The sequence below is a fragment of the Diabrotica undecimpunctata genome, chromosome 8 (genome assembly GCF_040954645.1).
Source record: "Diabrotica undecimpunctata isolate CICGRU chromosome 8, icDiaUnde3, whole genome shotgun sequence".
Classification (NCBI taxonomy): domain Eukaryota; kingdom Metazoa; phylum Arthropoda; class Insecta; order Coleoptera; family Chrysomelidae; genus Diabrotica; species Diabrotica undecimpunctata.
Window position 1 is genome coordinate 16,646,062 of NC_092810.1, and position 72,089 is coordinate 16,718,150.

Below are 72,089 nucleotides of genomic sequence, written 5' to 3' on the forward strand. Positions count from 1 at the left end.
AGTCCTTCTTAAACATTTCCGAAAAAATTAATAAAAACCTAATATTTCGCCAGGAGAGATGTAAGATAGAAAGTTATGAGCAAGAGTATTTTTCCTTTTATTAGATTTTTCTATATATACTTAATTGCAACATCATTATATATACAGCCAAACATCTAATGATTGATATCGTCAGTGTTTTGCTGATATCGCAAACTTTTGCAAATTTCAAACAGCTTAAAAGACATAAAACGATTTTATTAGACCGTTTCGTTTATGGTCATCAAAGTAGATGGCACTTTTGTAGCTTTCCACTTTAAGTGGGAAATAAGTAGGATTTCTGACGATGCAGGTTACGCTGAAATAACATTATATAACTATTGATACCGATTTATATACGAAACGTTTGACGAATTGAGCTTTTGCGCCATAGTTTTTAATTCAACAAAGTGATAGCAAAGGTTTCGCTAAAATCGTAAACTTTTACAAATTTCATTGTAATAAACCGTTTCGGTTATGGCCATCAAAATAGAGGGCCACATAGCTCAGGCCGTAGAGTGTCTGACTTGCACATAGAAGGCCAGGGATCAAATTCCAGTGCCGGCAAGAACATCTAGATATTTTTTTTAAATAGTTACAAGCCCCAGGTAGACTCATTGTAAATAAAATAAGTACCTTGCCAAAGTAGGCCAAAGGGATAGCAGAGTCCTTGCTATAATCACAAAGCCGCTCTAACGGTATAAAGGAAGACTATTATTATTAATGTAGATGGCACTTTCGTAGATATCCATTTTAAGTGGGAAATAAGCAGACACATTCGTTGGCCATTCTATGTGTGAATTTGTATCTATTAGTATCTCTGAAGATGCAGGGTTATGATGAAAATACGTTATAAGGAAAAATATACACGGAAAGTTTGACCAATAGTGCTCTTGTGCCATATAATTTTGGGTTTTTAATTCATATATATATATATATATATATATATATATATATATATATATATATATTAAATGGCCAAATATATGGAATAGAAAGAACAAATTCGTTAAACTTCCCGTGCTCGAATCGGTATCAATAAAGTGTTATGATCATTTCGGCCTATCCCAGCCTCATCAGACACTTGGGCTGATACAAATTCAAACTCGGAAAGTCCAACGAATGTCTCCCAAAACTTCACTACAACAGTAGTTAGCTTACAAAGGCGCCACCTACTTTGGCGGCCGTGAACGAAAACGATATGATTATATCGTTTTCTGTATCCTTTGCGCTATGCGAAATGTGTAAAAGATAAAATCTTTTAGCGAAAGTCGCTATCGCTTTATTAAATTAAATGGCCAAATATATGGCCTAGGAGGACAAATTCGTTAAACTTCCCGGGCTCGAATCGGTATCAATGAAGTGTTATGATCATTTCGACCTATCCCAGCCTCATCAGACACTTGGGCTGATACAAATTCAAACTCGGAAAGTCCAACGAATGTCTCCCAAAACTTTACTACAACAGTAGTTAGCTTACAAAAACGCCACCTGCTTTGGCGGCCGTGAACGAAAACGATATGATTATATAGTTTTCTGTATCCGTTGCGCTATGCGAAATGTGTAAAAGATAAAATCTTTTAGCGAAAGCCGCTATCGCTTTATGGCCAAATATATGGCCTAGGAGGACAAATTCGTTAAACTTCCCGTGCTCGAATCGCTATCAATAAAGTGTTAGGATCATTTCGGCCTATCCCAGCCTCATCAGACACTTGGGCTGATACAAATTCAAACTCAGAAAGTCCAACGAATGTCTCCCTATATATATATATATATATATATATATATATATATATATATATATATATATATATATATATATATATATATATATATATATAAAATACTAATATAGTACTTAATCTTATGTTTAATATCCTTTATTTATTTGTAGAGAATTGATCCAAGTGGCAATTTCCGTATATTAATAATCACGGGAAGTATTGTTGTTAGAACATTTACTTTTCTTAATTCTACTCAGAAACTAAAGGATGAGGTCAGTATACAGTACTTTTCACAAGGTTTGTTTGTTTAATTTTAAACTAGTTGTTCGAATTTATGCCACCACGACTCTATAGCTTTTCACACTTATGAAATAGTTTTAATTCGATTAATGGAAATTAATTCGTTCATTTATTTTTTAAATAAAATACGCTGCTTATGACGTATATGAATCTTTTTCATACCAAATTAAAACTATTTTTTTGATGATATAAGGTTGCTTGAGAAAAATGGTGGCAAATTGGGGTTGCCAGCAATTAAAAACGTGTGGTTTCAAAGATAAAGTAAAGTAACGTTAGCGTGCAACGACACTGGTTTGACAAGCGATGATATGTATATTATGAACAGTATCTATCGCAGCATGCTTTAAAAACTCACACAACTGATAGAGGTCCCGTCATTTCGGAAGACATCTAATTTGTATATTATGAGGCATGTCGAAATTGTATAAGAACCGCCTTTGAAGTTGGTGATTGGTTATTGAAATTTTAACTAAAAGACAGTGGCGCACACTATTTAGTAGATACAGCTAAAACATGTTATACTGAATAAAGGCGATTTTTTAGTTTTCAATAATTTTGAAAATATAACCAACATTTGAAAAATGATCAATAAGATATTTAATGGGACAAAAACAATAATACCTTCGTAATACGTTTTACCTGAAAAACAAACTATTTTTATTGTACAAAAGAATTATTAAATTCTGAATATTGATAAGTTTAAAAAAATGGATTTTTAAAATAACAATTGTCAAGCGTATTTTCCAAAATATCAAATACCAATACAATACCAAAATATTAAAGAGTGAGGATAATTATATGCTAATGAATGTACCTAGAACTTCTACCTGATTTAATTATTTTCTTGGAAGCCTTTTAGTGATATAATAAAGTCATGTAAACATAAATATTCCTGTCTTTGGGAAAGGCCTAATTTCATGGACCTACCCGATTTAAGACTGGGTAGGACGAAAGACGATCTTTAAATATATATTAACGATATAATAAAGACTACCGTCAATATTGCTGTCCTTCTAAAATATATGAACATCTAAATTTGTAAATGAAAACTTTAAAGATATAAAATTAACTCCATATACATACTCTTTAAAAATTCATATAACTAATGTGAATGTTTCAAAGAAGAACAACAAAATAGGGGCACAGGACCGACAAACATGGAAGGCAATAGTAAACGCGACAAATACTCACGAAGTGTTGTAACGCCATTGATAATGATCATGATGACGTAAATAATAATTCAAAATGATTGGTATGTTGCAGGAATAATTCTTCAAATTTTAAACAGACAACATAAAGAAATAAAAAAGTAAATTGAGAAGTAACTTAAAGCGATAGTAGAAAATTAAAAAATAAATAAATAAGAGCTTTCTACGAAAACAAGAGCCTATGAACTCTTTCTCCACATATGAAAAATGATGACGATCTATTACTAAATGAACTAGCTAGGGAAATAATGATAATTTGATAAAATTATTTTACAGTAAATGTGGTTATTATTTTACAAAAAATTATGGTAAATAAAAATGAAGTAGTAATGGAAACACATCATGGAATTGTAGATAATCACATTGTAATAGAACTATCTACAGACCAAGAAGTAGTAAACAAAATAACGAAGTAAACGTAATAATAGCTAAAAATAACGACTGTAACGAAAGTGCAGAGAATACGATATTTAGGACACATCGAAGAAATGAAAAAAGAAATATGTCGAAAATGGTATTCTCGACACACCCAATACAAAAGAGAAGCGAAGGTAGGCAAAATGGGGTACAAGAGCAGAGTATAAAAGATCGACAAATAAGTAACATTGAGAACTAAAAGTAAAAAGTGTTGGAACATTGAATTTGAATATCAAAAATTAATACTAAATGCATTGAAACTCCTTACCTGTTGCTGCAGCAGTCTTATTTTTTACTATTAGCAGAGTGTCCATTTCAATTTTCATATTTTCAAAATAATTATATGTACACATTAAATATTATTTGACGACCCTGCTCTTTAATAACGCTACGTTTTTTTCCGTCCATTTTCAGCAAGATTGTTTGAAAATAAAATTATCTAATATTTAACACACACAACTTGTTCTCAACTGCACTGCTGCGCTACTGAGTATTGAAATGATTTACTGCTAAGGCGTGGCTTAGGTAAAAATTTCAAATTTTGACCTCTGCCCAGTGCGATAATATGCAAAGTAGATGCCTTCCGAAATGACGGGACCTTTACTAAGATGTCAAACCAGTGGCGTTGGTGCGTATATAAGGATTTAAATAATTACCCTCATCACATCGCGATCTACGAATCTCACGAATCACATCTCACGAATTTTGTCAAAGAGTTTAGAAATTTATTGTTAACTGAAATATTTTTTAGTCCGAAAAAATATTTTTTGCCCTTTACGAATGCCCATGGTATAATTGGGATAAACGTTCCAATGTTGCATTACGTATGTTAATGCAACTTACAGAAGAACCCGTTCGTCTATGTAAATATCAGGCTTCAGCAGATTTCACTATATACATACAAGTAAGTTATTGTTTAAGTTCTATATATACAAAAAGAATTAAGTAATAGAAACATTGTGACTTATTTTGTTTTATTTAACTGCGATATTATGCAAAATACAGTTTCTAACTGTCATTTGAACTCTCTCTATAAACCATAAGTGAAGTGAAATACTGTTTATTTAATATTGTTCAATGTAGCTCAATGTAGTGTTCATGTTTATAATTAGGATATGAAATATATGCCAAAATAATAAAAATAGTTCTAAAATTATTGTTAGGGAATTTCTAGTTCGTTGTCTTCTATGGGCGTGTTATAAATTTAAATGTTTGCTTGTTATTTTACTATGGCTTTGGCTTACTATCATTGCTTTTGTTTTACTGGTATTGATTTTAAGACCAAAGGATTCGCTTCCTTCTGTTACTGCGTCTGGGAGTTGTTGAAGCCCTTCCGAAATATCCGCTAGAATGACAGTATAATCGGCATATCTTATGTTGTTGATTAGCCTTCCGTTAATTTTAATGCCTTCTTGGATGTTTCCCAGTGCGCTCTGGAACACTTCTTCAGAATCAATGTTGAAGAGAAGAGATGACAAAAGAGGGACACTATTGCACAGATTTTTCGCTTATGTTGACTGAGGCCGTATGTTTACAATACAGATTTTTAATAAAAATGATATCTGGTTGGCCTAATCCCTGTCTTCTCTTTATTTTTTTATTTTTTTTTATCTCTGCATTTTTAATAGCACTGTAGGACTAAAAAGGGGCTCTGTTGTCCCCAGCCCTTGACGAAAGAGAAACTGACCAATGCTTAAGTTTTGTATGAATTGTTATGTTTTAAGTGAATAACTGTTAAGATAAGTTTAACAGCAAGGCTCATTAGGATGATTAATCTAAAATGGAAGCATTTATTGGCCCCATTGTTTTTGGTTATTGGAATAAATATTGACTCTAACCAGTCTTGCGAAAACGTTGTCTTTTTATATATCTTGTTCACTAGTTGATGTAGTATTTATTTAGGTTTTCCTTAAAGAGTTCCTGTCTGTATGTATGTTTTTTTGATTTATCAGTGATTGACTATCTATTTTAATTATTTGATGTTAAGAATTCTCTTATTTTGTCATCACTACTTTAATTCCCTTGTTCATGTTGAAATGATCATGGTTATAATCATTTTATGTGTTTCCCTGAATTAAAATTTATCTCTGTTTTTATATCAACTCAGTACATTAATGATAAAATTTCATATGTCATCCATTTATTTTTCACATGTTTTCTGTCATGTTGAAGTTTGTTTATCTGTGTTTCTTGTATACTGTTTCTTGTAGCTGTGTTCTCAACTGTATCTACTGTTAACGTATAAACTGTATTCCGTAGGTTTTTATTTAACGTAACTGCTATCTCTTCCTGTATTTAATCATTTTTAAGTAATGCTAAGTTTGGTCTTACTTATTTCTTAATTTGCATTTTCATTAATCGTATTTCTACTTTGCCAACAACTGTATTGTGATCATATCCAATATCCATCCAGGTATACGTTTTATCTCCTTTAATTCCGATTCTATATCGGTTTTCTATCAACACCTAATTAACTTGATTTCTTATGATGTTCTGTTTGTCTTTAGGTGCTCCCCAGGTATAATATCTTCTTTTCGGCAGCCGGAACCAAGTGTTCGCTACTATCGTTTTGTGTTCTTTGCAGAATTGTCCAATCATCAGAGATTTGACCCCTAAAAATCATACGAACAAGTTAAATTTTGCAAAGTATATAAATTTTGGGACCTCAGCAAGAAATTTTAGCACTTTAACCTTCGGGCTTTTGCCTAAAACCTTCCTCGTAGGGGGGGGGGAGGGGGTTACCAGGAATCTGTTTCAAATAAAAAATGTAGCTGAGGTAAATTTAAATAAAAATGTTTTTAAGCATTTTTTGTGTAGAATGAACCGTTCTCTTAGAAACAACGCTTGAAGCCAACAGCGATTTTGAATGTCAGTTCCGCGCGCGAATCAATGTTAAATAAAATTTGTATCAACTCTACGGTAAAAACTCGGTATCTTTTGATCAGAGTGTCCTATATACAAAAATCAAAATGCGTTTTAAAGCTAAAGAGTGCAGCTTTCGGATGCAATTTTTGTATTATGCCTCAAATGAAGTCAGTTTCTATAAAGCTGTTCAACATATAAACTTTGCGCGATTTTTGCCATTTTTTACTTTTCTCGTGAGATCAATAAAATTTATTATTTTCATTGACCATTCGTAGTGAAGTTTTTATTGTTGGAAACCAGCTTTCAAAACCTAACATAAAAATTTATTTTTAATGATTCTAGATGAGAATTATGTTTTGGTTTGGAATTAAATTTGTACAATACACTAGAAAACAATTAGTAGCATAAACTACTCATCAAATGTAATTAGCGAAAATTTTAAGGGAGAGTTATTGAAAATATAATTTTTGTACCAAAAAGGTAATACTTAATATTTGTTTCAGATGTACAAGGTTTCCTACACTTTAATCTGTTTTCTGATGCATTTTCCAGTGGAGTTTTAAATGTATTCAACTCACAAATGATGCACATGTGCAAGATATGCTATTCAATTAAAGTTGCAGATATAATTATAAATATCGTCTTACATGCTGTTTCTGTATGTAATGTAAAATAAGTGAAATTATTGTCACATTTTTTGGAGGAATCAACTTCGATTTCCTTATTTTAACTATTGTATAGACATATTATTATATTATACTAAAATTAAGAAACTAATATACAGACACTATTCATATTATACATATTATATTATATTACGAGTAAACACGCATCGAAAATGTCATTTTTTAACATAATAAAAAATTAATAAAAATAAATTGATGTGATCGTTTTATTTCAATGGAATTTGTACAGTTGCTCACCCTGTAGATTTTTGTAAAACGGCAAAAGTGATAACGAATATTTGACAAAGTTATTAACAAGAAATAAAAAAATTATAGTTTTCATACTGCAGCAAATATTCTGGTAGTTTCGATTTTGTTCATGCTGTAAAGTTCTTGTTTAGTTAGTGCATTAAAAATATTCTCATTTAACTTTGGATGAGATGAATAGGGCTGTAGACCTTCTTCAAGGAGGCACACGGCAAATGAATCTATTTTTGTTGATATCTTGCATGTATATGTAATCGAGCAGGATGTTCTTGATTTTTTTCTGATGGTGGAAATACTAATATCAGGGCTTTCTTATGTAGTTTTTTTAAATTTTATTAAATGATTGTTCATTGTATCCATTGTTGGCTGCTATTTACTTAATGATATTTAATTCTCTAATTCTCTCAAAGTTGTATTTTTTGACTTTGGAATTTCTATTAATCTATGTAACATGCTATGGTAGGCTGCCAATTTATGTTGTGTAGGATGGGATGGTGAATTGTGTACAGTCGTGTTATGTTTGTTTTTCATCATCATTGGTGCTACAGCCCTATAAAAGAGCCTCGACCTTCCCAAGTCTATTACGACAGTCAATTCTATCCATTGCCAACTGTTGCCAGTTTGCTGCGCCTATTTGTCTACCATCCTCATCTACACCATCCCTCCATCTAAGTTTTGGTCTATCCCTACTTCTACTTCTCACAGGTTGTGACATAAGGATTCTTCTAGGAGGGTTGTTCTGCTGTGATCTTGCGAGATATCCTGCCCATCTTAGTCTTCCTATTTCTATAAAGGATACTACGTCTTTACCACCAAATATATGTTTATATCTGTGATATATCTCGTAGTTGTACCTCCTTCTCCAAACATTATTTTCACAGATGCCACCAAATATTCTTCTCAGGATCCTTCGTTCAAATATAAGCAGGAGATTTTCATTTGACTTGGACATGTCTCCGACCCATATGTCAAGACTGGTTGTATAAGGGTTTTGTATATAGTTATTTTTGTTTTTTGGCTTAAGTTTCTGCTTCTCATATGTCTACTCAGTCCAAAATAGTATTTGTTTGCTAGGATTATTCTTCGCTTGATTTCATCCGTCATGACGTTCTCCTTGGTGATCAGGGAGCCTAAGTATGTGAATTTGTCCACCACTTCAAAGGTAGAATTATCAACCGTGAATTGGTGGCCGATGTTTCTGGTTCTATTGTTGGGTATTGATGCCATTATCTTAGTTTTATTTTTATTTACTTGTAGGTCCATATTTTTTGAGGCGTTTGACAAGGTGGTATACATTTCTTCTAGCTTGCGTGTTATGTGGGCAACTAGATCAACATCATTTGCATATGCCAAAATTTGGGTTGGTTTATTAAAAATATTTCCTCTGCTGTCTATTTGGGCATCCCTGACCGCCTTTTCCAAAGCTATGTTGAAAAGGAGACACGCCAGCGCATCTCCCTGTCGCAGCCCAACATGCGTTTCAAATGCCTGTGATTGTTCGCCCTGTATTTAGACTTTGCAAACAACTTTACGCATTGTAGCCTTAACCAATCTTATCAGTTTATCGGGGATGTTTGTTTTTAAGTCTCAAAATTTTTATATCTAAAAAAATTATGGATTGCTTACTTTACTTCATCTACTACAAATCGTCCTCAAAATACAAACATTAGTGAAAAAAAAAAAACACTAATGTTTGTATTTTGAGAACGATTTCCGAAGTGGAAATTGAAACGTCAATAAGCGTACTTTAACCTTTAATTGTAGCTTATTCCCATTTTAATTGTAATTACTATAATATTTAATCTATAATTTAATTCTCAATGTCATACCTTAAGATAAACAGCTATGATATCTCGTTTTTTGTACTGGTTTCTTCTGTCATCTTTCAGCCATCTGGTCTTTCCGTACTGTATCCCCCTTTGTGGGCTCAGGTTTTTCGTTTTTAATTGTATATATTTCGGAAACACTTTATTTTGCAAACCCGTTTAAAAATCAGATGTTTTGTGTCGCAAGTCTACGTTTTAATAGAAATCAAATATTTGTTTAATTTTATTTAAATTTAATTTAGCAATTTATAATATCTTTATACTTCAGCTTTACAGAAAAAATAGTAAAAACCTTCATAAAAACATGAATTACCAAAGCAGTTGAAAAATAAATTGTGTACAAAAATAACTCATTTTTCATTATTTAAACAATGATCCCGTTAAATAAATCAAATACTTTCTTGAAAATATCTTTTGTTTGCACCTAAACTTTGATATAAACGTTGTTTTAACCTATACCCAATAAAGGAGGTAAATTGCAAACAAGCTTAAGTTACAAATAAGAATTTTTTAGGGAGGGCGAAAAACTTTGCTCTGAAAATGAATAATGAGTTCTAATCAATTTTATGCAATAGTATATGTTCCAAACATGAGATTAAAACACTTATTTCAGTTAGAGTAGCTAAAAAGTAGTTTAAAAAATTGATTTTGTGTTGGCAATAAAACCTTTTGCACGAACTCAGTGGAAATAAGACATTTTGCATGTAAAAGTTGTGGACATAAGATGATTTGCATGTAAATAAAGTAAAAAAGCAATAAAGTAAAAAAACAATGGTTTTCTGAATGAACTTCTATTTTTGTAGAATAATAATATACGCCTTGCCTAAGTGACAAACATTGTCATAATAGGTCTTTAATGCAACGAACAAACAGTTTTTTAAATATGGAAGTCAACCAAGGCGTGGGTCAGAAAAACATTTTTTTCAAAAGTTTGTGAGCAACTTTGTCTTTTCTTTGGTTAACACATGAGGACATGGGAGTTATTTTCGTGGGAAAGATCAATGGAAAGGTGGCAAGAAGAGTGGAATATCAAAGAATATGTTGCCCAGTGATCCAAGATGCAGATCCTGAGACTAAGGGACTTGGCAGATTGTCTATTTTAGGGCGTATCTTCATAGGTTCAGAAAGACAGATACAGATAAATGCCCATACTGCGAATATTTCGACATTGTTACTCACACAATGCTGGAGTGTAATAGATGTACAGTGGAGAGAAACATAATGTATAAAGAAATAGGTATGAACCCTGTGACTGTAAGAGAGAGAATCGTGAAGATGACGGGAAGTATGGAGATATGGAATAGTGTTCACAATTACATCCGAGCAGTCATTAAAAAGAAAGAAGTAGAAGAAAAACACCAACCGGACCAATGACAGAGATCAGATCTAATTACTATTTTAATGGGAATAAGCCACAATTAAAAGTTAAAATAAGTTTATTGACGTTTGAATCTCTACTTCGGAATTCGTTCTCAAAATAAGGTAGGCTAAATATTGCCACTGTTCTTAACAGAGCCACCCCCGTATTACAGATAGTATCAACGCTGCAACTAAGGTGGCAACAGTGGCAAGTGTCTTTGTCTATCAGCAACGTGTTTTTTATTCGGCGGTTTTAGTCTATGGTATCCATCAGATGTAGAAGCTCGCTATTTGTTTTTCGGGTTCTCATTTTAAATAAACCTGCATTCTCGTTGACCCTACGCAAGATATATTAAAATTTTTTGGATTTTTGTAATTAAGTTTAGGTAAGTACACTCCAGTGGTTATTATTTTATGAATTGCATGAATTATTTCAAATGAAATTTTAGCTTACGATTTTTTTTCTGAACTTCATTTTTTCCTATTATTGCCATTACTAATAATTCCTAATATTACCAATGACAATATTAGGGACTAAATATTAAACTCTCTTGCAGAAAGAAAAGAAAACCAGCTGAGTGATCCGAAGAAGATCTACGCTCGGCGCTGCAAATCATAGCGAACGGAATGTCAATCAAACGGGCTGCCAAGAATTATAACATTCCTCGCTCAACGCTAGGTCTTTATCACAGAACATATAATCCTGTAAGAAAGCTTGGAAGATGACCAGTGTTGTCTGCAGCAAAAGAAAATGATCTTGTCGAAAGAATTTACACATTAGTTGAAGTAGGTATGCCTATTACAAGCAAGATTCTAATGAAAAGTGTGTTTTCTTACGCTACAACACATCATATACCAAATCCGTTTTCTAAAGAGTCAAATAAAGCTGGTAGAATATGGCTTAAGTAATTCTTGTACAGCCATCCAGACGTAGCTAGGCGAAAAGTTCACTTAATGAATACGGCTCAAGCCCAAAAAAATAACGATATAAAAAATATAACTATAATTAAAATAAGCTTTTTTCCATAAAAAATATATTTATTTCTAGTAAACAATCATAGGTTTCACCCCATTGTACGGTACGATATACATCCCCAAGCACAAAATTGTAATTTAACAAATTCATAATTCCTGACTGAAAGTGCTTAGATATTTACAAATATTTTATTCCATGACCTATCTTAATCAATATTTTTTTCAATGGATCTATACTTTCAATTACACATTTCCATTCATATTTGTCAAAGTAATAAAATAACAAGCATTTAATTGCGCATACTTTCTACAATTATTATATTAGTAAAAAATATTTTCACAATTTGGTCATTTCTGAAAATATTTATAGACTACTTTTTACAGAACCTTTCTCGATTATTAATTAGTGCCTTCTACATATACAAAAAGAAATACGTGTTCTGCAAACTAAATGAACCCATGAGGCTAACAAGCAATTAGCTTGTAAAGTAACTTTCTATAGCTCGCTTTTACTTCCCAATAAATTACGTATCAAAACTTTTCGTTAACTAATTATAATGTTCGTCGCTCTCCTTTAACGTTTACGTTCATATTTATTTAACTCTTTAACTTTTTGGCAAAGTGCACCAGAACAGAAACAGAGTAATCCTGTTAAGCGTTTGTTATTAAAATGTACTCTGTGTTTTGTGCATCTTTTTGTGAGAGATCCTAATGTTTAGGAATATGCAAGATAATTCGTAAACACGAATGGTATTTGATTTAAAGTACCAGTAGGGATGTAATCCGAATGCTGTTTATTAAAATAACGACCGAGATAATGGAAAATGTATAACTATGGCCGCCGAAAAAAAAACTTCAGGTATACTGTTAAATTACTTAAAAATTAAGGATATTGAACATTCAGTCACCACCAATTTTTCCTGATCGCCTAATCAAATAAAATAAAATTAAAATCCAATTGAGGAGGTAACATGCAAACAGCCTTAAGTCACACAAAAATCAAAGTTGAGTTAGATGTGCCAATGCATTGTTCCGTTGTAGCAAAAGTGGTTTATTTTATCTGATTCACGCAAAAAATTATTACCAATGGTAAAAACATATTAAAAACCAACTTTAAGTAAAAAACAACTTATTTCCACTATATTGGTCCATGCTAACGAGCTTATTTCAAATTGGGGGTTTATTGTCAAAGTATTTAAAAAAAATTAGTAATTACTTTAATATTTAAAGGATAATGGATAGGGCAAATGGAAGTATAAGTGTTGGTGAAGGAAATGATGGGACTAGAAGGAGAAGAGTAAGAGGAGGAAAAAGGAAAAGTAAACAAATTACCAGTTATGTACCTCCTAAAAGAGCCCTAGTTTTTGTACCATTTAAGCACAACAATAAACGTTTCACGTGGGTAAAAATAAGGCCTATTTATATCAACCCTTTCAAAGTAGAATTTTATAAAGTTCCAGACACGAAAAGACAAGATAATATAATTGCCAGTCTGATTCATACAACACAAATTAAAAGATATAGGAGTAGGTCTGTAAACAAAAACAAAAAGAAAAACCTGGACCTGAGCGAAAGTACTCAATACAATACTTTTTTCCAACTGTCCCTGGTGCTAAAACTTCTGTATATTTAAAGCTTTTTCGCACTGTTATTGGTATTGAAGAAACTACAATAAAAACATCGCCTAATAGGTGCATTTTGGCTTTGCTATTGAAGGAATACGAGGAGGTGACTCTACCAAAAATAAGAACTATCTGAAGAAGAAAAGTGTTGAGAGTACATAAGTAAGCTTAGAGGAACTGAATCACATTACAGAAGATAGGAGTCCAAAAGATTATATCTGAGTGGTGAGTTAAGTATAAGTAAACTAAGTAAAATATTAACATAGGTTTTAAGTCACCTGCCTCCGATACTTACAGTATGTGCTGCCTTTTCAAAAAACAAAGACCAGCACAGTCTGCTGAAAAGGCACCTTTTGTATTACTGACCTAAAAACTCAAAACCATATGTTCTACACTTGGACAGAAAAGCGGGCAGAAAAGGCAGTGTGGAAATATTATAGGCACACTTAATGGTACTGTTCTGCAAGAGATACGTCAGGTACGTAGGGATTTGGGTACAACACTGGATAGAAAACTGAACTTTAAAGATCATATTAATAACATAACTTTACGTGCCCTTAAAATGTTAGCATTTATCCAGAAAAACTCAAAGGACTTTCAGTTTTTACGTTTAAAATATTATACTGTTCGCTAGTGCGATCAATTATAGAATACTGCTGTATTATGTGGTGTCCTTTTTGTAATACCCATAAAAACTCAATTAGAAAAAGTTCAAAACAGATTTTCAAGGATATGTGGTTATAAAATGGGTTCAAGACGTGGCGATTATAATTAAAGTTATATTCTTAATCAACTTAAAATGAACAAATTAGAGACCAGAAGAGCTGAATTAGAATTATATTTTTTACGTAAGTTTCTAAATGGATTTATTAATTGCCTTAAATTTTGGGTTTAATCTCATTTAATGTACCTATGCGAAGAACCCGTTTTCTGACCTGTTTTTTGTAGATTTCCATTCTACTTAATGAAGTTATTTCTAGGATGTACGGCGAACAATTACCAACCAGATTTAGAATTATTTAATACTTCAACTGCATCATTTAAAAAATATGTTAAAAAACTGTTGTAGCTAGCTTATGTATATTACTGTATTTTATACAAACTGTACAAAAACTGAAAAAGGGTTTAGCCCGTCGGGTACACGTAAACTCATCACCAATTACCATAAATACCCTCGTACATAGTACAAACTCATCACCGCCATAAAAGTGGGGTTTTCAAAATAGACCCTAAGAGATTGGTAAACTGATCACTGGCCTACCTGCACCCCGAATCAGGTATAGACCATAAAATCCCAGCAAACGGCTAGTTTTTGGTAATTTCACAGTATAATCCAAATCCAGATGTCTTAAATGCAACTGCAGTTTATTGGTTTTTATTTGGGAATTCCACAAAATTCTATTGATAGCTACCTAAAATCATGCGAAAAGGAAAATGTCTCTTCGTTTGTCCTTGTTTCTTCAACATGGATAGTGAACTGCTAACTGATTACGTCTTGAGCCAACGCGAACAAAAAATAATGATTATATCAATAATATCAAATTTCAATTGCGAAAGACTCTAAAAAAATCGAATTGCCTTTTGTGGACTTGTGCGACGAAAGGGTGTAAGGCTAAATGTCATACAACTGGTGAGTAGAAATTTTATACCGTTTTTGTTTAGTTGTTTCGCACTGGTTTTCGCGAATCATCCTGATCAAACAGAAAAAAATCAGCGTAGTTAAGTTCTTTAAGTTAACTCTATAAGATGTTTCTTGTAGGCAAGGCATGATATCACTTTGTTGCTGTAGATTACCTTTTCTGATATTACATTTTGAGCATTTTGAGATTTCTAATTAAATTGTTAAAGTCACACATTGTTATATATATATATATATATATATATATATATATATATATATATATATATATATATATATATATATATATATATATATATATATATTATATACAGGGTATCCAATTAAGTCGGCACCATATGTGAAACCTTTTTATTTTTAGTTTTATGAATTTTGTTATATAAAATAATTATGTTACACAAAAAGTTTTAAATGATCTAAAACCTAGAATACAATGATCGGATATTAAATTTTTCTAGTTGTATACGCGGTTTGTTAAAAAAATGAATTGTGGATATTCTCAAGTCTTAATAAAATTCATGTTGTTTAACGAACCGCGTAAATGACTGAAGAATACTAATATTTGATTCTGATGATTGAAGTTCTAGATCAAATAATTTTTTTTTCATAAAGCTAAAAATAAAGAAAATTTCCATATGGTACCGACTTAATTGGACTCCTTATATATATATATATATATATATATATATATATATATATATATATATATATATATATATATATATATATATATATATATATATATATATATATATATATTATGTGTATATATATATATATATATATATATATATATATATATATGTATATATATATATATGAAAAAGCGATAAATGCTTGTAGTCAACGCTGATCAGTTAGACTTCAAAACATAACTATTTGGGTGTGCAGCTGAAGATAGGACAAAGAAGTACTCTGTTTAGTCTACCAAGCTTTCGCAAATCTTTATTTGCATCATCAGGGTGCTACAATAAACAAAATTAGTATAAATTACAGAATAAAAATTATTTCGTATCTTACACTAATTGAGGTTAGTTGTCATGATGTTTATAAAATGAAATGAACAACTCATCTGACTCCTACAAATAATGGCGAAAACTAACCAAAAAATGTAAAAAAATTGATTTTAAAAGCACTCTAATTGTGGGATCTTTGTACAAGTCATTGAAAGATAAAGTACAGGAAACTGTACTTTATCTTTCATATCTAGCATTTTGATGCATTCTGTCACAATAAATGTGTTGCTGATTATTTTAAATTTAAAAATTTCCGCCAATGATGTCATTAATGTACATGCTTTGCACGTGTAAAAAATTAAGTTTCCTTCGACTTCAATGCACTAATAGCACACTCAAGTTTTTAGCTTTTCCTATTTTTTAGACATTTCATATTTACTTCCTCTCCAAAATCGTCTATTATTTTCAAGATAGTCAAATAATGCCAAAACAGTAAGACTTAGACCGAATATATGCTTAACAAATTATTTCGAGAATTCAATAAGGAATATAAAAATGAAATGAAAATCAAATAACGAAGTTGGGACTACTTCCGATAGAAACAAAAATAGCAAATGTTGACAAATATTTTCATTTTAAAGTTCACTATCGAAATCCTATGTAACTAAATTTTTAGATCTCAAAACCATTTAGATTGGCAGATACGTCTAATAGGCCACACCGTGTGACATATTAATATCTCAGTTTTTCTGATTTTATTAACTTATTACATAAACGAAAAGTTTAACAGGTAAGAGGCAATTTTCGCATTAGAAACCAGGCAAAAATCCCGGTGATGAGTTTACCTATCTGCGGTGATGAGTTTACCAATCTCCAGAGGATGCCGGTGATCAGTTTACTATATCTCCGAGGGTCTAATAATTTTATGGGGGCCTATATAGTGATGAGTTCGTACACGTCCAGCCCGTCAATAAATAAATAAATAATAGTGTTTTATTGTGTACTATGTGTTAATGTGTACAACTCTCCCCTACATTTTTCATTGTATATTTTCTTGGAGACATATCGATTGACCTTGTAAATATTAAATTGTACTTATTAAAATAATTTCCATGTTTTCAACTAAAGCTTGATTTTTATTGCAAATTGTATACTTATATTTTGATCTTCTCTTATTTTTTCTATAAATTATGTAGTTATTTCTGATATTACCTTTTATTAATAATGAAATATCCAACCTACTTATTTCAAATAAAGTTACGACAAAAGGTCTTATATTTAGATATTAATAAAAAATATGCGATAATCTTTTATTCCATAGATATCAGTTTAAGAAAGAGCAAACAGTTTCTTGTAAAATGGTAAGAATGTAGTGGTTAATATCAAAAATAACATATTTTGTCGAGAGATATTTCTCAAGCTATAGTATTTTTAGGCTTAAATTAGTTTATCAATTTTTTCAAAAAAGTTTGTTTTTAAATCGCAAAAGCAACTGACAATCTTTTCAAAATACTTTTTGTTAGGCGTCAAACTTGAATCTATCTTTTCAAAAAGCGCCCTACCTACTTTATAAATCAAATGGTTTCATAGAATTTACCATCTTATAATATCTCATCACGATATGTCTTTAAAGAATCTCTCGCTCAATATCTACTTGGTGTTAGTGCCCCAACTTGTTTTGGATCATCCATGTTCACTTTTCTCGCTTGGATTCCAATTTTATGCATATCGATATAATTATTGTTCTTCAACATCTTTCACGATTGTCTTTTCAGTTCCAATTGTTTCTTTTCTTCTTCTTCTTGAGATTGTTAAAGGATCTAGCCTTTACCGTCAATGCTTCCATTCTGTACAAGATAACAGGTCAAATGTAACACCTTAACATGTTATATCAACTATCAACTCCTCTCAGATTGAAATCCATCTTGCGAGCAGTCAGAAATTTACGAAGTTTCAAAAAAATCTTTTCTGGCTTATTTTACTTTTCTCTTTGTTTTAATCTGAGTCCCAGCTATCGTTTAGCAGACAACCAAAGTATTTAAATTTCTATCTACTATCACTGTTTTGACTTGCAAGGGTTAGATCATTTAAAAGACATTAAAAAATTTAGATGTTATCTGCCACTATTGCTGTGTCACCGGCATGACTAATATTGTAAATAAGAATGCCGTTTACTTTAATAACCATCTTCTGTATAATAGAGAAGTTCCCCTAAATATTATAAAAACTATCGAAAACATCTACCAAAACAACAAAATGGAACTCGGAATAGATGGACAACTTTTAGAACCTATAGAAATAGGCAGCGGAATAAGACAAGGAGATTCATTGAGCCCCATGCTCTTCAATTTGATCATGGATAAAATCATCAAAAACGTTAACAAAGGAAGAGGATACAGAATGGTAAACAAAGAAATAAAAATACTCTGTTACGCAGACGACGCAATATTGATAGCCCTAGATGAAGATAGTCTACAAATACTGGTCCACAGATTTAACATAAAAGCAAAATAATTTAATATGACAATCTTATCTCAGAAGACTAAACCAGATGCAAAATAGAAATTGATGGCATGGGTATTCAACAAGTATTGAAAATAAAATACCTAAAAATTACACTGTCTAGCTATGGAGACCTGGACAAAGAAGTAAGAGATCAAGTATAAAAAGCAAATAGACTGGCAGGATGCCTTAATAACACTGTATGGCGAAACAGACACATTACCACTGAGATAAAGTCAATAATTTATAAAGACAGTGTAAGACCAATAACGACATATGCCTCAGAAACAAGATCTGACACAGCCACAACGCAAAGGCTACTGAAACGGCAGAGATGAGAGTACTGAGAAGAATTACAGAAAATACGCTGAGAGATCGAAAGAGAAGTGAAGACATTAGAAGGAAATGTAACGTACAGTGTATAAATGAATAGACACAAAATAGAAAAAACGAATGGAATAACCACATAAGTAGAATGGAGGAGACCAGTGTCGTCAAAATAGCAAGAGATAAGTCACCAATCGGCAGAAGAGGTATTAATCCACCAATGAACAAGCAGAATTGCTTATAAAGAGGAAGAAGAAAAGGAAGACTTTAATACCCTTATTAGAGTCTGCCATTACTTCTGCGAATACTTTTTCTGCGTATTATTTAAAAAACATTGAAGAACATATACAACTTTGCTTACTTCCTTTTTTATTGAGAAATCGTGTTTCGTTGAAATTTTGGTTCCAATACCGATTGACGATAACTTGTATATCCTTGGCATCCAACCCCAACTATTGTAAATATTTTATCCTTAGTTCCTGTATTACATTATCTAAAGCTCTCTTATAATCGATGAAACAGAAAAATATCCTTTCTTTGATCTAAACAATTTCGTATTAATGTTTACTAATAAACACTTTAACACTTCCTTCTCATAGGAGTCACCGTATGCAGCCATTTGACAGATGTTTTTTTAGCCCGCTAAAAAAGTTTTATTCCAACGAATGTGAAACATGGCTGACGAACCATCAAGATCGGGTAATTACGGTTTACCAAATTGCCTCAATATTTGCTCCTACATATTAACGACATATTTACTGACGCTGACTTCATGGCCACTTTTGTCACAGAACGAGAAGAACCTGCTACGGCTGCAGTAACTACGCAACTAGAAACTGTACCACAACTGTGTTCAACCACATGAAATGTCTGAATCAGCCTCTGAAAATACTCCCAATGTTCTTGACAGTCCAACTATTGTTCTTGAGAATTTCACTACAAAGGAAAATATTCATGTTAATGAAAGAGATGTCATAATCAGCGAAATACCTACATCTGAACCCGATTGTACGAGAAGGATTTTACAGATTAAAAACAATACCCCTCAGCTTACAGATCTGGTTTCCAACACATCTGCAATAACTTTGGAAGAAAAAGTTGATATAGCTCCAGAAACAAAAACATTTGATTTATCACATACTCCTAGAACATCATCAATTTATATTAAATTAACAACCATTTCTCCGTTACCTAAATCAATTGTGGTTAGATCCAGAAATCGCAGAAGCAAAAAGTCGGAAATTATCACCAGCCGTCCATATAAGGACCAACTATACCAGTGACTAAGATACCGCCAATTTCCTTAATTTTCTTGTGGAGATTGAAGCTGTCGCCGAGTGTAGGTCTTAAACTTAGGTGCAAATTGTAGTCATCCAAATCTCTTTCGGCGATGCTGTAATTTCTTTACGAATATTGCTGTGTATACCGGCAACCCTGCGTTTTTCCTTCATCTCTAATATTTCTTATGTCACCTACTTATTCTTAGTAGCTGTTTTATTTGGAAGAAGAAAAGTGTTGCTCACATCGTTAAATAATTCTTTTATGGAGGTACATCACTTTTCAACATTATCCATAGTTGCCATATCAAAGAAATGATTGATTATTTGCTCTTTATATTCTTTATATGCTTCTCTTGCATAGTTGTTTTTGAGTTTTCTAATGCTTAATGATGCCTTCATCATTGCTTTGAACATTTCTCTTCTGTTCACACGGTCGAAGGCTGCTTTGTAGTCTATAAATATGTGATAAGTATCAATGCCATATTTCAGTGTTTTTTAAATTTGTTTCAGGGTTGCAATCTGATGAGTTGACGATTTACCACTTTTTCCTACTATCCGTTCTGCATATAGTGCCACACGGTGACATAGTACCGTGAAAAATCTTTTATACGCTGCATTAAAAGCGTAATTCCAATATTTTAATCATTGGGAGGGATTTCTGTGTCCACATTTCTTTTATAAGCTGCTGTAATGCTATAATGATATTGTGACCACCTTCTTTATAAAGTTCAGCTAGCAGCTTATCTATTTCGGGTGAATTGTTTCTGGCTAGTTTCTTAACTGCATCTTTAACTTCAAGAATCGTTGGTGGTTCCTTTTCCCTCTTGTCTGTTCCTTTTACCTCATGTCTCCACCTTCTTCTTTTTCTATATTAAGTGCCTGGTTAAAGTATTCCACCCATCTATTCAATACATCATTCTTTGTTGTTAATAGGTCGCCATTCCGACTTCTGCAATGTCTTGTGGTTGCCTTGAATAATTTTCTGTTGATGTTAACTGTTTTACAGAATGCTCTGAATTATTTCTCTCTGTTAAGGTTTTCTATATATTTAAGTCCCTTATTTAAGTGGTTTTGTTTTTTTTTGTGTATCCTCTTTTCTTCTCTTCTCTTTGTCTGGTAATTCTCTGCCGTTATTCTAGTTCGTTGGGTAAGCATTTTTGTGTAGGCTTCATTTTTTCTTTTGTTGCATTTTTGCATTCATCGTCAAACCAATGATTTCTACGGGCACAAATTTCTATTCCTATTTCATCTTTCGCTGCTGCTTCAATATCTTCCTTTATTCTGGTCCAGTAGTGGTCTATATCTGTCTGGCCTTCTTCATTTACACTTTGATTCCTTAGCATGTTGATGATGTTTTCCGAGTACCGATAACTTACAGCTCCTATTGTCTAGTTTAACTCAAAAGCTTGCTTTTGGCGGTTTATTGTGGTATTAATATTTAGTTCTTTTATTTGTACTCGACATGTAGGTGGTTATTAAGCACAGTAAACTGTAAAATATAAAGTATAATATCTTAAAATATTTTATTTTTTAGTGTCGACCAGATTTTTCAAGGGCATTTGAAACGGAAAGATACATTTTAAATATACTCGGGGCATATCCCGAAATCAGCAATCCATCTTCTTGGAGCCTGATCGGAAAAATATTATATTTTTCGATTGGGATTATCCAATTCACATCTGTTTCAATTACGCTATTTATAAGCAATGACTTCAATACTCTGTTGGATTGTTTAATATTTTTTATTAATGAGAGCAACTTGCTTTGCAAGATTTTTCTCTTATACAAAACCAGAAACATACTGGAAGAACTAAGGCTTTATATTAAGAACATTGATGATTCCAATATTCCAGGTTTGTATCCCCGCTCGAACAAGGACTTTAGAGTCCAACGATTATTACCTGCGCACTGATATCTAGCATCTGTACGTTGCTTTGAGTGAAAACCACTTTTTTAGAATTTAATATGTTTATCATATAATCTAAAGATTATTTTACCTAGATATGTGGCTAGTTTCAACTAATTGTAAGATAAAACCAACCATAAAGTAGAAATCCGAAGACTATTTGGTTGACGAAACCAAAATTCAGATTTTTGCTTTAATCTGTGCCTTCTATAAATTGCAAGGCAGACGAGGATTCTAAAAATTTCATTGCACAACATATCGCACTTCCTCTAAAAAAGAGTCATAACTCAAAAAACGTTGTTTTGAAAAAATTTATGTAAAAAATTTAGTAGTGGGTCTAGTAATTTAAGTATTAAGCAACTGCGCCATAATCTAGTTTAGAACGAATTAGACTTCTGTAGACAGTTATGAGTGTTTGGAAATCAGCTCCTCATTGCTTGTGAGATATGCTTTTCAATAAATTTAGACCATTTTGAGTTGTTTGTCGAAGATGAAAAATATGATCTTTCCAGATTAACCTCTGATCTAGTTTCATTCCTAGGAAGGTAGTTGATTCAACATAAGTAATAGGTAACGAGTATAAGGTGAGATTAAGTGGTAGTATAATGTTTTTTGGGCTCTTGCTAAAAAAAATTGCTTTTGTTTTGATTGGAGATATCTGTAGACCACATCTGTCTGACCAATTTTCTAGTTGATTGATAGCGGCTTGTATATATCTGGTAAGTGTTACAACATTTTTCAATTCAGAAAATATGACGAGATCATCAGCATATAAGCTTGCTTTTACTAATGAACTAAAGGATTTAGAAATATCATTAATCGCAATAAGGAACAATACTACGCTTAGTGTAGATCCTTGTGGGATACCATTAATTTGTGTTATTGGCTCTGAACAAACATTATCTACACGAACTTTAATCTCACGAAATATTAGAAAATTTTTTATAAACTAAGGATGTTACCTTTGATTGTCCATCTGAATAAGTTTTGTAATATGTCGGATCTCAAAATTTTATCATACGCATGGGTTATGTCAAAAAAAACTGCTAAACACTCTTGATTGCATCCAAATTCTTCGTAAATTTCGGATTCTATATCAACTAGATTATCTAAAGTAGACCTTGATTTTCTGAAACCACATTGAATAGGGGTAAGAAGTTGTTTGTCTTCTAGATACCACAGTAGTCTATTGCTTACTATTTTTTCCAGAGTTTTACATATAGAACATGTTAGCGAGATCGGTGAGTATATACTATGACAGGAAACCATTCCAACCTGGACTACCACTACTGCTTGAGTTAGACTATCACTTGATATAAAAGAGGAGGATGAACTAGAGCTACTACAATTTGATTTATAGTTTGGATCTTTGATGTAATCATCATTATTATCACTGACGAAGTCCGAGATTTGGAGGTCGTCTTTTAGTTCTGGTGAAAGATCAACCCATAATAATGATGTACCAGGCATATTATTATCGTTATCGGTAGCTATAACATAGTTTGCATTATCATAAATAACAGCATTAAGTGCAGCATTTTCCTCTTCTAAAAGATGTCGTCTTTTTGAGATTTCTGAAAAAGGAGCAATATTATTACATATAGTTAAAATAAAAATTTTGTTATTCAATCACGCAATTTTTTAATATTCAATATCTGATTACCGGAGCTTCGCACTTGATCTGGTGTATAATGCTCTGATTTTATTTTTTTTCAAGGGCCCTAATTCTGCATGTCCTTGAACTCGATGAACTTTGAGTGTTATGGAACCAGCCAGTTTGCTACAACAAAAATAATAATAAATAAAATCTAGGAAGGATAACACAAAGTCATAAACAAGAAAATAACAGTTTTTTGTTTATGACTGTGTGTCAAATAACAGAAAACATTATTAATTCTAAAAAAACGTCATAATTAAAGAAAAATGTCAGTGGATTTGAAAATCGTATGTGCCAGTTCTGCAAAACAGTCATATACCAAAAATAATTTGAAAAAATATACTTAATGTACTAAATACACTAAATATACTAAAAAACTGACTCAACTCAAAATGTAAGACTACTCTGCACCATGCAAAATTACTTTTCTGGTTTATATCTTCGACAAAAACTGCCACAACACAAAAAAGAACAGTATTTTACTTATTGCAATAATCTATATAGATATGACTAATAATTCACAAAAAAACTGTCACAATTCTAAATGTGACTATTTTTAGGATTAAGCACTACGTGTAGACTGTTATAAAGTCAAAGGTGACACTATAGCGGATTGCATGTTAAGCTAACCTGTTAAAAAGCAAAAGTGTCACATCGCGGTAAATATTTCCAATATAAGAGTGATGCTTTTATGGAAGAAAGTACGACTTATTTCAATACTTGTAGCATGTTTATCTCAATAATGGCGATTTTTGAGTTGTGACTCTTTTTAGCGAAGGTGGTGCGATATCTACTCATTTAAGCCAGAATCTTTGATGAACTGGTTTATTGTACTCATAAAGAGTAAATGGAAATAAAACAAAAGACAGTTAAGATTTGATTTGAAGTGTAGCGAATCTGTTTATTCGCTTACACGTCTTTCATTCTACCAGGATGCATCAGAGCGACTGGTACAGAAGCTCTCTGTATATTCTACAGAATATGCAGAGGCACTATACGTGAAATAACATCTTTACTGTCTTTTTTTTTTACTTGTAGGATGTTTCACTGATGATTGTCCGACAAAACCGAAAACGTTTTGAAAAAAATTTGATCCTTTTGAATAATTTTAAAATTTTTATAATAAATATATACCATCATACATCAAAAGTTTTTGCTTCATTGTAAGTGTTTTAACTAGGGTATACAGCCAACCACTGGGATTTTCCCTTTAACCTTCATCGGACTGGTCGGGGTCTATTTTGACCCCAGATCACAATTTTTGGCTGTTACTTTATAGATCTTAATTTATAGTCGGCAGTGTTTCACCTATCTATAGTTGATATATTGATAAAAGTTATGCCTACAAGAACATTTAACGGTTAGATTAACCCTCTATTGCCCGACTTTTTTGTAAACTTAAGAGAAAATGTTTTAATTTGTATATATGCTCAAATATCCATTTACAACAACTAGTAATTTTTTTTAGATTTTTTAAATTTTGTTTGGGGAGAGTTGTGGGAGTGTTGCCCTCAGGCAACTGTGGGCAGCAAAAACTAACGAATTAAGTTATATACTTATTTATTATGCCAATCAAACAAACAATTATTTGTAGTTGTAAAACATAAAGCAACTTTACATTTATCGCACAATACTTTAGGAGTATTGCAGCATCCTGGTTTTTTGCATCTTCCCTTTTTTTCAGAAAATACTGACCAGTGGGAGGTTTGGTCAAGCCTAACTTCCTTTGGTGGTACAATAGCAGTAGGTCCTCTCTTCTGTTTTTTTACAATTTCGTTCTCAATTTCACTGAGCCTGGGACGTCCTTTGTTTTTGATCTGGTCAGTTCTTGCTAACAGTACGCTACATAAGTGGGACTTAAACTGTAACAAAGGCAACTGGTTTTTCTTTTTAATTTCAAAGTAATCGCAATCACGACGATACAACAACCAGCTGTTAACAACAGCTAAATCCAGAAGGTGAAAAAATATTTTTAGATACCCTTTTAGAGGTAAAGCAACATTCCGAATTTATATAAAGAGCAAACCTGACAAGTACGTATTAAAGATATGGGCCCTTGTGAACTGCAGTACTTATTTTATTGTAAACATGCAAATTTATTTGGGTAATTTTTTGAATTGCCAATAAGAAAACAAGCAAATTTTTAAATCTATTAATTTTTAGAAAAACAAGGTCCTAAGGCGGAAAAGGCTTACGTCCAAAGAGTTATCCTAGACTTGATAGACCATTTGGAAGGAGGGTTTGGAATAACAACTAACAATTTTTTTACTAGTTTATAACTTGCGGATAGCCAAGTCAAGTCAAGTCAGTTCTGAAGATGGCGGCGTGTGATACAACCATGTTAACGACTGAGTTAAATAAATTAAAGAAAAATGAACTAATCGACATAATTGTGACGTTAAAAGTACCAGTGAAGGTTGCAAATCCACAAGTGATTGCCTATATAAATAAAATTGGTGAATTTATAAACAGCAAGAGCGACAATAAATCTTATGATTTGGTAAATAACATAACATGTTCTCACTGTGACACATTATCAGACAGGACCATTACCATTAAAAAGGAACTTGACGCTGTAAGTAAACTTACATATCATCTAGAAAAAAGGTGCCAAGAACAAGAAGATCTAATTTTTCTCCTAAAACAATTAAAAGCGAATTCAGATTTACCAAAGATACATATAACGCCATCTACTAGTACTATTACGAACTCCAAAACACATTATAAAACCAATTCAAATATTGCCGAAAAAAAAAGAAGAACACAAACAAAACTTTATGGGCAGAGCAGCAAAAAGTGAACTGGTAATTACTCAGAAAAAGCCTGACGTAAATAAACAAAGGAATTCCCAAACAATAACAAAAACAGATGTTTCGAAAGGACTGCGTGTTGAACAAAACAGATTAAAAATGGATCAGTTCATTAATTTAGTACAGGACGAAAAACCGACTAACGATGAAATACATATAAATGACACGGAAAATGATCAAGAATGGAAAACTATTAGGCCTAGGCGACATCAGTTTAACGGACGAAGAAAAATTATAGTATGTAGCAATAGAGATAGCTATGAGGTTAAGTGTGTTCCAAAAATTTCAACTCTACATGTTACAAGAATTAATAAAGAAACTACAACTGACTCTCTAACCGAGTTAATTAAAGTGAATTTTCCTGAAGCAACATGTGAAATGATTCAATCAAAACATCCTACAATTTACTCATCGTTCAAAGTAAATATATGTTCAGGGAACTTCAACAAGGCCATGAATCCCGAAGTTTGGCCTCACGGAGCTGTTGTAAGTCGTTTTTTTAGCGCAAGAAAAAACAGACAGAGGAAGCTTAGTTTTTGATCCAGATATTACATTATTAAATATCCCAAGTGTTAGAAAACTGGTTTTAAATTGGATAAGTTAGAAGTATTCAATTCTCTTAATTTTGATACAGTTGGTAAAAATGCTTCAACTTTCAATCAAAGAAGTTTTGGCTTACTTCATCAGAATATACAATGTATATCAACAAGCATTGAAAAACTAGAGTTTTTCCTGCAGTGCGAAGGTCTACATAATATATGTGTCTGTTTAACTGAGCACTGGAAATCTAAAGAACAACTAGAACTACACCATATAAATTGATTTTCTCTGGCTTCATCTTTCTGCCGTGACCAAGGGGAACATGGAGGGTCTTTAATTCATGTGAAAGAGGGTGTGGTTTGGAAGGAACGTTCTAATATATGTTCTCAATAAGCTATGGAAGAAGAATATAACTCTATGTGGAACTCTTCGAAAAAATAAAACGTAAATAAAAAAAAAGATTATTTAAGTATGTTTACTTTTAGAAAACATCGAATGTTAATCTCTTATGCTCCAAAACCAAGAACTGCAGTCATTTTACTGTCAAGTAAGCATATTGACGACAAAGTGGCTGGTGAAGAATACTTCTATACACCTGAAATTATTCTACATTACAACAAAACAAAAGGTGCCGTCAATCTTTTTCATTGTGACTCCATTTTGAACGAGTTTTGTGTGAAAACTGCATATTAACAAAGTGTGCAGGTATTTGCTTTTATTTTCTAACAGTATCTGTAACATGAATTTGGTTTCCGATTTTCTGTTTTTGTTGTTCTTCTACAAAGCTGACTGTTCTTCTGACGGCACTCCTTCTTTAAAGCATTTACTTGATACTCCAATTTTTTACCTTCTCCGTCAATTCAGTTTTAAGTTTTGTGGGCAAATTAATTTCAAAACTGGAAATATCACTGAAACTACAACTTGATCACTTAGGCGATGGATGTGACCTAACCATTCAATCGCCACTTGTAGATCTTTTACGTTTCGTTCTGCAATAAACGTATGTAGAGCATACTGGTGATGTATCACCTAAAATAGGTACCTAATCATTGAAATGTATGTGTAATTTTAATTAAAGCAAAACAAGCATCTCCATTATTTCTGGAGTGATACTAACAACGCATTCATATTTAAAAAAGTCTCTTTTGATTTAATTGTATAAAAAATATATAAATCACTTAATATCAACTGATTTTATACAAAATATATTTTAATAGTATTATTCTCATTGACAAAGCGCATTAGGCAAACATAAAAATATTTCTAAAGTTGAATGCTCATCTAAATAAGTTGCTAACTGTGTAAATTTTGGAGGAACATCATTTTTCCTTAATAACTTTCTTTGGCCACTTTGGTAAATATGTTCCACTGCAAAATGATGCTGGCAAATTACCCTCTGTTTCAGGTCACTGATATCTTTCAATATAATATCAATATTCCCGCAGTTTTTTTGCCAAATTTTTGTGCGCTCTACGTCTTTCAGGGGAAATTTAAAGAAAGATATATTACTATTTGTTCCATCGTTTCTTTCAAAACATCCCGCGTAAAGACACTTATGAGTTACAGAGGTCATTTTATCTAAAATGTCCTTTTTTTTATAAAATTCCGCTATAACTTGTCATAACACTTGTCACAGATAATACACCTATAGGGTAAGTTCGGCCCTGACATTACTCCTACCTCCTCGCAAGTCAGAGAGAGAATGAGAAATCTCAATACGTTTTTCGAGTAACGCCATCTAGTTGTTAATACGTCTTTCGGTTACCACGAGGTGAGCTATCTAGTGGGTGGTTTATAATCAATGATATGAGTAAGAGAAAATGTATATTTTGGCACTGGGCGAGGAACTTATAAAGGAATATGAAAAGCGTCATTTGGCAGATGTATTTTAAAAACTTTTGAATATTACTGAGCCCAGGGTAGAACAAACCAAAAATACAAGGGGGCGGTGCCATGTGTGTTGTAGATGCAAAGACAGAAAAAACTAGTAAAATATGTGTTAAATGTTACAATTTTGTATGTCTATAACACGCAAAATCAGAGATAGTCTGTGTACATTGTCCAAATAGTACGTAGTTGTTATTTAGTCTGTTAGCGTCAGCAGTTAATAGCTATATAAATAATGTCTTACTGGTACAGTTTTATTTTCGTGTAAGCATAGTTCACCCGTTTAAGAATGGAGTCCTTTCAGACCCGGGCCCGTCTTTTGTGTAATATTTTGAGGCCCGTCCGTTGAAGGTTAAATGAAAATTTATAACTCTTTTTAGGCAGCAACATCTTTTCGGTACTATTCGGCAAACTTTTCCAGATATGCAAGTGTTAATGGATTATTTTATACTTTAAAATTTTTAGATGATTTGCGTGATACCCTAGCCCAACGGGAAATTATTAGATCCAGAATTGGAACCGTGTACCGATTGGCAATATTTTGGTTCATTTTGGTTCAAATCTTTATAGTTTTGTTTCAAGAAGAAAAAAAATTTGTACCAATGCTAAGCTGGACGCCATTTGACTTGAAAGATCCATTGGCCTATTACTTAGTTGTTATTTTTCAACTGGGAGTAACGTGTACTAGTTCAGTATTAGATACGAGCGCAGATTGTTTGTATTGCACACTAGCTGATGTTGCTTGTTGCCAGTTAGACATTCTTAATGAAAATATTAGACGACTAGATCCTAAAGATCCTATGATTGAAACGCAGATGTCAAGGAACATTAAGTATCATCAGGATATAATCCGGTAAATTTCTTTATATTGAGATGTTTTATGTATTTATTACTATTTTAATACTTATTGAAATAAGCAAACATATTTTACGAATACTTTAAGGTCTCATATATATATATATATATATATATATATATATATATATATATATATATATATATATATATATATATATATCGTATATATGTAATGGCTATACACCCCAGTGTGGGTTTAAACCGCAAATGCTTTCTAGATCCTATTTCTTAAGTGGATCAGTCTTTTTTGTTTATCTTATCTTCTTGACAATATCTCTCCATTTTTTCCTGTCTCTAGTTCTTCCTCTCCATTCTCTGACTGCTGCCCTTTGGAGGTCTTCTTCAACTTCTTGCAGCCACTTTGATCTCGGTCTTCCCCTTCTCTTTCTTCCTCCTGGATTCCATGCTATCATTGCGTATGTCACTGCCTCATCGTCTGCTCGCCGAATGTGACCTAACCATCTAACTCGGCATTGCTTTATTTTAGTTACGATGCCTTCCTTAAGTTCTTCCTTAATTTCTGCATTTGTTCTGCTTCCATATTCATTTTGCTCTGTTCTGATTGGTTCTAGTATGGTTCTCATAATCTTTCTCTCTGCTATTCTTAAGTCTTCTTCATCTTTTTTACCCATCGTCATTGTTTCTCCGGCATATAATAATATTGGCCTAATTATGGTGTTATAAATGCTCATCTTACTTTTTTTAGTCAGTGTTTTGCTTTTAAGTAATCTTTTGTTGGCAAAATAAGCTTTATTCGCTGCTAATATTTTTTCTTTTATTTCAGATTTCCTTTCTCCGGATTTACTTATTGTAACTCCTAGGTATTTAAAGTATTCTTCTTCTTCAAACTCAGAACTTCCTATTTTGATTTTTTCTTTCATTGGTTTTTTTCCTAATCTTAATATTTTTGTCTTTTCTTAATTTAATCTTAGCCCCATTACCTCCCCTTTCTCTCTTATTTCTTCTAGAATTTTTTTCATTATTTTTCTGTTCTTTGCAATAATAGCAATATCGTCTGCATATGCAATTATTTGACCACCTCTTGTTCTGAGATTTCCTTTATTTATATTTCGTAGTACATATTCCAATGCTAGATTAAATAGCGTTGTTGATAAGGCATCTCCTTATTTCATTCCTTTATTTATACTGAATTCCTCTGTCTCTCCTCTTTGTGTCTTTATGCTTATTTTTGTAGGTCTCATTGTCATTTCTATTAATTTTCTGAGTTTATGTGGAATTTTTAATTTTTTAAGTGCTATTATTAATTTGTTCCTTTTAATTGAATCAAATGCCTGTTTGAAGTCTATGAATAACATTTCCAATTCTAATTTATACTCGTTTGCTTTTTCCATTATTTGTTTTATTGTGTGTATTGCATCTATTGTAGATCTTCCTTCTGTGAATCTACATTAGTACTGTCCTACTGTCTTCTTTGTGATCTTTGATAACCTCTTTTTTATTATTGATAATTGTCAATATTTTATATGCTGTATTTAGTAACGGCATTCCTATATAATTTTCACAGATTTGTTGGTCTCCCTTTTTATGTACTGTTATGATCTGCCCTACCCCCCAGTCTCCTGTCATTTTGTCTTCTTTCCATATATTTTTCAATAGTGCCAGTATTTTTCTTCTTAGTTCCCTTCCCCCGTATTTTATTAGTTCCATATTAATTCCTCTAATGTTGGTTCCTTTGAAATTTCGATGTCTACTTCATCTACTTCATCTGCTTCTTCTTAGTGCACCGTTTCCTCCTCGTTATACATTTCTTCTTCTGTTGTTTCCTCCGTCAAGAGCTCTCTGTAGTAATCTCTCCATACTTGCTTGTATTGTTGGTCCTCTATTATCACTGTTCCCTCTCTATTTTTTATTCCGTTTGTTTTGCCCTTGTATTTTTTGTTTTGTTCTTTAATCTTTTTGTAAAAATTTTTCGTATTTCTGTTTGTTCTTTCCTGCTGTATTTCCTGCATTTTTTTGTCTACCCATGTTCTTTTATTTTGCCTTATCACTTTCTTAGCATTCCTTCTTAATTTTTCATATTCTTCTCTGTCTTCCTCTTTATCTGTTCTTAGCCATTTATTTCTGGCTTGCACTTTTTTTCCTGTTATTTCTCTACATTCTTGGTTATACCATCCGTTTTTTGTTTTAGCCTGACTTTTACCTATCTGCATATTTGCACCTTCTTCCATTGATTTTTTGATCGTCTCCCATTCTGTGTTTATATCTTCTACTTTATATTTCTCTTTTATTTGAACTGTTACTGCCTCTTCATATTTTTTTATTACTTTTTCATTACTCATTTTATTGACATTCCACTTTTTATGTTGATTTTTTTGTTTTGTTTCAATTTTAACTTTTTGTCTTATAGTGGCTGTGACCATGTAGTGGTCTGAATCTGCACACACACCTCTGAACGTTCTTACATCTTTTATTGATGATTGTTTTCGTTTATTAATCATTATGTGATCAATTTGACTATATGTTTTCTGATCTGGTGGCCTCCATGTTACCTTATGTATTTTAGGGTGTTCAAATTTTGTTGAGCTTGGTAACAAATTTGTTCTTGTTGCTAGATTACATAGTCTTTGCCCATTGTCATTCGTGTTTTCGTGTATTGTATGCTTTCCTGCAATTTGTTGTAAAAAGTCCTCTTTTCCAATCTGGGCGTTGAGGTCTCCTAGTACAAATTTTGGTATTTTTTCTATCTCCTCCTCGACCCTATCATAAAAGATTTCTTTTTCGTCTGCATTGCATGTTTCTCTGGGGGCGTATAAATTCAAGACTGATATATTAAATGGTTTGCTGTTGACTCTAACATAGGCCATCCTTTCGCATATTGGCTTGAAATTTATAATTTTCTCTCTTAGGTACCTTAGTATCATGAATCCCACGCATATTTGCCCTTGCTTCTTTCCTCCTGAATATAACATTGTAAAGTCTTATTTATCAATCTGTCCCTTTAAGGTCTCATAGTGCGATATTTTCGAAAGTCGAGTGCACCGTTTGGAAGGTGTAATAAATTGAATAATTTTTAATCTTTAACCCTTTCATTACTGATTTTATTGTATTTAAATAAAACTGTTTAAAATGGCTTTAATGATATTCGTTAATACCTTTTTTTACATTGTGGCTTGTCCTTGTATCCTTAGAAACGACATAGTACATATATGTCTCATAAGTGTTGAATGGTGGGATAAATAAATCCCATCAGTAAAGGAACAAACTATTCAAAATAACAAAAGTACATTACGCAAATAAAAACATTACTTCTCATGACCGATGTAGTAAAAAACAATTTTTAAAGTGAAATATGGAAAGACGAAGAATATATTGGCTTAAGAACATGGGAGAATGGTTTTAATGCAGTAGTGCAGAATGCAATGAAATATCATTAGCCATGAGCATGTGTATACAAACTGTAATCCAGAGACGGACAAGACCTATCTGCATATCTTTCCACTTAGACGGTAGCGTACAAAAATGTCATTTCTTCTGACAGCCATGAATTAAAATAATTTAAAAATTATTGTTTTCTGTAAAACAGCAGCCAAAGTTCAACAACACAACAGGTAATAATACAATAACAACTGGAATAAGAATAAAAACAAAAACATAAACGAACAAAAAATTTTTTAACACTTTTAAAATGCGAATTAATATTTATTATTAAACTTATTTTCTTTTTTTTTCAGATTTGTTTATTACATAGAGGTGGTATTTTCGAATATACTATTTTTGGAATTCTTTAAAAGTGTTATTGAAATTTGTTTTACGGGATTTGAATTGACTGTGGTAAGATTATCATTATTATCATCATTAATAACATCAATTTCCACACTTGACGATCTATCATCCTATCATCTAAACCCATCTCACACTAGTGTCCTTCTCCCATTGCTCTTTCAAAGATAATATGCTCCACGGTATCTTCATACCCTCCTTGATATTGTATACATACACCAGTCTCCTTAAGGTAGGTTTTTACTGGGGCGTCTGTTGCGATCATCGTTGAGCGATCGTCGCTGAGCAATGATCGCTATGATCGCAAGAGGACTATTTTTACTGAAGCGATGATTTGTTTAGTGAGTTGTCTGTTGTCTAGCGAACAAGTGGTTTTGTTGCAGCTATGAGCGTATGAAAAAAAAAACAGGTATTGTTAAAATACCTGCTAGCAGAAAAAAAGGGTACGAAGAAATGTTAAGTGATCCAAGATTAGAAAAACATGCAATATCTAAAAGAAGACAAGAAAAAGGATACTTCAAAATTTTGATAAAACCATTTATTAGATGATGTTAAGTTTCCACAGTTCTTCCGTTTGAATGAGTTTGATTTTGTGTTAAGTTTAGTAAAAAAGGATTTGAAAAAGTCGTTTACAAACTGTATTCCATATCCAATGTCTCCAGAAGAAATCTCTCAAATAAAAACTCGGACCAGTCGCCAACGAACGACGCTTGTGGCTCCAGCGACAGACGCTTTAGTCGAAAAGGCGCCGTAACAGACCACACTAGCTGTACAACGCGATCATCGCTTAGCAACGATTACTCTGCGAGAATCCCAACAGACGCTTCAGTAAAAAGGTACCTTTACCAAACCATTTGAGGTGGAAGCCAAAACAACCTTCTACTTTGAACAAATGAGTGAGATAATAGTTTGTCTCCTTGCCTTCACAGCTGACCGATTCATGTATTTTATTCATTGTATGCCGTCTCATATACACAGCTTAAAATTACAATAAAAGAAGTAAAAAGTAATCAAAGATAACAGAAAACTGTTCTTGAATCAGTAATTGTCTTCGTAAACTCTGAGTTGAGTTTACTCAGAACTCCGCTGTATGATTAACTGTTCCATTTGTCAGCACCATCAGGGATGGTAGCTTACTGCACATTTGTCATGGTTTTTGCTAACTTTACTGAAACGTGATTAAAGCCTCTAAAAACTTAATAGATGGTTTTTGTGTAATACATGGTGCATTCTGAATTTGTGGAGAATAATTTGCGGACATTTTGCGGATGCTTGGACTTTAGTCTTGCTCTTGGGTCTCCATGCATCTGGAGTTGGAGTACTTCGCATTCCCTCCTAAAAGCAAGTTTTTTCGAATATCTGGTGGGGAAACACGGCTTACTGGGTAGCCAGTAAGTCAGGGTAGACCTAATGGTGCCTGTGTTTATTCGCATTATGTTGTTTATATGAACGTCAATCTTGTTGGTGTGACGCTGTTTAACCAAACACAAGAGGAATATTCAGCTGATGAAAAAATTATTATTGAGTGCAGATATTTGCAGGGTCTCGGCTAAAGATTTCCAACTCATGCCACTTGGAGGATATTGTTTTAATTTCAGGCTATTATAATGTGAACGTTTTATCTAATGTGACATCCAGATGCTTTCAATTCTATTGTATGGTACGATTTGGAATTCCATTTTGAGGTCTCTAATTAGTTTGACTATTATGTAGAATAGTGATGGAATTATCCGTTACTTGATGAAAATTTATTTTATATAACAAAAAAATGAAAACTTTTGTTTTCAAAACTTCCACAAAATTTATTATAAATTCTTATTACTACAGTTGTTTCGGCATCGTAACTTTAGTGATCTATTTTTGGTATGTGTTTATCACTGTTTGTCACTTTATAGTCTTTAACTGAATAGGTTGAGGAAGGGAGAACTGTTTGTCATTCAGAATTATGTCTGTATTTTTTAATTTGTTGATTTCCATAGATTCTATTAAAGATAGCTTATATACAAACTTAAATGTGACGACTGTCCAAAACTTACATCGGTCAAATTGGTAGAACTTTTAACAAACGTATAGCAGAACATAAAACGGCTTTCAATAATAGAAAAACAGATTCTGAATGACCAACTTAAGACAAACAGTTCTCCCATCCTCAAACTATTCATAATATACCATATTTTACATTTTTGTAGATGGAAATGTTATCTTTGAAGTTTTTTATGCAAATCATTTATTTTATTGGAATGTTCTTGGAAATATTTGCCTTTTGTTGGTTCGGCCATTTGCTTGAAACCAAGGTACAGTATGCATCTTATTTTACATTATATGTAATAATTTTTTGTTAATTTTAGATTAAACCCAGACAGGGCGGGTTGCGCCGCTTCGGCGGCCGCGGCGGTGTTGAAAGCGGTCTCTCGTCTATGGTACTTATGTTGTGCAACACAGACGAGCCGTCGTTCGTCAGCCCGCCGCCGCGCGGCCTATGCTGAGCATTATTTTGAAATTTCGAGTTCCACTTTGGAAATCGTTAACTCAAAATACGAAATACCAATAAATTAAACAAATTTTGTTTTTGTTACTTGGTAAAAAAATTCTTCTAATAATTTTATTTTATCTGACTTATTTATATTGACAACTCAGTCACTATTTGAGATATATTTTATACGATATATTTCTACAAAATCTCCTTACGAAAATAAAATATTCGGGAAAGTTAATAAAGTTATACAGTTTAGTACCTAAATACCGGATGTTGACAGCCATCCCAACGGGGCTGGTATTATTCTATTGTAAAGAAATAAATAACAGATTAACATATTTATGACTTACTAAAATTTAGAGCTACTGTTCTTTTATTCTTATACAGTTTACTGTAACGCAAATGTAAAGCTTTCATCTCTGCCAATATTCCTCTTATAAAATTACAGAACGAGACATTTATAGAAGTGTTCGGAAAAACTTCCGCTTCAACATGACTGAATGGTCAATATTTATGAGTCAAATAAAATATAATTATTAGAAGAATTTTTTTACCAAGCAACAAAAACAAAATATTTTGTATTTTGAGAAAAATTTCCGAAGGAAAAATTGAAAAGTCAAAATAACATACAATATAGACATATCATAGAAGTTCCATTAATAAATAAGGTCACTCTCTGTAAACTTGTAGTACGGAGTGTACCAACGAGGCGAAGAGACCGAGCGCATTATGTATCTCTTTTCCTCCGAACGCGTTCTCACTTAATTTTCTACGCAAGTGGACAAATTTGTCAAGTATCACCTTAAATTTGACAAGCTGTACCATGCGCCGTCGGCGGTTTTATGACTTCTTTCGGCACATCAGTAATATATATCTCTTGCTTCAACACAGACGTGTGACTGTTTTGCAGCGGTTTTATTTGGTTGCTTTTGTGAGTGTTTGCCAAATTTTGTATATATTATGGAAGCTATAGATATCGATAAATTAATTAAAATTAAAAATTTATTTTAAAAAATGTATTTTTCCTATATTTTTTTTTGTATTTAAAAAAATACAACAAACGGGAGAAACATTGTTAAAAACTAAATAAACAAAACACATAAATAATGCATACATAATAAAAATCACAAAACACGCGCAGTCAACAAGTTAAAATTACAAATATATTTTTAAGATACTTAAAAAGTATGTGACAACTACGTAGTTAACTTACCTTAGTATTATTATTAGTTTTTCTTCTGGTGATATGCTTTCTCTCATATGGGTGTTATTTCTTGAACATGTCTCTTTAATAATTTCTAATAGCTCTTGAAAAGAGTCAATGTCTGCTCAGACATTCGGTTAAAATTAAAAAAATTTTCTGGGTCATCTTTAATTTCTTTAACTAACGTGTAAAACATGTCTTTATTTTTTCGTTCATTTACTATGGGATGTATCCAATACCTGCGTTTCTTCTTCTTCTTTGATCCAATATGAAGTAAACTTGCCCTTATTAGGAAAAACAAATCGTCGTCACTTTCACTAGATGATTCTAGAGACATCATGATACCATTCTACGTCCAAAACTCGACTAAATTTGACAACAAGAATACAATGGCAAAACTACTGCCATTGTTAAACCGCCTAATGTGTTTTAAGCCGCGCGGCAGCCGACGAGGCGCAGACGCGGCGCAAACCGTCCTGTCTGTGTTTAACCGTAATAATTTAAATAATAAGTAATTTTTGATTTTAAATAAGGAGTCGATAAATCAAGTGATTTTAAAATAATAAAAGAGAGACGAAGAAAGAAACTCAACAGGAAATGCACAAATGCTAAGAAAATAAAGTGTAGGATCTAACTATGATAGGTTAATAAGCACAAAAAGGATACATTAATTCACTTTTATACTCATGGTCAATCATCATAAAGGTTTTACGTTCCTATTGGAATGATTGTCCGTCTCTTATTAATATTTTTCTGATACATTTCTTTCGGTGAAACAAATTGTCGTGTGAATTGATTAATAATACATTTTTTTTTATTTCTTTTATAATTCTATATGGTTCTTTCCATTTTATTACTTTCATTATTTTGATAATAAACTATCAAAATAAGTAAAATAGGTTTTGATGAAATATATTGACGAAACGAACATTTTCCTCTGATTGCGGCGACTATTATTTCATCAATGGTAACAAATGCTGAATGATTATAACCACCAAACACCACATAAATTGGAACTAGTTTGTTCATTTTTTAATCGCTCTACACATGTTTCATTACCATCGAACCTAATGCAACAAACAAAAAATAGGAGATCATGAATGTGTTGCTTGTGTGAGTCCAATTCAAAAGGTAAAAGAAATAATAAATTAGACTTACTCACAATCAATTTAATTTAACTATCCAGACGACCGGTTTCGCTTTCTACAATATGCAAAGCATCTTCAGGTCTCGATACAAAGTTAAATAAATGCTGAAATAATAAATCCATATTAGGGTGTTGTCTAATAAAGATAAACAAAGATAGATGATATAAATTATACATATTACAGTAATTATGCCAATATTACATGTCTGTGGTTTTTCAAAATGAATAAAATGTTTAAGCAGACAAGGTAAGACCCACAAATTGGTAAAATAGTCTATTAAACTGTAATGAATTAATAAATGAACAAATAAATAAAACATTACTTACATGCCGGTACTCTATTAATTGATGGTTGAAAGAACATGGTTCAAACTATCCTGTATTGTTGATTGGAGAACTCAAGTCTGCTATTGTAATTGTTTGACAGTAAACGGGGAAGTTCTTGAGGAGACAGATTTTATCCAAAGAAGTAGAGATAGGTGTAATGTAATTGTTTGTTTGATGAAAGTAATGTTCTATACCATTGAGTTATTTAAAAGTTATTTATATTTATTCTAGAGATATATTTATGAAATATGTGTTATTTATTGAGATTTTATTTTTGAAGGTGACTGTTGTGAGACAATGAATGAGATTAGATGGACAAATTGTGTGGGTGTGCAATTCTATTAACTTGTAAATATCAAATTTCTTTGATAAAGTATTGTTGTAATATGTGGCAAATGGTTGTAAAGTCCAATAAAGTCCAAGTCCACATATTACAGCAATACTTTATCAAAGAAATTTGATATTTACAAGTTAATAGAATTGCACACCCACACAATTTGTACATCTAATCTCATTCATTGTCTCACAACAGTCACCTTCAAAAATAAAATCTCAATAAATAACACATATTTCATAAATATATCTCTAGAATAAATATAAATAACTTTTAAATAACTCAATGGTATAGAACATTACTTATATCAAACAAACAATTACATTACACCTATCTCTACTTCATTGGATAAAATCTGTCTCCTCAAGAACTTCCCCGTTTACTGTCAAACAATTACAATAGCAGACTTGAGTTCTCCAATCAACAATACAGGATAGTTTGAACCATGTTTTTTCAACCATCAATTAATAGAGTACCAGCATGTAAGTAATGTTTTATTTATTTGTTCATTTATTAATTCATTACAGTTTAATAGACTATTTTACCAATTTGTGGGTCTTACCTTGTCTGCTTAAACATTTTATTAATTTTGATAAACCACAGACATGTAATATTGGCATAATTACTGTAATTTATATAATTTATATCATCTATCTTTGTTTATCTTTATTAGACAACACCCTAATATGGATTTATTATTTCAGCATTTATTTAACTTTGTATCGAGACCTGAAGATGCTTTGCATATTGTAGAAAGCGAAACCGGTCGTCTGGATAGTTAAATTAAATTGATTGTGAGTAAGTCTAATTTATTATTTCTTTTACCTTAAGAAATAGGAGCTTTGTAGAGTCATCGTAAGATAAACAATCTGTACCATAACCATCTCTACTCCAAAGATCTTCTGTGTTGGCAAGTTTTGAGTAACCTGGCCCACATAAATACAAGAGCCGTATAAATGCACGGATTTCTATTTCATCCGTATTTATCTGTATTTTCCACAATGATACCGATTATCGTGCAATCCAAGAAATGGTTCCAAGTCTCGACATCGTCCTTTAAATTTTTAGTAATTTTTGTTGACGCTTTTAAGCCCATTATTATATTGTACTGTCTTGTTCTAGTGGTTCTTGCCTTTGGAGAATTCTTCTTCAAGTGAGTTGTGACGGTTTTTATCTGAAACAATAAAAGTTAGCATGAATTGCTAATATATCTTTTAGGTTTGTATAACATACCTATATTAACGAGTCACAACAATTTTATCTGCATCTGACAGCTCCTGTTCAGATTTACTGTCCTGATTTATAACTTTCTTAATATCCTATATCATATTCCTCTTCATCGGATTCATCTTTATATAATACTATTATTATCTAGTCCCAGTTATTCTAAAAGTTTCTACAAATAAGCTTGCCCGTGTTCGTGATCTTCTATTGCTAAAATCGGAATAATTTTTGTATATACACTAGTTTTTTGGTAATATAAACTTTTTGAGTCTACACAGGTCTCAGAACTTTGCAGCCTCCCAGTTGCGTCCTTGTTCTTCCAATATTTTTAAGGTGTTTGAAACGGTTTGAGTTGGTCTCCAATAGTAACATTAAAAAAAACTTAAAAAAAATTTAGGCATATAATTTTATTGTCAGTAAATTATTTTATATTTGAAAATTACATATATTACTTAATAATAATGTTCTAGGCCTCTTTTCTTATTTTCAGAGATCGGAATTTTTGAAATGTATGCTGGTTTTTTTTATAATAGCTTCTACAGTTACTGTTCCTGTCATTCGTCTACTTTTTGCAGTTATAGCATAGGCCTGATTCCAATCCACTTGTTTGTAGCTGGTTTGTAAAAGATCCCTTTTATTCTTACATAAAATCATTTTAATATCTGACAACTTGGCAGTTGAAGTGTATGTCGACACAATTTGATCAGCAATGTATATCGAACCTTACTTTTAAGCTCTTTTTATAGCTTTTTCAATAATACAGTGGACTACATCACCTTCGTTTTGTGTATGACCTCGGATGAGGTACTTATATGTTATGGAATTTAACTGAAACTTCTTAATTGCGTAGTAATATATTGCAAGAACAAATCTGTTTTTTCTGACCTCAGCAATTATCGGAATAAAAAATGATGTCAGATTGAGGCCCTTTGGCTGGATTATGTTGCTCTTTGGGCGTAAACATCTTAATAACACCCTTAGTACATAAATAACTATTATGATAACCAAACTATTATTTATATAAGCACTAAATGTAATTTATAATTTATTTTATGGTTTAAATCCTTCAAAACATTGATGAAAATTTTTAGAGTACAGAAGTTGAAGATGCCTGTTATATGTTTAACTGGGACGAAAGTTCTAAAACGGTACAAAAAATGTTGCAGATTATGATGATAAGAGCTCACAAACCGCTGGCAGTCAAAGCAATATTTTTAAAGTTATCTATGGCTACTTTAACGGCAGTAAGTAAACATAAAAACGATAAAATACAGCGATAATTATTTTTGTTTTCCTTCGTTATCCGATGCATTTCCATTTAGTCATTTTTATTGTTCCTTAACTGTAGATTTTTTTCTTCTTTACCTATTTATTGGATTTCAGTCCTCACTGTAAATTAAAGTTATAAATTATAATGACACAAAACATATTGTACACATTCCTTATTACGTATTTAACTTATAAGATTTATTCGACCCCTGCATATTAACGTTGTAACTAACATTTTTGGTGATTTTGAGTTATTATTTATAGTGTTCTTGCACAACTTTTTATGCTATATCCACCAATTGAGTCTGTGTGGTCGTAACTGCATTTATAAGAAAGATTCCGAATGAAATAATACCGTCAATGTAAAAAATATTTGAATTATTTATAGAATAACTCAGTAACTACATATACAACGTTGACTCAAATCCAATTGTCATCGAAAATGCTGTATGAAAATAATTCTTATATAATACATAGTGTATTAAATTAAATCTAGACACAATGAGACGACTTAACGCCTTTGAAATGTGGACCTATAGAAGAATTATGAGGGTTTCCTGAGTAGATAGAGTTACGAACAATGAAGTATTGATAAGAATAGGTAAAGAGAAGGAAGTCGAACTTACAATTAAAGAAAGAAAGCTACAGTATCTCGGACATGTAATGCGGGGCGAGAAGTATGGCATCCTGCGACTCATAATGCAAGGAAAGATAGATGGCAGAAGAAGCATCGGAAGAAGACGAATTTCGTGGTTTAAGAACCTGAGAGAATGGTTTGGATGCAGCTCAAAATAACTATTTAGAGTTACTGCCTCAAAAATTAAAATAACTATGATGATTGACAACCTCCATAGCGAAAATGACACCTGAAGAAGAAGATGACATAGTGTATCAACATAATTCTTATATTTCAAAAGTTTTTTAATTTTTTTAAACCAAAAAAAGACCAATGTGTCTTTTGTCATGTTTACCGAAATGCACGCGAAGATGAACAATCAGAAGAAGTACACTAACTACGTTGCTAATAAGACTTGCCAAACAACTTAAGAAAGTGAATAACGAGATTCACTAGATAACACTAAAAATTCACTGGAAACTAACATCAATCTGAACTGTTAATGCTTTATTATAAACGAAAATTATCATCATCATCATAAGTGGTTCGACAATCCGTTGTGGATCTTGGCCTGCTCATCCTGTCGATTACTGGCAACTTCCCTCCATCGTCTGACCCTTAGCAATGTGTCCAGCCCATTTAAGTCTCTGCATTTTAACGAATTTTACAATATCTGGATCGGTGTATAACTGATATAATTCAAAGTTGTATCTTCGACGCCATCGCATTTTCATTTACGGTCCCAAAAATCTTTCTAAGAATCTTTTTCCCAAAAATACCAAGAAGTCTTTCATCATTTTAAAATAAGGTCCACGTTTCAGCCCCATATATCAAAACCGGTCTTATTAAGGTCTTATATAATATATTGAGCTTTACTGCACGAATTCTTTGACTTGCTCAAAGGTATGGTTGTTAATTTGAATTCTATGTTGGTTATTTCGGGGGTTTTTAGAAATCAACATATGTTTGGTTTTTTCCCCGTTTACCACTAGTCCTAATTCATTTGCCGCGTCCGCAAGCCTTGTAAAACACTGCACCATGTCTCTCATACTTCTGACCACTATAACTATATCGTCAGCGAATGCGATAATTTGCGTCAATCTATTAAAAATAGTTCCATTCATTCTAATATTTAATTTTCTGATTGTCTTTTCCAAGGCAATATTAAAGAGGAGACAAGCCAGAGCGTCCCCCTGTCTTAGACCATTATTAATTAAGAACGTAGAGTTTTCTTCTTCAATTCTGCATTGTTAGTTGGGTCAACTTAACAAACTTATGTGAAATCCCAAAGTCTATCATTGCATTATACACTCATGGACAAAAATATCAAATATTTTGGAATTTTCCAATTTTTTTTTGTAGTCACTTTCAAAATAATTTTAGATTACTGATAATACTCATATCGTAGGCATGTACTCAACTAGTTTGAAATATTTTGATGTTTATTTTGACGTTTATTCAGTGGTTAGTGTCATTCGTACATTTTATCATAAAAATCCTTCTTCACGTAAAGGAAAAATCATACAAATTCGGTTATTTTTAGTTTAATTTATTAAGTTTAATTAAATATTGTTTTGATTTAACTAGTTAAAAAGTTTAAAACAAGTATCCCACTAATTCGACACTGCGATGAAGTCCAAGTAGCACATATTGTAATTTTGTACGAGGAAGGATGTGCACAAAAAGGTATCGCACGACTTCTCAGCAGAACTGAAACTATAGTTTAGAATACTCTAAAAAGGTACCGCAAAACAGGAAATTTTGTACGAAGGCCTGGTCAAGGACGTCCAAGGTGCACAACCGCAATTGATGACCGTTTTTTGGTTCTTAATTCTACACGAAATTCAGTTCACAAACAGTTAGCCTAGACGCCCCGCCAAAGTTCCACGTCTTCTCCAAAAACATAGAGCTCGTCGTTTGGAATTTGCCAGAACACATATTTAGTGGAATATCGACAACTGGAAAAACGTTCTTTTCACTGATGAGACCAGAATCCTATTATGGAAGCCAGATGGTCAAAACTACGTCTACAGAAGAGTTGGAGAACGATTCGCCAGCTGGAGTCTCGCTCAGACCGTTAGTTTTGGAGTTAATGGCATAATTCTTTGGGAAGGTATTAGTTGGGAGGTACGTACCGCACTTGTGGAAGTGATTGGATGGATGACTGGTGATTCTTACGTTTAAAACATCCTGCAAGATCATGTTTTGTCATATGTTGGTTACATTGGATATAAAAGATTCATGTTAATGCACGATAATGCTCGACCACATGCCGCTGCCGTAGTGAGTAATTATCTTGATGAGGTCCAAATTCGAAGATTGGATTGGCCACCGTTTAGCCCAGATTTAAATCCAATAGAGCACATGTGGGATCACCTAAAATGCAGCATATGACAAAGAAATTCCTTTCCAAATACGATAGAGCAGCTTCGGCTTACTGCACAGGATGAATGGAATGCAATTTCCCAAGGATTTGTCCAAAATTTACTTGCAAGCATGCTGAGCAAGATGCAAGCAGTAATAAGAGCTAGAGGGGGGAATACGCGTTACTGATCATGCACTTCTTTCAGTTAAAACGACTTGTTTAAGCAATTTAAATTATCATTTAAGTTTAGAGTAAAATAACCTTATTTACCTAATATTAAACATTTATTTTTATCACAATTTTCTCCGCATAAAAACTTAAAATTGTTCATTAAACATTGTTAAAATAAACTGTATTCGACTCGAATGACCAGAATTTATTTTGAAAAAACAAAAATTTGATAATTCCAAAATATTCGATATTTTTGTCCATGAGTGTATACTGCAGTTCTTTTCACGCTGTCATAGGCTGTCAACGAAATCGAAGAAGACATGGTGTGTATCTCTTAAAAGAAAATTATGCGTTTATAATTTCTCAATATTCGAAATAGGACGCAATGAAAGATTTTGCTACATGTGGGATGAAACTAGAAGAAGGAAGGGGGCTAACGAAATAAGTCACAGTGTGTATAATTTTATTGCAACTAAAGTTTCGAAGGATATAAAAACTTTATATTTTATAGTTATACTTGTGGAGGACATACGATGTAGCTGGAAAATTTTCTATAACGCATAATTATTTTGAGATAAGTTAACTAAAAAATGAGAGAGATTCCATGCACGCCTTAGTAGAGAGACTTAAAAGGAACCAAACAGTTTTTATTCCCGAACAATGGAAACGCTTAGCAAGATGTGTAAAATCAACAGGTATACCGTATTTGGTAACTGAATTGCATAAAAAAAATGTATTTGATTTTAAAAACCTTATGACAACATTTCAAAATTGGTATATAAATAAATAAAATGAAAAAATGGTCTGGACTATGGCGAAAACACATAAATATTTTTGAAACAAATTCTGAATCGGAGAATATTCAATATGATTTCTATCCAATAAAAAAAAAAGTAAAAGTTCTAGTCAAAACCTTTCTAAGAAGCTAGATCCAGCATATTCCTCCGATCCAGGGGTAAACAAAGCAAAATATGATGATTTTTAAGTTTATGTACAACAATTATTTTAAAAATCTTCAGTTGATTGGAAAATTATAATTATTCAAGACAGCGATATTGATATTTAGACTTCTTCTTCTAGTTCCATGACCGTTATCGATCGTTGAATATCATGTTGGCTACCATATTCGCTATCGTGATTTTATTGACAGCAGCTCTAAATAACGATGTAGTTGATTTTCCATACCATTGCCTTAGATTTTTCAGCCATGATGTTCTTCTTCTACCAGGATCAAGATTACCTTGGATCTTTCCCTGAATGATCATATGTAAAAGATCATATTTTTCAGGGTGTCTCATAATGTGATCGAAGTATTCCAGCTTGCGTTTCTTTATTATATTGACCAGTTGTGTTGTTTGGTTCAGCCGTCTAAGGACCTCCTCATTTCTAACTCTGTCGACCCAGCTTATTTTCAGTAGTCGTCTGTATACCCACATCTCAAAGGCTGTCAAGCGTCTAAGGATAGCCTCAGTTAAAGTCCACGCTTCCACTCCATACAGCAGGACAGGAAAGATGTAGCAAGATGTCATTCGAACTCTATGGTCAATGCTAAGATCGTGACTGCAAAGTACGTTTCTCATTTTTACAAAGGCAGCTTGGGCTTGTTCTATTCGGCTTTTAATTTCTGCGGTTGGATCCCAGCTCTCATTGATATTACTGCCGAGATACACGAGTTTCTCTAGTCTGTCCAGTGTGGCATCTCCGACTTTTATACCGTCATCCTGTATATAATTTTGTTTGCTAACTATTATATATTTAGTTTTATTAACGTTGAGTTTTAATCCATACTAATCACAAGTCTGTTTTATTTTGTTCATTAGATTTTGAAGGTCTTCTCCGCAATTAGCAAGCACTAAGGTATCGTCGGCATATCTAATATGGTTGACGGTTACTCCATTCACAATAATACCTTCGGTTATCTCCATTAAGGCTTCCTTAAATATTTCCTCCGAATATAAGTTAAAAAGTAAAGGCAACAATATACAGCCTTGTCTCACTTCTCTTTTTATATTTATTTCATCCGACAGTTCTTTTTCAACCTTTATTCTTGCCACTTGATGCCAGTATAGATTTGTAATTATTCGTAGATCTTTATCGTCCAATCCAGCTGTTTCCAGCCATATTTAGACTAAATAAATAAAATAAATATCTTCCTTTTTAAATTTAATTGTAATTTTTATTTAGTTTGTAATAAAATTTGTATTTTAAAAACTGTCTACTGTTATTATTCCTTAAACTACAACGAGCATTTATTTTAAATACATATTGACCGTTCTGATAAGAACGTTGTAAGTGCAGTTACAAGATTATTCGATGAAACTTTGTATTTATATAAATAAAATGTAACTGACACAGTTCAAAAGACTATCCTCTAATCAAAAATAGGTCTGTTTCTAAAAGACGAGTTCAACATTTATATAAATAATTACTTCTTATACTGAAAAAATGTCACATGAGACAGCAATTGGAATCTTTTTTTATCATTGATGAAGAATATCTTAAACGCTATTTACAACGTTATTCTTTGCAGGAGTCGCATTATAATAGCAACATCTAATCATATTTTAGAAATATAAATACACTCAGATGATTTTGATGATTTTTTTAACACTGTTTAAAAATTTATAAATTTTAATTTAGTATAGTGAGTTTTTTAATAAAATTTTGTATTTGACTTATTATACGGGGATAACCGAAAGGTGGTTTTTTATCCTAACTTTGAAACATCCTGTGGAATAATTCCGTTAGCGGATTTTCGTAAAACTTGTTTTTCAGTTGCAACCATGTCTTATAAGTATTATGTTTTTTGTTTTATGTGAAAATATGGATTGGTTCATTTTTAGGAGCGAAATGACTTTGCCACCCACAATTTACGACTTTTCCTATTATTACCATTATCTTTTGTATTAATTTATAATAAGACGATGGAGGCTTTGGTGACTGATATCGAAGAAATGTTATATTGACATCCCAGAAGCACTCTATTTAAACAATGATTAAAAGCAACGACATGATCTTGGTTTGAATGAACAATGATAACAACAACAAAACATGAAAAAATCAACTTAAATGTAACTTAACCCAAGTACGAAAATAACAAAGAAAAACTACTAAAAAATAACTTAATACATACTTTGTATTGCCTCCCCTAGCCTCCATAACTGCCGGTACACGTCGGCTTATGCTGTCTATGATGTTGCGAATATCATCTTGCTGGATGTTTTGCCATTCCTCTTCTAGAGCCAAGCGAAGTTCGTTATTTGAGGCTGGTGCGACTTCGCGTCCTCTAATATTTTCACCAAGCATGTCCAAAACGTACTCTATTGGGTTCAGATATGGCAAACACACTGGCCATTTTATTAATACCAACTTCCTCTAAATATTGCGTGACACACATTGCAGAGTGGGGTCGCGCATTATCTTGCATCAATAGAAAATCATCGCATATATATTGAAAAAAGGGTTGGGTCAACTTAACTAACTTATGTGGGATCCCAAAGTCTATCATCGCATTATACACTCATGGACAAAAATATCGAATATTTTTTAAATTTTCCAATTTTTTTTTGTAGTCACTATTATTTCAAAATAATTTTAAATTACTGATAATACTCATGTAGTAGGCTGATGTACTCAACTGGTTTGAAATATTTTAATGTTTATTTTGACGTTTATTCAGTGGTTAGTGTCATTCGTACATTTTATCATAAAAATCCTTCTTCACGTAAAGGAAAAATCATACTAATTCGGTTATTTTTAGTTTAATTTATTAAGTTTAATTAAATATTGTTTTGATTTAATTAAGTTTAAAACAAGTATCCCACCAATTCGACACTGCGATGAAGTCCAAATAGCACATATTTTAATTTTGTACGAGGAAGGATATGCACAAAAAGGTATCGCACGACGTCTCAGCAGAACTGAATCTATAGTTTCGAATACTCTAAAAGGGTACCGCGAAACAGGAAATTTTGTACGGCCTGGTCAAGGACGGCCAACCGCAATTGATGACCGTTTTTTGGTTCTTAATTCTACACCCTCTATGGCTAACGCGGGGACTGAAAGCGCACTCCGTAAATCTCCCTCCAGTTCGACGCCATACTCGTTCTCTCCTATCTAATGAATGAAGAAAGTATCTCGACTCATCCGTAAAAAGAACATTACTCCATTGTCCTAAATTTCAATGTAAATGTTCCCTGGAAAATTGTAGTCTAGCCACTCTGTGGCATGGAAGTAATTTGGGCCCAGTTGCTGGTCTGCCACTTTGCAAACCAAATTCATGTAATCTTCGACGAACTATAAATACACTTACATTATTGCCTCGAACCTCTTGAAGCTGATTTCTTATTTGCACTCGTTTGATCGTTTGTATAAAAGGATCATCTAAAGCGGTAGTTTTGCGCTTCCTGCCACTTCCCGCTTTACGATTGTTTGTTCCAATTCGTATAAAACGTTCCACTAGCCTTTGGATGGTAGAGCGATAAGTGTGTAGTACTCTAGCCACATATTCATAATTTCGTCCATCTTCAACCAGAGCAACGGCTTTCGCACAATCTTTAACACTAAGAACCATGATCAATCATAGGTAAACAAAATGTAAGTGTCAATATGACATATTGATAACAGTCACTTAAGCCACCTCGTCGTATTACAAAATAACTCCAAAATAATCATAATTAAAAAAGTCCTAAATTGTGGGTGGCAAATTCATTTGGCTCCAAAAAATTAACCAAGGCATATTTTGACATGAAACAAAAAACACAATGCTTAGAAGAGATGGTTGCAACCGAAAACAAGGTTTTAAGAAAATTCGCAAACGGAATTATTCCACAGGATGTTTTAAATTAGGGACAATAAAACCACGTTTTAACTAACCCCGTACAATAAATCATATATAAAATTTTATCAAAAAACTGATTATACCAAATTAAAATTTATAAATTTTTACACAGTGTGTTCAAAAAATCATCAAAATAGGACTAAAAAAAACTGAAATACTTTGAATTTGACCAAAATTTTCTCCGTTGGGTTTTTTTGCATCTGAGTGTAAATAAACTGCAAATTACTAATAGATATCTTATTCTTAGTTGCAATTATCTTGGTAAAATGAATTTAGTTAAATACAAACTGCATTTCCGCCGATACTATGCATTTTACAGGAAAGTGTACATAACGTAAAGAGTGATTCTCATAATTTGAGCGCCACATCATAGGTGGCGGCATTAGAAGTCTATTGTGAATGCTGCTAGTAGCCGATTTTATGATTTTTCATATTACATTCATAGCGGTACTCTCAAACTGGATTTCTACACAACTAAAAAATGAACTTTCATCTAATATCTCCTTCACGGCTTCTCTTAGAGGTTTTTCATAATTATTATTTTAATATTTTATTGGCAATCACAAAAAGTGAAATTCCTCTGCAGTTTGTACGTTTATTTTTTATTGTGCATCGGGAATATGGTTGACAGCTTTTCCTTTCATGCACTTGATCAGTTCTGTTTTAGTTCCGCCCTACTGTATCGTTATTTTTTAGTTTCCGTATTGTTTTTTGATAATTTTCCTATTTTTCTAATTCCCTGTATAGGATCAGTTTCAGCAATATCATTTATGTACTCGTCTGTAGTTTCCTCTATTTCACCTTTTAATATAATGGTATACTTCTTTATAACCTCGTTTTCTTTTGTTATTTTTAAAAACAAATCCATCTTTACCCATTTTTGATGTTTGCAATATTATACACAATTTGTTTTGCTTACGAGATGCCATGGTAATTAATACTTATACTTTTATTTTAGATTTTAAGATCATCCTATTCGTATGCAGCTGTATTGAGGTCATTTTATATATAAAAGCCTATATAAGGCTTGTAAAATATTATGTTAAATGTTATATTGACACAATACACACCTTGAGCAGCTAATAGAAGTTAATAGAGAGACACGCTTGAATGCATTATCGTAGCGTGGATACACGACAATTTGTAAACATTTACTATTTATATGTTACATAGTTTCTTTGAGCTGTATTTGTTTTTACGATTGGTAGGTTGCTAACCTTGCCAATCACCGTCCACATTTTATCCGGGCTTTGGACTGGCTGTGGTAACCGCAGAGCTACTCAATCCACCCCGCAATCACCACAGGCAGTGTTAAAAACAGCAGAGATGAAAACACTTAGAAAAATTAATGGTAAGACACTATGGGACAGAGCTAGAAGTACAGATATACGACGTAGATGCAAGGTGGAGAACATCAAGAACTGGGTAAGAAATAGAAGAGTAGAATGGAACGATTATATAAGCCGAATGATAACAAATAAAGTAGTAACGACGGCAAGAGACAGTTCCCCAATAGGAAGACAGTCAGTTAAGACCACGAAAACGATGGAACGACAACCTATTGGAGGCACATTGAAAAACAGACAAAGTCGTGTCTATGTAAAAAGAACAAGAAGAAGAAGAATATTTATATGTATACAGATAACGACATTGTTTTGTTTACCATAGGAATTAAGATTTATTGCAATCCCATCTCTAGAGTATATTTATTATAATGCTCTAAAACTAACTTTTTGGTTATTTTTTAGAATTAATAGCAATACACATAAATAAGTAAGTAAATAAGTAATATGCTTTATTGTTACTGAAAATTGTACAAATTTTATGGACAAACCTTATAACAATAAGACAAGAAAGACGAAAAAAAAATCAGAAGAAGAATCGTTTGTACTTTTAAATAAAAAAAAAACAATAAAATTCTTTCAAACTTAAGCATAAAAAATACTACCTAATTAAGAACCTACAAACTTCCAAAAATGTACCTAATAAAAAATAAAAATTAGGAAAGCAGATTAATGAATTAAGGGCTCAAATATTCCACCTCCTTGTCCTAAACAGTAACCAAATCTGTCATACAGATTTCTCCTCATATTTTGGAGTAGGGCTGGTGTAATGCTTGAAATGAAATGAAGTATTTTTGCCCTTAATTCGACTAGGACCCCTGTGGCGCTTTCAAACTGATGCCTATAAATGTTTTCTTTGAGAAAACTCCAAAAAAAGAAATCGTTAGGCGCTAAGTCACAGGATCTAGCAGGCCATTTAATTGTACCACGTGTATTTATCAGTTGATCAGGAAACGTTTGATTGAGGAAGTCAATAGTTGCTCTAGAGTTGTGAGCCGACCACCCATCCTGTTGGAAATAAACCTCCTGAAAATTAACGGGAAGGCGTCGAACTGCCGGAATGATCTCATTCTGTAAAAGTTGTAAATATTTGGGCCCGTTTAGGTTTCCATCGATAAAAAATGGACCGACAATATGGTCGCCTAAAATCCCAGTTCAATTTATCTTTTGCGGATGCTTTGTTCGCACTGCAAAACTGAGGTGCTTATTTTTCCGAGAATAGTACCTTGCAACGGATGGATTGTGTTTTTTATGTAATGAAAATGAAGATTCGTCAGAAAATAAAATATTTTTTAAAAAGTGTACATTTTCATTCTGTTTATCTAATATAAATTCACAAAACTCCATCTGCCTAAAGTTGTCTTCCGGAAACAGTTCTTGTGTTGGTTGTATCTTAAAACACTGATGCCCATTCCTTTTGAGAACTCGCTGGACAGTTCGAGCATTCACGTTAACTTCCTTAGCAATTTGTACACTATTGCAGGGTTCACTAGTTTCCACAAAAGTACAAATATCTATATCAATGTTTTGACGCTCCTCATCAACAGGTCTACCAAGTGGTTTATTACCTTCATGACACTTTTTACAACTGTTTACACATCCCGACGTTTGAAAATGTTTAATGGTATTTTTAACTGTTGTAACACTTAGTAAGGGTCTATTTTCGAAGGCAACAATAAATAAATCAATTATTTCAGGTATCGAATGACCCTGAAAGTCCCATGTTACAAGTTGCACTTTTTCTTGGACGTTATACAACGTAATAGGCATTTTGTTAATTATTTGTTTATTCTTTCAGAACTTCGTTTGAAATATTTAATGTCAATGTGACAGTAACGACAATTCATACCTACTGCGAAATGAATATAGAGGTGGAAAAATGTAACATGTCACAGCGATTGCCATTGTGTTGCATGATCAATAAAACAATGTCGTGATCTGTATATAGACTATACGTATAAATCTGGAATTTATTATTTACCTAATATATATTTTCTATCATATACCCTACGTTCTGGTAAGACCAGCAAAATGGTAGCATAAACAAATCGACAACTATATCTGTGCGGCTGAGTTACTTTTTAATTCCTAGATCCAACTATGAGCTATGAATAGGAGCAGAGCAAAGCTTCTTAGATGCCATTCAGTACCCAGCAAGCGAGGTAGTTGAAATTTTATAGAAGGGTACTTGTTATTTTGTAAATAGTGTTAGTAATACAGTCTAAAATAAAATATATAACTTGTTTCTAAACTTTTAATTATGAAACTAAATTGGCGAACAAGAAAATTTATCGGTCACGAGATTATAATGTAGCGTATAGCAAAAAATAAGGAACCAGATATCAAATTTTAGAGAGAGTTATCAAAAAACAGAGAGGTAAAGAAAAGAGTAACAAATGAAAAGAACGAACGATGGAAACAAGCATGCACAGAGATAGAACGACATATCGGAGGAACGAGAAATTCAGAATCATGGCGAATATTAAAAGCACTTCAACGAAATAAGACAGAGAAAACCCAGATCGGCAAAATTAGTGAAAACGAGTGGCAAGAATACTACGTAGAACTACTTACAGAAAACCGTCCCCAATTTCAGGAAGAGAATATAGAACATGCAGGAATTGGGGCATACGACCAGATAGAAATAAGCCTGGCAGAAGTTAAGAGAGCAATCAAGACATTGAAGAACAAAAAAGCCAAAGGACTCGGAGGAATACCAAACGAACTAATTAAAAACGGAACGGAAAAGTTATTTCGCATGCTACATAGAATGTTCGGAAGAGGACTAAATGGAGAAGAAATACCAGCGGAATGGACACAACCATACATCACATCCATACATAAGAAAGAAAACAGGAAAAAATGTGAAAACTATAGAGGAATTAGTATAATATCGTCGGTAGGTAGACTTTACGGGAAAATTATTAAGGAAAATCTAGAAACTGAAATAATAGGAAAAATTGGAGAAGACCAAGCAGGGTTCACAGTAGGAAAATCATGCCTAGATCATACGTACACATTAGAACAACTGATAGAGAAGAAAATGGCAAAAGGTAGACCGGTCCATCTGGCCTTTGTTGATCTAAAGAAAGCATATGACTCAATACCTAGAGTCAAATTATGGGAAGCAATGAATGATCTCGGAATTCGACAAACACTAATAAAAGCAGTTAAAGCACTATACAAAGAAAACAAAGTAGCTATTAAATGTGGAAATAAAGCCTACAATCCATTTAAGACGACAAAAGGACTTCTACAAGGCTGTGCTACGTCCCCTACTCTGTTTAAAATATTCTTGGAAAAGACACTCAAACCATGGAGGAGAAAGTGCGAAGGAATGGGCATACCAGTAAGAGACGAATACCTATACACCTTAAGTTTTGCCGACGATCAAGTAGTCATCGCACAAGATGAAGAAGATCTCAGCTTTATGCTCAGAAAACTAGAAGAAGAATATAAAAACAACGGAATGGAAATAAACTTAGAGAAAACCGAATACCTAACAACAGAAAACAAGGATATGAGAAACCTAGAGATAGACGAGGGAAGACAAATAAATGGAACAGATAAATTCAAGTATTTAGGAACCATAATATCGAACCAGGGAACAACAGAAGAAGATATAAACAACAGACTGAGACAAACAAGAAACTGTATAAGACAACTAAACTCAGTGTTGTGGGATAAGAACATTACGATAAAGACAAAAAAGAGAATATATAATACCCTGACAAGAAGTATGCTGACATATGGGTCCGAAAACTGGACAATAAACAAGAGAAATAGAGGTAGAATAAGAGCAGTAGAAATGGAGTTCCTGAGGAGAAGCTGTAGACTTACAAAAAGAGACAGAATTGAAAACGCAGAGATTAAGCGGAGAATGGGAGTGCAATCAGACATAATCGACTATATAGAGGAGAAGAGACTATCCTGGTACGGCCACGTCAGAAGAGCGGACAGAGGACGCTGGATAAACAAAATCACAGAATGGAGCCCGATTGGAAGAAGAAAGAGAGGAAGACCCCGAAGGTCATTCAGAGATGAAATCGACGAGGCTATGGAGAAAAGAACCCTGCGAGATGGAGACTGGAATGACAGGGAAAATTGGAGAAAACGGTTGAGTGAAGGAAGACAGTGAAAACTGTGGAAATCCTTAGTAGTAGTATATCAAATTTTAGAAACAGTAAGCGAATACATCTATCTAAGTGGTTAGGATTTGGAAAACTGAGTTGGATCTTGAAAAGCACTAAAATATAACAATATTTGAAAACCAGAATTAACGATCAGTGTATCCTCCCTATACACACGTATGGTTCACAGACGTGGACACTTATCAAGTCTAATATGGATAAAATAGTGAAGGCACATAGAGAGATCGAAAGATCAATGCTCGGGGTAAGACTTATAGACAAAAAAACAAACAAATGGATTAGAAGCAAAAGATTATAAGTAAAAGACGCAGGAGAACATGCTGCCAAATTAAAATGGAACTTCGCAGGACACAATGCCCGACTGAAGGATAAAATATGGAAGGACGAAATATACCAATGGAGACCATGATTAGAAAAGGGAAGCAAAGGAAGACCACAAATAAGATGTGCTGATGACACTAAGAAGATCGGAGGACATAACTGGAAGCAAGTGGCGCAAAATAGAAAACACTGGATTGATTTGAACAAAAGACAGAAGAATATGAAGAAGTATCACCAAGAACTTTACTAAAAAAATAGGGACCACTAATTTAAATGTAACTTTTTACCCCAGCCTACATGGCATATTATGCATTGTAAGTTAACACAATAAGTGGTAGTTTTATCTCTTCTTCAAGTGCCATCTCCGCGGCGGAGGTCGGCAATCATCATAGCTATTCGAACTTTTGAGACGGCTGCTAGTTTTATGCAGTAAGGTAAAAGTGTTGCAGTTATATGCGGTGATACCTGTAAAGAGCTTCTTTTAAAACGAAAAAAATAAAGAACTCCTTTATGATTTAAAAAAGTTAGTTTTTCTGCAAACGTACAAAATTTTCCGCGACTAAACTCAGAAACCGATTTACACCACACTATAGCTTTGCAATTTGTATGCGACCACAACATCGCTGTGCTGTTAATTACTACAGAAGTTGTTTTCGGGTAAAAACAGAACAGAAGTTTGCGTGACTTCCGTTTTAAATATAATCACAAAAATATATTCTAATTAGTCAGACACGTTTCAATCAGAGCCAAAGGATTATTTTTTGGTGACTATTTATTACTCTTGGGGTTTCTGTTTTTAAAACAGGTTCGAAAAAGTTCGACGATTTTTTAGTAACAAACTGAATGTGGATTTGTTTGTCAGATACGTCTGAAATGAACATACGCTTTTATAAAAACTTATTTGGCTTTCGTAACTTTTAATTATTCATTAGAGGGTACTGATATCAATAACATGAATAAAAATTACTTTAAAATGTACTATACCATCTAAATTGTGGGTATAAGAACAACAGATTATCTATGTCCTACCGTCGCGGAGATGACACATAAAGAAGAAGATATTCTATTGAACAAGAAATTATCAAAGTAGAGAAGATAATATATTTAATTTTTTTTTAAATAAACAAACAAAATAATAAATAAACAAATAAACCTTATATACTCAATGCAAATAGCGACAAAGACTTCAAAAATTTGAAAAGTACGACTTCTATTAGTTTGATTTTTTATTTTCACATCATTGCATTAAAATTATCTTTCAAAAAAGCACCGGTCCTCCATTTTATTGTTTACATCACTAAAACTTCATAAAATCTACGAACAGGTGCCTTAGTTCACTACCCAAAAAATTATTAATTTTAAAGAGATTTTAGAGTCACGCGGTACAATTAATTTCGACAGGATTAAAAAATCACCGAATGTATAATTTAAAGATATATATAAACTATAATTTAATACTAATGAAGGTACTTGTAAACAAAATTCAATTACCCGAAACATATATTTAAACATATTTCGCTTGAGGGTATATGAACTCGTTTATATTCAAAAACCTTTCTCTCTATTAAACAAAATGCACGATAAATTTATTATGCTAAGTGATTTTATTACAACTGTGAACAGTCATTTATACCGAATTTCAATCACGTCAGACTAACATTGATGAAAACATGTCCGATATACCACTAACTTTGAGTCTGTAATAAAAGAACTGTCGAAGAAGTTTCGAAAGTTTCGTAAGTGGTTTCGTAGGTAACCGTCGTTTTAATCATGAAATAGAAATTTGCAATTTGGATCGAGTTTTGTTTTATTTAAAGAAAATGTCGCATCAACCAGAGGTTATTAGCAACTGCATAATAAGTAGTGGTAATAATTTTCAATTGACGTAATATTTATAGAATCAAGATAGTTTGTATGGCGCTTCATAAGACAACAAAGAAGCGAAATGAAAGAACTAGTTGAAATAGAACATATACAAGAGGATACATGGGTGGCCTTCCTGACAGAAATGTTTAAAAAACAAAACGAAGAACCTTTACCAGAAACGCCAAATATAATAACTGAAGAAAAGAAATCTCCCAAAACGTGTGAAAGGAGGAATAAACAAATTAAAAAACAGAAAGTCACCAGGAGAAAATCAAATACCAAATGAGCTCTTAAAATATGGAGGTGATCACCTTGTACGACAACTGCCACTTGTTATTAATAAAATAATCACCACGAACAGAATACCAGATGAATGGAGGAGAGCGATCATGGTGATGTTCTTCAAAAAAGGAGATAAGAAAGACCCCAATAATTATCAAGCAATAAATCTATTAAATACAACACTCAAATTGACAACAAGAATAACAGCGACAAAAATAAACGAACGAATATCTCTGCAAGAGGAACTGCAATGATTTCGGACAGGAAGATCATGCACGGATGCAGTTTTTATAATAAGACAAATAAAAGAAAAGTCGCTGGAATATAACAAACCAGCATATATGTGTCTGGTAGATTTAAAGAAAGCGTTTGATATAGTGAGAATTCGGGACGCGATAAATTTATTATATGAAAAGGGAATATCACTGGATTTAGCAAAAACCATTGAGAATATATATATATATATATATATATATATATATATATATATATATATATATATATATAAGGATAACATAGCTATGGTAAGATGTCAAGGACAACTATCGCAACCTATCAAATATGAAACTGGCATTAGACAAGGAGATTCGCTGAGCCCATTAATATTTAATCTGATAATGGATGAAATCATAAAGAAAGTTAAAAAAGAAGAGTATATAGAATGGGAGAAAAGGAAATAAGGATAATATGTTACGCCGACGACACTATAATAACAGCCGAAAATGAAGATGGCCTACAAAGATTAATTAATGAATTCGAAGATACGGCGCTCATATACAACATGGAGATCTCAACAGAGAAAACTAAAGCGTAAATAACAAAATAATAGAACAAGTGATGGAAACTGAATACTTGGGAATAAAACTTTCAAGCTACGGAAAAGTGGAAGAAGAAGTACAAAAACAAGTGAACATGGCAAACAGAGCAGCAGGATGTCTCAACAACACAATCTGGAGAAACAAATACCTCACAACGGAAACGAAAACCAGGATATATAAATCAACAATAAGACCGATAATGACGTACACAGTGGAAACAAGAGCAGATACGGCGAAAACACAAAGACTACTGGAAACAACAGAAATGAAAGTCTTACGAAAAATAACAAACCAAACTCTAAAAGACAGAGTAAGAAGTGAGGAAATACGAGCAAGATGTGGTATAGAGGAAATAAACGCGTGGACCAAAAGAAGAAAAGTGGAATGAATAGAATAGTACGAATAGCAAGAGACAAATCCCCCAATGGAAGATCATTGGGACGACCGAGAAAAAGATGGTCAGACAACGTCAATTGAGGCTAAAAACCGAAGTAAAACAGGCATTAAGCCTATTTATAAAGTAGGAACAAGAAGAAGAAGAGATAGTTTTTCATGTTCCTTCGGGGCATACTTCTCGGTTTTTGTCTTAATCATTTATTACCTAAAATACATAAATTTATTTATGTTCGCCTGTTTGATAGGCAATCCACAACACTTTTGCCTATATTTGTGATCATTTATATAAACTAGGACTGCATAGCAGCTGCATTTAACGGCAAGCAATACACAGAAGCAGCCTTCCTGGAAGTAAGCAAACTCTTCGATAGAGGATGGAATAAAGTACTGACGTACAAAATAAGAGGATAAGGATACAGCGGGCCTATGGCGAGACTAATCTCTTCGTACTTGGACAACCGGAGGTTCAGGGTCCAGATAAAAGAAGTCCTGCCTGAATAGGAGCTCCGGGGACCGGATTGATGCACAAGGCGGTACTTTTACCCCTACTATACACAATATCCATCGCCGATGTCCCAAGAATACCAGGAATAATGCTCAGCCTTTATGCAAACAACGAAAAAAGAAAGATAGGAAGAAAGATAGACGCCACTGAAATGTTTTGTTGGAGAATAAAGTTGTAACGGTTATATTGCCTACCACATTGGGATCACTAATAGGGGTTAAAAATTGGAGACAGAAATTGCTGGGCTCGAGATAGGATAAGCAAAACAAACCGGAACGTTTTGCGAACAGCTACTCTTGATTTGATTAGAGAGCTGGGCGTAGGTAAGTGAATAACAAAGGGACTGGAAAGGGGCAACTACAAAAAGTGAATTAAAAGGGGTACTTACATGGATCTCCTGGACAACACAATACAAGAAGGTTCCAAAGCTATTTAAAATGAACACCGCTTACAAGAATCTACGTGCTGGATGGAAAGATAGGCTTTTATTTCCTAAAAAATACAAAAAGGGTTAGAATCTTTTTAAAGGAAATAATACTCTTGTTTAGCGAGAAACATTACATATATATTATTATCTCACCATAAACAATTACAAATAATTATAAATAATAATAACGAAATAACAAAAATAACTTACAATGTTGCTATCGGTTTACAACTCTCGACGTTGGAGACACTATAAGAACTTAAATTATTGTTGGGTGACATTTTGTAGCGGAAATAAAATATTAAAAATAAAAAAATCTTTTTAAATATTGTTCTGAAGCTATTTTCTTGTGGCATTTTAAATTAATTACTATTTAAATGGTAATAATCCACAATTAAAGGTTAAAATACGTTTATTGACGTTTCAATTTCCACTTCGGAAATCGTTTTCGAAGAATTTCCGATTTCCGAAGTGGAAATTGAAACCCCAATAAACGTATTTTAACCTTTAATTGTGGCTTATTCCCATTTAAATAGTAATTAATCTTTTTAAATGGAACTATGCATAGAGTATGCATACCTTTTTCAATACAAAACAAAACAAATTCTAAATTTATGGTTAGGTATGTACTAAATATTAAGAAAATAATGCTAACTGTCATATATCAATATTAAATTTTTAAACGTTATAAGAATAATTAATATGACAGTTAGCCACTCCCTAATACTTATAATTTTACTTATTACAATTCCTTAACTTGTCATGAAAGCAACTATTGATGGAAAAATGGATGGTCTATTTTTACTTTAAAAAAATTTAACAAAAAAAGTACCTAATTTTCACTATATATTATATCTCCTTTAAAAGTTCTGGGGTTGGAACTGGACTTAAAACTCACTACAAAACAAACAAATGCCTCTCACAACCTGCAAAAATAGTCTGGAATGACCAAGGACAAACAAAATGAGGATGGAAGCTGGGCACTGGATTATCTTGACGCAATCTTCAAAACGGGTGTATACTCGTTCGCTCCCGCGGTCAGATTTTAATACCCCACAGAAAAGAAGCATAGGTAAATTCGTTCCGGCCATATATTTCTTAGAAAAGATATTTGAATCATGTCTTCTCAAACGTTTACAACATTTGCAACAACCTATCGGTGTGAGCAAACATTTTCTTCCATATGCTTAATGAAAAACAAATATAGGAATCGGCTTGACATGCGGTCGGATTTCAGAGTGAAAGTTTCAAGTTTGGAACCTAACATTACAGAAATAATGGATTCTAAGGTTAAATTCAACGTATCTCATTAATTTAGGAGTGAAAATTAAAACTAATAATGTATAGTTTGTTTCACGAAAAATGGTTGAGTGCTTAATGGTTACCTGAGTTGATCCTATTGTGTATACAAGAGTCTCTCAATAAACTACCGAAGTACACAGGGTCGCACTTCAGAAAGTTTGTTATTTAATATATTTCATTGGTAGCTGTGTAATACACGATTATAAAAATTTATTAAATTATTTCATATGGTATTTTCAGGTTGTTCAAGTGAATATACTTGATAATTGAACAATTTTTAACATGAAGAAAGTAGTTTTTTTGTTCTACGTGAATAATTGTAGTATATGGATCTAAATTCAGAAAGGTACTTTCCTTCACACTTTTTACAGGCTTAGGACTGTCAGCAAAAAACTGGCGTGTTTAAAAGTTTTTGCTCTTCCTAATCGGATATCGTTAAAAATGTACAGTAATAATAGTTCTATTTACAGTATATACATACAAACGAATACATAATCTACAAAAAATAGATGAATTGAAAAAAAATGTAGAAAGCTATATACAAGTTAATATTTACAAAAAAAATACCCAAAATAACCAAAATATATTTATGAATTCCTAAATACCTAATTCTGTTTCGCTGTCGCTATCCTCTTCAAGATTAATAACAATTGGTTTAATTATGTGATTCAAAGTAACATATGAATTTTCTACGTTCATTAAATGGCGTACTGAATTTTTCCAATATTCTGGGGAGATATCATCAACACATTTCCTTATTAATTCTACTACACTACCACTTAAAGTCGGAGAAACATTTTGTGACCCAACATTTGACTGTAGTTGGTGCCACATATGCTCTATGGGATTAAATAAACAATAGTAGGGCGGAAGCCGTAACACTGTATGTTCCATATCCTCGGCCAATGCGTCACAAACATATACTTTTTTAATAGAAAATGATTTTAACACTTCTAACAGTTCATTTTTTAAATAACTTTCTTCAAAATATATATCGTTTTCTAACAGGTAGTTTTGAATTTCAATTTTCGTGTTATTTACACTTGGAGACTTATGTAATTGACGACTGTGGTAACTTGCATTGTCCATTACTATCACACTATTTTGAGGAAGGTTAGGTATAACACAATTATTAAACCGTTGCTCAAAAAGCTCTGTCGTTGTATCCTCATGTTAGTCCACGCAGGAGTCTTTAATGAGAAACCATTTTCTGATCCTGCATGTAAAATTGTTATTCTTTTCCCTTTGTTTGATGGAGCTTTTGTTTGACACCTGTTGGAAGAATGGGACCATCCTTTGGATGGTGTTTCATGAGTGTGAAACCATGTCTCGTCCAGATAAATTATTGGTCGATCTTCTGTACGGTACTTTCTTATGGACGTTATATATTCAGTACGCCACTTTTGTAAACGATGGGACTCCATAAGCACTTGCCTTTTGCCAATTGTACGATATCTGAAGCCCATTTTAGACAAAATCCTCCAAAGACTAATGCGGCTACAGTTTATTTGTGTATCATCATTAGTAAGCCGTTGTTTTAAAGCATCTAATGTAGGTATCCGTTGCTCTTCGTACATTGTGTAAATTTTTCGTCTTATTAAGTCCTTATCATTTGTCAATACATTTGGTAGAACCGGCATCCTTACGCTTCCTTCTTGACTTAATGGGATTTGATGTAATTCTTTTCACTGTGGTTAGAGGTATTTTCGCTAAATCAGATATTTCACTGGCAGCAGTATTAGCAGTAAGTCCTCTTGTAAGTAAAGAACTATATATTGTTTTTACGATTTTTCTAGCGTCAGCAGATAAATGCTTTTTCTTTGCTGAAACACTGAAAGAAGCACCATCAATGTTTTTCCACGGACTCCACATAATGCTGTTTTATAGGTATAAATAGGTATAACACTGGTAACACTTTCAACTAAATGAAACAAAATGTATATTTAAAAATTTCTCATCGGTTTTATATACTTTTACAAATTATACAGAATAGAGGGAACCTGTATAATTATTCTAGGAAATACTTAACGATCAACAAATTTATTGTGGTCATTAAAAGATCAACCATTGATAGTGAAACTCACTGTTAAAATGTTTACAACTTTATGAAATAAAATGTATTCTAATCGTTTTTATAATTTTATACGATTTTTTAATCGTTTTTATATTACCAGGAATTTATTATACAAACAAGATAACGACACTCCACAGTAGCTTCAATTTTACCTGAATACATACCTGCTCAACTAATGTTTACTAAGCTGGGGTACTTGCGGTCGGATTTTATTGCAATCATTAAGCACTCAACCATTTTTCGTGAAATAAACTATACTTGTGTAGGTACTCTGTATTTTTACAAATAAATCCTAAATAGCATTAGTTTGATGTATGTTTTCACATATTTTGGCTCTGTTCAGGTAACTTTAGGTTTGTTTAGGTCTTTAGGAAATAGTGGGGTCCTCATCATTGTAGTACCTTGATGAAGGGGACCTTGGAAAAATTTAGTTGGGAACCCCTGACTTAGGGCATTCATTCCTTGTTGTTACTCGTATTTATATTAATAAATACTATCAAATGTTTTCACAATATTTACAGAAATCAATCTTATAAATTTAAAAAGAAAAGTATAAAATACGACGATATGCTTTTAGCTGTTACTGTAGTTTCAAATCATGACATTTCTCCTTTTTCGATTTCATTATATGCGAAGTCAGATTAAATATTTTTAAACAACAATATAACTTTTAGTTATTAAGGCATACTGATCAAGCAGTAATATTATTTAATCTCGCTCCTAGTCTATTCACTTGTTTCCTTTATTCCGTAACATCAGAGAAGGAAATAAATTTAATATCATTTCTAAGATATATTAAAAATTTTTAAAGTCTATTCGGTTTTGAAGATTGTCAATCATGTGTGTAGTTTAACTTCATTTTAACTGTACATCTGAATATATATCCAGATATAAACTTAAATGATTTTTAGAGAAATTCTAAATAAGAATATTATTTTTTGATAAATCGAAGTGTAATATTATACTCTTATTCTTGCGAAGAGATTGTTGGCGAAATAAATTCCCAACACAATAATTCCCAAATTTCACTTATTGCAGCAAGTTTATCAGTACGTCTCCTATCCTGCCTAGTAGTATTGTTATCAAAACGTATTACTTGTGAAATTTTTGTAAATACTTCCAGGGACATTGTTGCTCGAAATAAACTTCGACCCGTTTCTTCATTCCACAAACTTTTAGTTGATTCGCCATGAGACTTAAAAACACCAGCATTTTGATATCGAAAATTCGTGCGCATGGGTACCTTGTAACTCCAGGAGTATTATTTATAACATGGCCGTGGAAAAACGACCGCGTTGATAAGGAGGATCGAGAAACCACTGGATATTACCGTCTTTTGAAGGAACTGTTACAAAAAGTTCTACAGGATGTTGTACGTAGAATGGAACAGCAGAATCATCACTACTTTCTTCCTCATTCTCACTACTTGTATTGTTTTCTGTTCCTGATATGCACTCATTACTAGCTGATACGTTCGCGAGCTCGCGAAGCTCATCTTCGGTTAGCGTTCTTCGATGCGACATTATCAACATGCAAACGTAGACTGAAATTTGAAAAATAAATGAATGCGCTTGGCATGTCAGTGTCCTACCAGCCTACCACTTGTCTATCACCCCCACTTCCCTCTACGTGACATGTCCTTCTAATTGACATCGTCCAGCTACACTACACACTACACATTTTTTACAAGTTCTAGCTTGCAGAAACTTGTGTTTATTTATAGACATACCTGACTGACAAACTGTTAGAAAATATATAAAATACTGCCAACTAAACATACGTACACAGGTAATTTTTAACGGTTTAAATACATGGCCATGATAAAGATTAAATTGTTACGTACAGTACGTTCGGGTCATATTGACCCGAACGTACTATAAGTAACAATTTAATCTTTATCAAAAAAATCAGGAAGTTGATTTTTTATCTCGGAAGCAATTGAAACACCTCATATTAGGTAATAAAGTCAAGTTTTTTTGGGTCAAATAGACCCGAACGGTGATCTACATTATTAGAAGGAACATATATGTATTCATTGATATATATTTCACCATCTCACCTTTACTTGACTACATGTTAAACAAAAATATTTTTGTAACTGGTACAATAATGAGATCCAGAATACCCAAAGAAGTTCATGTAACATCGGATAAGTTGATGAGTCTTGGATTCTTCTGAGCGAGATGTAAGATCTGATGGAAAAATTAACATAGTCCAATGATATGATATGAAATCAGTTATGCTAGCGTCAACTGCGCTGCAAATAGAACCTTCAGATGAATGTAAGCGATGGTCAAAAAAGGACACCCGATATCTTGAGGTACTTAGACCAAACATTGTTAAAAATTACAACGAATCCATGGGGGGAATAGATTTAATTGACAAGATTATCAGTTATACAGTAGTTATTATCGAATGGGAGCTAGAAGTAAGAAATTATTTGACTTTACGATTGCCAATTCTTGGATTCTATACAAAAATGACCATAAGCAACTTGGTGATGCTAATAAAACTATTATGAAGTTCCTGGAGTTTATGATACTTGTTTCTGAGTTGCTCCTTAACGATAACATTTTTGAAAATTCTGATTTTGGGAACATTTCAACATTGGTAACTAGAAACAGTTACAAACCTAGAACATCACTTCAAATGTCTACTAAGAGAAAGATATAACACACTCTTGCAATAGCATCCTAGTTAAAAAATTTTGTTAGATATAAGCTTCTAGATTGTAAGCGTAAAACAAAAGTTTATTTGTGAATCATGTTAGATCAGTTACTGAGGGTTTTTACCTCCGAATTCTTTATAACTGAATCGATTCATTTGAAATTTTGTGTGTTCGTAAATAATTACTCAAGGAACAAAAGTTATATAGTGTCGATGTGCGCTTCCACCCTGGGGGTGTTTGCCACCCCATTTTCGAGGGTGGAAATTTTTTTTACTCAAAATGACCACGCTATTCGATAGAAGTACAAATTTCAAACAAAAAATGTAGTAAACATTTTTTTCGCTAGATCAATACTTTTTGAGTTATTCGCTGTTGAAAAGTGTCATTTTTCGTTAATAAAAAAAATCGATTGCCTGTAAAGTCGGTTTTACGGGCGAAGATTTTACGTGACAACGTCTTTTTCTCGGTAGAATATTTATTGATATGAATATTATTAAATTGCACAATAGTTGTTTGCAGTTGAAACGCGCTGTTTCTTCTCAATCGACTGAATTACGATTGATTGCAGAGTGATTTAAACTAATAATTTACTTAACACTATCAACATTTGTCAATAGTATGACATAACCTATAAACTCAGTTTCTCAACTTTTGTGTCAATCTAACAATTAATCAATCAATCATAGTTTACGATAATGAAATATTAGTGTACAATTATTTACCTTTATTGTTGTAGTTGTTGTAAATGACGAATCTAAGCACTCCACATTTTCACTACAGACACAGCTGACGATACTTTAACCACACGTGTGAACTTGTATTATGACGCTTTCTCGGTTTTCCAACGCCAAGAACGCTCGAGAAAGACAGAGACACAAGCACGCACCGATTCAACGCGCCTAATTCTCTAGTGCTGCGCGCGCAGCGGACCGATCATGTTTGAGTGGGAGAGAGACGCAAGGCATTCGCCGGTCCGGCGGGCCTCTCTCTCGTTCGGTGACTCATCGTAACAGACGTGAGCGGGCGTTACACTTTTTCATGAGTGACTCCGAGCCACAACCTAATTTAAGACGTTATCACGTCAAAACATGTTTTTTAAAGGTTTTTTAAGAATAGCTCTAAAACTAAAAGCTTTATAAAAAAAAAATGTAACAACTAAAATTAAAGCCCATAAAAAAACAAAAAGATTGGCTGTTTAATAAATATTTTCAGTTTAATATTAACTGAGTTATGGCTGTTCAAAGAAGGTTTGTTTTTATTTTTGTCTTTCAATACGAGTATTTAACGTTAAATAACGGAAAACGGGTACATTTTTCGACAAAAACTCATATAATATTTGTAAAAGAGCTTGAAAAGACCTTTAAAATGAGTGGTGGTAAAAGTCCTTTGCACCAACTGTACGTGAGATACGATCAAAAAAACGATGGGTTTCTCAAATTTTTGTAAAAAAAAAACGCAATAAAACTAACGTCATGTTCACTAGGATTGAAATAAATTGTTTTCCTTATAGAATTCACTTTATTTTACTGTTTTTTGTATGATGCAAAAGTTTAGCTACTTTAGAATACCCAGTTTCTGAAAAAAGTCTGATTTGTCTGATTGTCTGAAAAGTACATTTTTTTTTTGTAAATATTAAAAAAAATCTCTTTTTTATAATAACTTCAAAACTATAAAAGATACGTAAAAGATGACAAAATATAAAAAAAAATTTTTTTGTAGCTTAAAAAATAATGGAGATATAGTTGAAGGAGGTTGCAGTTTGCTTCATAGCGCATGAACCACTGGTCTCCGACCCTTTGACCCTTCACCCTTTAAACATGAAGGACTTTAGAATGTTTTAACATTCCTATACCTATAGCCCCTTAAATTAACTATAAAATCGTTTTTTATGCATCTTGTAGTATCAAAATTAACCGAGTTATTGTAAAAAAAACCAATAATACTTTTTAGAATAAATTTTGGAGCATGGAAAAATTTTATAATTTGGAGCATTGGATTTATTTTTAGTTTTTTGGAAAATAAAAAAATTGTAATATATTATTAAACTAAATTTTTTCTATTTATGTCCATGTCCAAGTTAAGGATTTAAGGATTTTATTTTCATCAAAAGGGTTGCTTGTAAGGGTTGAAAAAAGTAGGCTCATTTTATAAGTAAAAAATTAATTCTTGTCTACAAACAATGCACTCTAAAAATGTTTTAAATCGTTAAAAATATTTTTTAATTTATTTTTGACAAAGGGGGTGGTTGTGAGGGTTGAAATGTTGAAATTATAATAAAATGTTATTGTATAAGCAAGAAATTAATTTTTGTTTAATAAAATGCACTCAAGAAATGTTTCAGACCAATAAAAATATATTAAATTAATTTAAAAAAAAAGGGGTTGGTTGTGAGGGTTGAAATGTTGAAATTATAATAAAAAGTTATTTTATATGCAAAAAATTAATTTTCGTTAAATGGAATGCACTCAAGAAATGTTTCAAACCGATAAAAATATTTTTTAATTCATTTTTAATTCATTTTTGTCATAAGGGAGGTTGTAAGGGTTGAAAATTTCCAATAAATAAAATATTATTGTATGGCTAATGTATTAATTTTTATTTGTATTTAAATACATAATTGAAATGTCTCAAGCTGCTACGACTTTTTTTTCATATTATTTTTATAAAAAGTATTAGCTTTTAAGGGTTTTTAAAGGGTTTTAAGGGTGAAAATTGTGAATAATTAATTTTTATATTAGAGAACACATTACAATATTTACCTTATGCGAATAAACAAGATTTAAGTGCATAAAATAATTAAATACGTGTTTTTCCCACTTAGCCAAAAAATAAACATTTAGAAATATTTACATGTGTTTTTCCTCGCTAGTTATCCTCGCTCGTTCTGAAGCTGAATTGATTCACCTGCTACAATGGATAGAAGACGTAAGCTTAACGATGGGCCTTAAAATAAACAGAGATAAAACGAGAATCATGATAATTGACATAGCTAACAACAATCAAAATCATCTGGTCATGATAAACAATATCTCTGTTGTAGATAAATTTGTGTATCTGGGCTTATTAATAACCAACAAAGGAGGCTGTACTGAAGAAATAAAGCGGCGGTCAGCAATCGCAAAAAGCGCTATGGCAAAATTAACAAAAATTTGGAAAAGCCATGAAATAACTACCGATACAAAAATGAGACTAGTAAGAAGTCTAGTTTTTCCAGTTTTTACTTATGCATCGCAATGCTGGACCCTTACTGTGAAAGACAAAAATAACATAGACGTATTTGAGATGTACTGCTGGAGACGAATGCTGAGAATAACATGGGTGGCCCGAAGAACAAATGAATCCATACTGGACCAGCTAAACATAAAGAAAAGACTAAGAACACAAATATCAGAACAAATAATAAGCTATTTTGGACATGTGCTTCGAAGAAATGGTCTTGAAAAACTTACCATCCAGGGAAAAGTAGAAGGCAAAAGAAATAGAGGTAGATCTTCTACACGATACAAGGACCATATTGTTTCTACCATTGGTGCTCCATTGTCAGAATGTGCTAGAATGGCAGAAGATAGAAAAACGTGGAGGAACATTGGGAAATTTAGCTAATAGCTTCATGATATCACGATACCTGCATCAGGTTAACGACTAAGAAGACGAAGAAGACATGTGTTTTTATACTAAAAATCATACGAATTCTATTATTTATTCAAAAAAAAACAAGATCAGGTCAGGTGTGAGGAGGATATTTATGTGAATGTAAGTGAAAAATTAATATTGCTTAATTTAGCTTTTTTCAGTAGATTATTTGTTTCTTTTTTATTACATGAAGATATTTAGTCCATGCTTGGGGGAACTAAGAAATTAACTTCAGTCCTGGAAGTACAAAAAACAAAAATACCATATTAGCATTCTGGATAGATATATTTTTAAGAATAGCGTAGAATACACTAGATCGCATTACCTATCAAGTGCAGCGAGTTAATTCCAAACAATAATATGAATTTCAATGACGAGGTCGTAATGATGCATGGGTAACGTAATATATTCATGTTATATTAAACTTTTCGACTCCGGGGAAATTACAGAAAACCTCAAATCGAATTTGTCGAATTCACGGAGAGAATCATAAAATATAGTAGATGCGTTAGTTAGTTATTCATTCGTCGCCAGGTGTAATCATTTTACGTTCAGTCCGCTCGGTACATTTGCAGATGAGTTTGTCTCTTAATCCAGGAACGTGTTCAACTCGAATTGTGTGTAGTATATTAATGGGTTATAGATGTAAGCTAGACAAACAAACTAGAACAGATTAACACCGTTATATAACAAAAACGGATCTAGAACTATATTATGATATTTACCAGGTTTTATTATTTTAAAGTATACAATGGGATAAAACAAATAAATCTGGAAATGTTTTAATTATAAAAAATTTTTTATAATAAACCATATTCAAAGTATAGCAATAACATGAGTTTTTATTATCCAAGCAGTAGTAGGGCCGATTTTTGCCCAATTTATTGGGTCGCTGGGAAAAGCCTCATAACAATAAAGGTCGTTGCATATTATCGTGCACGTTGCGTTTCCAGCACATATCGTTTCCGAAAAATATAATTTAAATGGTTTTAAATATGAACAACGCACACTGTCCGGAACATTGCGTTTCAGACTCTTGTTCAGTATATTCGAACACAATATTTTACTGACGCCGACGGCTGCGTAACGAGTCGTAACCGGTTTGTAAGGATAATGTTAATTAGATACCCGTCGTTTTCCCCTTGTTGTTTATTTAGGTCTTTGTTTGATTTTCCATCCATCCAATGGCGCTACAGCCCAAATCGGGCCTTGGCCTCCTTCAACAGGCTTCTCCAACCATCTCTATTTACCGCTGTTCTTTTCCATGAACGCGTTCCCAGGCAGTTCCTGGCATCCTCATCGACTTCATCTTCCCATCTCTTTTTAGGTCTTCCAACAGGTCTTTTTCCCTGCATTCTTGCATTTAATAATTTTCTGGGGATTCTATTCTCATGCGTGCGGACCACGTGCCCTGCCCATCGTAATCTCTGCAGTTTAGTATGTTGTGCTAGAGGTGGTTCGCTATATTGCTCGTATATTTCTCTATTGTACCTAATTCGCCAGTTGTTGTTTTCACTTATTGGGCCCAGGATCCTACGTAATATTTTTCTTTCAAACACATCTAATGCATTGGCAGATTTCTGTGTCACCACCCATGTTTCGCAACCATAACTTACTATGGGCCTGATTATTGTTTTATAGACCCGGAGTTTTGTTTTCCGGTGTACGTCTCGCGATTTGAATATGTGGCCCATCGCGAAATAGGCTTTATTTGCCAGCACAAGCCTTCTATTTATTTCCGGTTCTTCTTCATTGCTTGCGACCAGATCCATTCCTAGGTATGTGAATCTATTTACATGTTCTATATCGTCAATAAAGTGTTGTTGCACCGGTCTATTTGATCTGGTTTGTATGAGTAGTTTTGTTTTATTTGTATTTATTGCTAGCCCTACTGCTTCTGCACTCTGTTTCAACTCAACGTAGGTTTCTTCCGCTGCATTCATTGTTCTGCTCATTATGTTTATGTCATCTGCGTATGCTGCTAATTGGGTAGACTTGTTTGTAAGTATGCTTTGTTTGATTTTGATACAGAGTATTTAAAAAAAATAATTTTCGAGGCTGTTTTTAATAGGAATTTAATAATAATTAATAGGTTTAACAATTATTTTAGAATGAATAGGATTCAGTTTAAATACGTTTTAAATTTAATTTCACCTTCAGTTAAAAAACAAAATACTACATTTAACGAAGCCATACATATCAAACCAAAAAGTATTTTTAAAAAGAAGAGGTATCACTTCCGTACAAAAGTCCTAATTGTTTATCACTTCCGTGATTAATTGTCACAAAGCAATAAAAACACATGCATAAATGACAAAATAGCCTCGAAAATTATTTTTTTAAATACTCTATATCAAAATCAAACAAGTTCCTAAATAAACAACAAGGGGAGAATGACGCACATCTAATGCACATTATCCTTACCAATCGGTTACGACCTATGTCCCGGACAGTGTGCGTTATTCATATTTAAAACCATTTAAATTATATTTTTCGGAAACTAAACGCTATGTGCTGGAAACGCAACGTGCACGATAATATGCCACGACCTTTATAACAACAAGACAAGAATCCGTCTCGCACCAATGCCGACAATTTTACGATAAGGGCCTGCATCTGGGGACACCTCCATCCAACAGAGGCTACATGAAGCCGAAGTACCTCTAAAATCTGCGCACACTTTTCATTTTTATTTTTTTTACATACAGCTAAAATACTTAGTACAGCTAGAAAATATTCTAGCACGTTTGTTTTATCTTTATAACCATATGTACTTGATTTTAGATAAAAAAAACTCTTTTACAAAATTTGTGAAACAAACACGATTTTTCAACTGTTTGACAACATTATAAATACAATAATTTTTTATCGACTTTTTGACCCAACAAAGATATATTTTATAATATAGCTTCAAAATACTATTACGCTTAATTCTACATTGCATACTTGGATGAAACTTTGCCTGAAATTTTCCAATTTTG

At 32.6% G+C, this 72,089-nt stretch overlaps 1 protein-coding gene across 1 annotated transcript; it reads left to right on the top strand.

The window, feature by feature from the left end:
- Nucleotides 1–19,536: 19,536 nt before the first annotated feature.
- Nucleotides 19,537–50,334, top strand: LOC140448715 (odorant receptor 67a-like). The gene is made up of 7 exons (XM_072541827.1): nucleotides 19,537–19,875; nucleotides 21,485–21,803; nucleotides 29,216–29,603; nucleotides 33,301–33,400; nucleotides 35,539–35,643; nucleotides 41,153–41,305; nucleotides 50,281–50,334. Exons 1-7 carry the CDS (start codon nucleotides 19,537–19,539, stop codon nucleotides 50,332–50,334), a joined length of 1,458 nt encoding a protein of 485 aa, XP_072397928.1.
- Nucleotides 50,335–72,089: the final 21,755 nt, after the last annotated feature.

Bases quoted from the DNA above. Each gene is read 5' to 3' on its own strand.
- LOC140448715 (XM_072541827.1), top strand. From the start codon at position 19,537: ATGTCTGAATCAGCCTCTGAAAATACTCCCAATGTTCTTGACAGTCCA. The intron at 19,876-21,484 runs GTTAGATCCAGA...TTTATTTTTTAG, and splicing joins CGTTACCTAAATCAATTGTG to TGTCGACCAGATTTTTCAAG. The intron at 41,306-50,280 runs GTAAGTAAACAT...CTTTTATTTTAG, and splicing joins CTATGGCTACTTTAACGGCA to ATTTTAAGATCATCCTATTC.